At 34.5% G+C, this 60948-nt stretch overlaps 5 protein-coding genes, 1 non-coding gene and 1 pseudogene across 7 annotated transcripts; 5 read left to right on the top strand and 2 right to left on the bottom strand.

Moving 5' to 3' along the window:
• The first annotated feature begins 4858 nt into the window (after positions 1-4858).
• Positions 4859-6837, top strand: LOC121235046 (leucine-rich repeat receptor-like serine/threonine/tyrosine-protein kinase SOBIR1). The gene has a single exon (XM_041131259.1). It carries the CDS (start codon positions 4899-4901, stop codon positions 6822-6824), a length of 1926 nt encoding a protein of 641 aa, XP_040987193.1. The 5' UTR covers positions 4859-4898; the 3' UTR covers positions 6825-6837.
• Positions 6838-16453: 9616 nt separating this feature from the next.
• TRNAT-UGU lies at positions 16454-16525 on the top strand. Its single transcript has one exon. It is a non-coding gene; the product is annotated as a tRNA-Thr (tRNA).
• A 146-nt stretch (positions 16526-16671) lies between these two features.
• Positions 16672-17106, top strand: LOC121234545. The gene has a single exon (XM_041130507.1). The coding sequence runs from the start codon at positions 16672-16674 to the stop codon at positions 17104-17106; it is 435 nt and encodes a 144-aa protein (XP_040986441.1).
• Positions 17107-26383: 9277 nt separating this feature from the next.
• On the bottom strand, positions 26384-27426 carry LOC121234544 (annotated as a pseudogene).
• Positions 27427-40373: 12947 nt separating this feature from the next.
• LOC121235305 (cytochrome P450 71A1-like) lies at positions 40374-42083 on the bottom strand. Its single transcript, XM_041131641.1, has 2 exons — positions 41121-42083; positions 40374-40988 (listed from the first exon to the last, which is right to left on the bottom strand). Exons 1-2 carry the CDS (start codon positions 42069-42071, stop codon positions 40374-40376), a joined length of 1566 nt encoding a protein of 521 aa, XP_040987575.1. The 5' UTR covers positions 42072-42083.
• Positions 42084-48843: 6760 nt separating this feature from the next.
• Positions 48844-54157, top strand: LOC121234665 (autophagy-related protein 16). Of its 2 annotated transcripts, XM_041130701.1 has the most exons (5): positions 48844-48981; positions 49222-49348; positions 51623-51804; positions 52089-52284; positions 52875-54157. In XM_041130701.1, coding segments are annotated over exons 1-5 (1530 nt in total). In that variant the 5' UTR covers positions 48844-48979; the 3' UTR covers positions 53898-54157. The 2 variants fall into 2 exon arrangements, with proteins under 2 accessions (XP_040986635.1, XP_040986636.1); XM_041130702.1 differs by lacking the exon at positions 48844-48981 and having other exon boundaries at positions 49216-49348; positions 51397-51804.
• A 1571-nt stretch (positions 54158-55728) lies between these two features.
• Positions 55729-57735, top strand: LOC121236075 (vignain-like). Its single transcript, XM_041132566.1, has 4 exons — positions 55729-56379; positions 56672-56907; positions 56984-57124; positions 57216-57735. Exons 1-4 carry the CDS (start codon positions 55941-55943, stop codon positions 57480-57482), a joined length of 1083 nt encoding a protein of 360 aa, XP_040988500.1. The 5' UTR covers positions 55729-55940; the 3' UTR covers positions 57483-57735.
• The last annotated feature ends 3213 nt before the right edge of the window (positions 57736-60948 follow it).

The following is a 60948-nucleotide window of genomic DNA, read 5'->3' as shown; positions in this document are numbered from 1 at the left end:
GAACACAATGCAGCTAAAATATCACCATTCTTGTCTCTTACTACAATCCCCATCCCCATTTTTTGTTCTTTCAGATCTAGGGCCCCATCAAAATTAACTTCATATCTACTCCCATCTGGTCAGTCCCATACCACCCTTTCTCTACTTGTTGTATAATAGTCTTCAAGCTCCATAACAGCCAACTGTACAACCATACTAGCGCCAGTGAATTTATTTTCAAAGACATATTTATTTCTTCTTGTTCATATATTCTTCATTATAACCAGAACTATTTCCAATTCTTCTTTTCATAATTTTTTACACATATCTATCCACAACTGTTCAAAATCCCTGCCATACGATTGCCATTTGTTTACAGGGCTGCTTTTTTCTCCCCACACATAAGATACTTCTGGGCAACTCCAAAGTGCATGTAGAACAGTTTCAGCTTCCATTTGGCATATAGGGCATTTTGGATCTCTAGTGATCTTCCTCTTCCACAGATTTTCTTTTCAAGACTGGATGTTATTAATAGCCTTCTACAAAAAAATGCTTAGCTACTGCAGGTATTTCGAGAGACCACAATTTCTTCCATTCTTCAGCTTCCACCCCCTTTATAGATGGACCACCTTCACCTGTCTTTTTTCTTTGTTGCACCACATGGTAAGCACTTTTTATAGAAAACTTATCATTCTTTGATGGGCCCCAAATTAGGTTGTCTGCTGCCTCTATACGACTCATGGGAAGAGAACAGATCACCTTAGCCTCCTCCTTAGTAAATATTTGTCTCTAGTTCCTCCCTCCATGTCCTTCTTTGTACATCAATGAGTTCACTGACTTTAGTATCAACATTAAGGATTCGAATGTGGGATTGCACACAGTGAGTGGTAGGTATTGGTAACCACTTCTGACCCCAAATATTTATAGACTTACCATTCCCTACTCTCCACAAGACACCCTCCCTCACCGCATCCAAAGCTAACCAGATGCTTCTCCATATTAAAGAAGAGCATTTCCCCAACGTGGCCTCTAGGATCTATGACTTTTTAAAGTACTTTTCCTTAAAAATTGTGGCAGCTATTGCCTGTGGTTCTTTTAGCATTCTCCATCCTTGTTTTGCCAACATGATCCTGTTAAACATTTTTAGATCTCTAAAACCCATTCCACCCTTAGCCTTTGCCCTTCCCATGCTCTCCCACCTCTTCTAGTGAATTCCCTTATCTTTCTGGCTATGACTCCACCAGAACCTTGCAAACATAGCCTCAAGCTCGGCTTCTTTGGCAGTTGAAATACACTCATTGTGTACGTCGGAATTGCCTACAGTACTGCCTTGATTAGCACTTCCCTCCCAACCTTTGATAGTAACTTATTCTTCCAATTTTGCATCTTCATCTATATCCTCTCCTTAATACTTTGAAAAGCATTATATTTTGATTTTCCAACTATAGCAGGAAGGCCCAAGTATTTCCCATAACTGTCACAAACTATTGCCCCAGCTTCTTGAAAAATCAGCTTTCTCATGGCATTTGGTGTATTGGAGCTAAAAAAGATTGAACTCTTGTATTTATAGACATCGTTTACAGAGATATGGCATTCAAGGCTTCAAGCCATTTAAAACAAAAGATAAAACTTTGAAAATGGGATATGTACATTTGAATTTAAATAACAAAATACCATCCTGAATTCTTGTGCAAATTATGTGGCTTGAGATATGAATCCTAATTACCAGGTTCGTCCTTATCGACTGCAGAGGTTGTTTGACTTGAATTCAAAAGAGTTGTTAACAAAGCAAAATTTAATCATGACATGATTATATAATATTCATTAAAATGTGGGCATGCGTGTGTATATATATATATATATATATATATATATATTGATCATGTATCAAAAGCTTTTTTTTTATTATAATTAATAAAAAAAGATAAAACGATATCGTTGCACTCCCATTCTATATGCTCATGAATATCACCACAAATCTATAACTAATAATGCATCTCGAATTAATTAGGAAATTAAGATATTGTTGTTCAAGGAGTTTGAGTAGCGGTGTAACTCATCTGGTTCAATCTAGTTTTAGAGAAATTTTATAACCAAACCGGTATATATCGTTTTAAAAATTTAAGAACCGATACGGACCGATTTATCAGTAAAACCGAAACTTTCGATTTTTTCAATTTCGGTCTAGTCCGGTCCGATTTTCCGGTTTACCATTTACACGTGTGACACTATATATATTTAATATTATAATTTTTTTAATACTAAATTTAATTGTAGGAATTTAATATTTATTATTAACAATTACTATTTCTTTAATGTTCAATTATAGTAGTATAATATAAGCAGTGTCTAATTTATTAGTGAGATTAATAAACTTGAATAATAAGATTAGAATTTCATGTTATATTAATTAGAAATGTAGCATATAATATATATAATATATATAATATAAAAATCCTATATAATATAAAAAATTAAAAATATATATATATCGGTCCGGTTCTGTTTAAATCGATTTTCATTTTTAAAAATTGATACCGCACCTGACTAATTACAAACCGGACCAAATCTCCTAATTCGGTCAGGTCCGATTCAACCGATTTTTTGATTTTTTCTTGCCCCTAATTGTGAGTAAACGCAGGCAATCACAATGTCTCTAGTATGCAAATCAAAGGGATCCGCAATTATGAGGAAAAAATTTACATGACTAGCTTATAACTTACAATGCATGCCAGTACTAGTCTTTAATTCAGATTCTGCTCAATAAGTCCAATAAAACTGCCTATGAAGTCAACAACGAGTGCATGAGACTAACATTTCTACAAACTCATGGTGTGTAGACGGTAAAGAGGGATTTCTATAAAATAAAGGAAATTGCATGTTGGTTTCAAGCCAAGAAAAAGATAGTTTTCATCATGGTGTGATGACTTATATAGAATTTTCCAATATATAATTTCCTCACATGCTGAATATTGCAAATTTGCAACCAAGTAATGGAAGAAAATTTCTAATGTTAATTACGTGGAAAAAATATCATAATTTCCGATAAATAAAGAGAATAATACAACTTTTTATACAACTATTATACAATTCACCTATTTGATAATAGAATAATATTAAATATAGTTCTAGATTGTTCAAGCTTCATGTACTCTTTTTGAAAAAAAATAGAGTCTATTATTAAAATTTGATTTTTTCACATAAATCTTAGATTTATCGATTTTTTTTATGCGAGAGTTACATATTTTAGACTATAAATATCATTTCTTTAAAATATATTACATAAATATAATAAAAATATATCCAATTAAATAGCTAATACCACGCAATAATAATTAGATATATAAAAATGAGTAATGTTATTCATTATCTAAACTTTTATTATTCTTCCATAATTAGTATTAGATAATTAAAAATTATTTATTATATTTTATTTATAAATCTATCATTTAATATCATATTATAAAATAATAAAATAATAATAAAAATTAAGATGCTGAATAATTTCTTTCTATAAAAATTGCGCCCTCTCAATTTCTCATCTATTGCAAGACTGACATATGGCAGGGACCTGAACTTATCCGCGTAGACGCTGTCAATTTCAAGCCATTAATTCTAAAGACGATCCAACGGACGAAAGTGGCTCAAAGACTTGTCCTGCTTTTTCGTTGACTCGACTCAGAGACTTCGGGGAAGCTTTCAATCAACACACATTTCCAACACTTACGGACTCGACAACAATTGACTGTGGCGTGTTGAATGGGGGCTTCAGTCCCAATCATTGTGTTTTTTTTTTTTTTTTTTTGTCAAAAATGTGTTCTATTTTTTTAAAAGATGCTAATGGACCACTTAAAACGCGTTAAGGTAATAACTGAGGTCATTGATTAAAATGCGACATACTATCAATTGATTCTGAATGTAATTAGAACGAGTTTACTTAGCAATAACAAACAAATGATTAATTCATGAGTAATAATTTTCATGGATACGTCATCCTTTTATAATTGAGAAATTTTATTTATCATTTATACTCTACACATCTATTTTTATTTGTTATCTTTTTTTTTCTCTAGCAGGTATGTAGTGTAAAGATGATGAGTAAAAGAACTATTTATAATAATAAAAGGAAAAAAATGTACAAGAGATCTAATCTTAAAAGAAAATTATTTATATAATTATAAAGTATGCAAGTCTTTACACTCACTTAAAAAAATAGACAAGTTTGGATCCATATGAAGAATATCATTTCTTAATAAAGGATTTTACTGTTTCTTAAAAGAAATATGTGAGACTTTCATACTCTATAACTGTATCTAATATTAATATTTTATCTTATAAATTATCTTGAAAGAAAAATTAAAATTTATCGTATGCATTTGAAAAATTATCTAGTAGTTCAAAGCCTCATGCTCTAATTATCTTAGATTGTGTTTGGTAAGTGAAATAATTTTAGACTATTTTATTAATATTTAAAAACAATTTATTATTATTTATAAATTATTTATTATTTTTTTTATTACTATTTACATATTATTTGAGATTATCTAAAGGTACATGTCTCTTGTATGGATAATAAGAATTACAGAGGGATAATGCACGTTCCAATTGTGCTCTTCATTTTTATATAATTATGAATTCAAGTCGATTCCCAAATTTTCTTAGAGGAGAGATTTTTCTAAATCAGTTAATAAAATAAACCTACTTTATTTCGTCAAGAAAAAAGAGAATAAAACAAAATCACAGTCGTTATTGCTTAATAAAGAAAATAATAATATACCTTTTCAAAAAAAAAATAATAATAATATAATTAATTAATCCACTGGTTTGAAAGGGAGCTCCCAAAGTCCGAAATTTTTCCACACGGCAGGCAGGCGCGAGGCGCCTATAAAGGATAACAAAACTTCCATACCTCGCCAGAAATGGCAGCCTTTCCCATCAACGGTAATGGCAATGGCCACGGCAAAGCTCGCCTCTCTCTTTTTACTCTCTTCTCCCTCTTCCTCCTCACTCACTCCAGCTTGACTCTCAACCTCTCCGATCTCAAAGCCCTCTCCACTCTCCAAAATAACTTGGGCCTCAACGCTCACCATTACCTCTCTGCCAAGCCATGCAACACTCCTGGTGTTTTCTGCGAGAGGAGGCTCTCGAACAACAGCATCCATGAGCTCAGAGTCACGAGACTCGTCTTCGATTCCAGAAGCCTCGATGGGTTTCTTTCCCCATTGATCGCTCGTCTCTCTGAGCTCAAGGAGCTCTCTCTTCCTAACAACCAGCTCGTTAACCGGCTGCCCTCCCAAATAGTTGACTGCCGGAAACTTGAAATTCTGAACCTCCGGAACAACCGGTTTTCCGGGGAAATCACGAGGGAATTGTCCTCGCTTGTACGACTTCGAGTCCTCGATCTTGCCTCCAATAAGTTCTCCGGGGACCTGGGTTTCTTGAAGTATTTTCCCAACTTGGAGAATCTCTCTATTGCGGATAATCTCTTCACCGGAAAAGTTCCTGCGTCCGTTCGTTCTTACCGTAATCTGAGATTCTTCAACTTCTCCGGAAACCCGTTTCTTGAAGGTTCAGCCCCATTGATGAACCGGCTCGAATACTCCGCCTCCGATGTCCCAAAACGACGGTACATTTTGAGTGACAATTTAACCAGAAGAAGCGTTAGTAATTCTGCAGTTGCACCATCTCCAAGTAGAATTGCCCCTTCTGATGCTCCAGCCCCTTCTCCGGCGGCATCAGCTCGCAATCATAAAAAAAATCACCGGAAGCTAACTGGATGGATACTCGGATTCCTGGCTGGAGGACTGGCAGGAAGCATATCTGGGTTCATCTTTTCATTAATGTTTAAGCTAATCTTGGCTGTGGTAAGAAGTGGAGGAAAGGAACCAGGCCCTTCAATCTATAGTCCTCTGATAAAGAAAGCCGAGCACTTGGCTTTCCTGGAGAAAGAAGACGGGCTAACTTCGTTGGAGATCATAGGAAGAGGTGGGTGTGGAGAGGTTTACAAGGCAGAATTGCCTGGAAGCGACGGGAAAATGATTGCCATAAAGAAGATAACTCAACCTCCAAAGGATACTGCAGAATTGACTGACGAAGATAGCAAGCTTTTGAACAAGAAAATGCGTCAAATTCGATCGGAGATCAATACCGTCGGTCAGATTAGGCACCGGAATCTTCTTCCTCTGCTAGCCCATCTGAGTCGGCCTGATTGCCATCTTCTCGTGTATGAATTCATGAAGAATGGGAGTTTACAGGACATGTTACATGATGTTTCACAAGGGAATAAAGAACTGGATTGGCTTGCTCGGCACAGGATTGCACTGGGAGTTGCAGCAGGGCTCGAGTATCTTCACCTGCACCATAGCCCGCGTATAATTCATAGAGACCTCAAGCCGGCAAACATTCTCCTCGATGATGACATGGAAGCTCGAATTGCAGATTTCGGGCTTGCAAAGGCAATGCCTGATGCTAATACTCATATCTCGACTTCCAACGTCGCCGGAACCGTGGGCTACATAGCGCCGGAGTACCACCAGACACTAAAGTTCACAGACAAGTGTGATGTCTACAGCTTTGGGGTGATGCTCGGGGTTTTGGTGATGGGAAAGCTGCCGTCCGATCAGTTTTTCCAAGAGACAAATGAGATGAGCTTGGTTAAATGGATGAGTAATGTAATGACATCCGAGAATCCCAAACAAGCAATCGATCCAAAGCTTCTGGGAAATGGATTTGAGGATCAAATGCTCTTGGTTCTGAAGATTGCTTGCTTTTGTACACTCGGTGACCCAAAACAGAGGCCCAACAGCAAGGATGTTAGGTGTATGCTCTCTCAGATCAAGCACTAAGTACGAGTAATGCTACGTACAAGTTTTAAATAGATAAATTTCATACAATTCTTTTATAAAATAATGGATCTCACTAATAAATAATAGTTTTTTTTATACTTTTTTAAAGTGGAATCTATATTTTTACAAAAATTTGTATGGAACTTATCTATTTAGAACTTATACAGATCATTTCTCATTAAGTTAATCCATTGTCTGTCTGGGGTGCTTGCCTTATAGCACGTGCTGCATTTGGCTAAAAACACAAGGCTCGGATAGTTTTACATAGTTTCTTTCCAGACCTCTTTCTTCTTTTAGTTCTCCCACTTATGTATAATTATTAATTGGTAAGGAAAAGAAAAATCTTTGTGCTTTCTTTCTCCCTCTCACTGTCTCTTTATCTGTCTCCTACTGCATGGTGAGAATACTAAAAATTAATGGTTATGACTATTAATATGTTATGACTATCAAAAAGGAAAACACCAAATCAAAAAGAGCAGTACTATACCAAGCGAAAATATGTCTCGAATTTGTGGCCCTAAAAGCACATTTTATTTTTTTCTTTTTATTTTTTTTTTATCTATTTTTTAATCATCATAAATATTTTTAAAAAAATAAAAAAAATTCATAATATCATTAAAAAATATTTTCTTAACCATTAAATAAAATAAAAAAATCATTCGAGATATTTTTGAGTCTCGAATTTGGTACCAAATCATTTCTCAATCAAAAGAATTAAGCATTTCTCAATAAAAAAATATTTCCAGGCCGCCTGCAACAAAAAATAATAATAATTAAAAAGAAGCTTTGACAAAAACTACCACGTCTTCTTGCAACGTCAGGCCTAAAATCCTACAGGAAGCCTGAAATATTCTTGCAAAAAAGTTAAAAGTTCCACTGGTGTGCTCCGATTTTTCTTTTTTGAACTTTCTTTAAAGCAACTAACCAAGTTTCACATTATTTTCCTTTTTTTTTTTTTTTTTTTTGACGTACGTGTCTCGCATTTCTTTCTTATTATTCAGTACCGATCCAACCTTCTATTTCAGAAAAGTCTGGTCCATCTTTCCGCCACGGGTGAATCATGGGAAGATTATTCTTAGCAGTGTGAACGCCGGCAAAGGTCATGAAATGGGCCAAGTTTCTACTCCTGACAAGTCAACATTTTCTTTTTCTAAACAAGCAAGTGTAGTGAAAAATGATGACAAGGAAGTAAACGCAAATATGAAAAAAGAAACAATCACACATGATATAGTATTTACATAATTTGACAAATTATCTACGTCTGCAAGAGCTACAGATGATTTTTATTTCTTGAGGAATCAAAATACAATAATATGGGACGGCTACTGTTCACTCTGATACAGTCACAAGTCAAGAACAAATCATATAAATACATCATGCGGCAGAAACCCTAAAGATTTCAGAAATAGTGATGTTTGCTCCAGCGACGTGTCGAGCCCGCTCTAGCCATGTGTCAAGCAGCTCTTCAAGCGAAACTCTCTGACTTCCCTCCACTCGAGCTGTGTGTCAAGTGGTATCGAGCAAACTCTCTATGACTTGCCTTTGCTCGAGAGGTCTATCGAGCTGTCTTTGAGCGAAACTCTCTGACTTGTATTCACTAGAACGGCTAAACGCTCCGTTCGAGCAGTGTGAACCAGATTCCATAATACTCAACAATTCTCCCACTTGGAGACTGGTACACCCACAGTATCGCCCTTTGCCTCAAACATGATATCATTCACCTCTGCAACTCACTGCCCCTGTCTTCATGCTAGAAGATCAACTGAAATTGCACATAACTTCAGTTTCTTAAGTGTAACACCCTTTGTCAACATATCAACAGGGTTCTTACTTCCACAAATTTTCTCAAGTAACAATTGTCCATCATCTAACAATGATCGTATAAAGTGATACCTGATCTGAATATACTTAGTCCTGGAATGAAATGCTGAGTTCTTGGTAAGGAATATGACACTCTGACTATCACTGTAGAGAGTGCCCGTCTGATTCTTTTTAACTAATTCCTCCAAGAAGCTCTGTATCCAAACTATCTCCTTTGCAACTTCTGAAACTACAATATACTCAGCTTCTGTAGTAGACAAAGAAACTGTCTACTGTAGATTGGAACCCCATGAAACTGTAGTACCACCCAGAGTGTAAACAAATCCTATGGTACTTTTTCTGCCATCAGTATCTTAAGTTAAATCAGCATCAATATAGCCTTACACCTCTAAACCCTTTGCTGAGAAACACAAGCACGTTTTTGAAGAGCCTTTTAGGTACCTCAAAACCACTTCACTGCTTCCCAATGTTGTTTTACAGGGTTACTCATATATCTACTCATAACTCCCACTGCATGGGCAATATCTGGTCTAGTGCAAACCATAGCATACATAAGTGAACCAATAGCTGAGGCATAAGGAACCTTACTCATATAGTCTTGTTCCTCTTCTGACTTTGGTGCCTGATCCTTGCTGAGTCTGAAATGACTTCCTAAGGGTGTGCAAATTGGCTTCGCCTTGTCCATATTAAACCTACTAAGTACCTTTTTCACATATTCAGCTTGTGAGAGTCTCAACATGCCTCTGGCTCTGTCTCTAACAATTCTCATGCCAAGGATTTGTTTGTAGCTCCCAAATCCCTCATTACAAAGTGCTCTGACATCTGCTTCTTCAGATTATTGATCTCATCAATATTAACCCCTACAATAAGCATGTCATTCACATATAGCAACAAAATAATGTAAGAATTGTCAAACTGTTTTACATAACAGCAGTGATCTGTCTGACATCTGATGTACCTTGCACTGCACATGAAGCTATCAAATTTCTTATACCATTATCTAGGAGCTTGTTTCAGGATACAAGCTCTTCTTCAATCTGCAAACTGAACCTTCCTTTCCCTGTACCACAAACCTCACAAACCCCACAAACCCTCAGGTTGGTGCATGTAGATGTCTTCTTCAAGATCTCTATGAAGAAAAGATATTTTCACATCTAATTGCTCAAGAATAGATCTTCAGTAGCAACTGTAGCAAAACTAACCTAATGGTTGTGATCTTTACCACAGGCAAAAAGATCTCAGAGTAATCAATACCCTGCTTCTACTAAAAGCATTTTACAACAAGTCTGGACTTGTACCTCTCACTGCCATCATGCTCAATTTTCACACGGTATACCTACTTGTTGTGTAATGCCTTCTTCCCTAATGGAAGTTTTGTCAACTCCAATGTATGATTTCCTAGCAAGGAATTCATCCATCCTTTATGGCCAACTTCCACTTGTTAGAATTTTCATCTTGCAAGGTTTTTTAGTAACTATGCAGTTTTCCACCATCTATCAATAGAATATAATTCAAAGTAGGTGATAAACGTTGTGGATGATAAATAGTCCTAACTAACCTGCAAACTGCAACTGTAGGAGTGGACGACTCTGAATTTGGCTATGGAATAATAGGAATGAGTGTATTGGACCCACTCTCCTCGTCACTCATTTCTCTACATTGCACTGTGGCTTCTGATAGGTCATCCAAACTCACAAACTCAGACTCCTGAGGAGCAACTTCAGTAACTGTACTAGACTTGTCCTTGTACACAATCTTCTCATTGAAAATCACATTCCTACTTATAATCTTCCGACCCTGATCATACTAGAAACGATAGCCAAATGCCTCGTCTCCATAGTTAATGAAATAACATTTCCTTGACTTAGTCTCAAGTTTACTACGACCATCAGAATCAATAAGAACATAAGAAAGACAGCCAAAAGTTTTAAGATGAGAAAATTTGACATCTTTCCCACTCCAAGCCTCCTCAGGCAGTCCATAATCCAGTGAAACTGATGGCCCTTTGTTTATCGAGTATACTGCAGTGCTAACTGCATCTGCCCAGAAAGTAGGTGGTAGCCCAGCATGCAGCCTCATGCTTCTAGCATGCTCATTTATGGTTCTGTTCATGCGTTTAACAAATCAATTTTATTGTGGTGTCCCAGGAATGGTCTTCTCCATTTTGATACCCTGAGTTGCACAATACTCCTTAAACCCATTATCAATATACTCACCACCATTATCAGGCCTCAAGTATTTCAGCTTCAAGTCTATCTCTGTCTCAACCATGGCCTTCCAAATTTTGAACACATTAAATATATCAGATTTATGCTTCAAAAAATAGATCTATACCTTCTTGTTGTGGTCATCAATAAATGTGACATAGTAACGAGAACCTCTAAGAGATGCCACTGGGGAATGTCCCCACACATCAGTGTGCACAAGATCAAATTTCTCTTTCTTTAGTGTTCTGCCACTCTTCAAGAAACTGACCTTCTTCTGGTAGCTTGCCTCTAGATAGAAGTTCTTTCATGCCCTTCAGACTCATATGGCTAAGCCTGCAATGCCACAAATCTGTTGTACTCTCTGCAACGGTAGTAGCAATAGTGTTATTTAAACCAGTAGTCATATAAAGTGTACCAGTTGTCTTACCCGAACCAGTACTAATGCCCCTTTGGTGACCTTCCAGGTGCTATCCGAAAACACTACTGAATGGCCACAATCATCAAGCTACCTAACAGAAATGAGATTCTTCTTCAACTTAGGAATGTGTCTGACCTTCTGCAAGATCCATTTGTTCTTGTTAGGGAGTACAATGTCTCTCATCCCTACTATATTCAACGCCTCTCCATCAGCCAGATATACCTTTCCAAAATCATATGCAACATAGTTCTGCATTATCTCCCGATGGGAAGATATATGGAAAGAGTCCCTGAATCAAGTATCTAGTCATCAATTGGACTATGAACTGTAAGTAATAGTGCATCATGTACTTCTTCAATTACCACATTAGCATTATCATTCTCGGTCTTCTTGGGATTTCTGCAATTCTTCTTAATGTGGCCAGCTTTGTCACAATTCCAGCAAGTTGTCTACTGACCAGGCCTTGACTTGCTCTTGCCCCTGTTCTTTGATTTGATCTGCTTCTGTTTGAGTTACTGTCTTGTGCTCTCCCCTGAGAGTCAACATTCAGCACTGAACTTGAACCCGAGGTCCCGCTCGAATCTTTCCTGCACACCTCCTCAGCCAAAATCAAATCACGGATATCATCATATTTCAACTTTGACTTACTGGCAGAATTACTGACGGCCATTCTCATGCCTTCCCAACTATTTGGCAGTATGCCAATAGTATCAGTACACGTATCTCATCATCAAATTCAATTTCAACATAAGACAATTGATTTATGATAGTATTAAAATCATTCAAATGTTGTGTAACAGACGTACCATCCACCATCTTCAAATTGAATAACTTTTTTATCAAATGTACCTTGTTATTCACTGACAGCTTTTCATACATACCTGACAAAGCTGCTATGAGATCCGCAGTCGTCTTCTCCTTGATGACGTTGTGTGCAACGAATCTCGATAGGGTTAGCCAAATAACCCCCAGAACCTGTCGATCCAACAGAGTCCAATCAGCAACTAGAATGTTGCCCGACTTCTTCCCCAATAATGGAAGATGAAGTCTCTTCCCATTGAGGTAATCCTCTATCTGCATCCTCCAGTATCCATAATCCATGCCATCAAATTTCTCAATCCCCGATACCTTCACTTCCTCTCTAGCCATCATTTTTCTTCAAACCCGAACATTGGCTCTTGATAGCAATTGTTGTGAAAAATGATGACAATAAAGTAAAAGCAAACACGGGAAAAACAAGTAATCACACACGACACAGTATTTACGTGGTTGGAAAAATTGTCTACGTCTACGGGAGCTGCAGATGATTTTTATTTCTTAAGAAATCACAATACAATAGTATAGGGCGGCTACTGTTCACTCTGATATAGTCACAAGTCAAGAACAAATCATATAAATACATCATGGGGCGGAAACCCTAAAGATTTCAGAAATAGTGATGTTCGCTCGAGCGTCGTGTCGAGCCCGCATCGAGTGAACCTGTTTCCTGCAATCACTCAAGCCATGTGTCGAGCGGCTCTTCAAGTGAAGCTCTCTAAATTCCCTCCGCTTGAGCTGTGTGTCAAGCTATGTCAAGCGAACTCTATCTAACTTGCCTTTGCTCGAGCGGTTTGTCGACCTGTCTTTGAGTGAAACTCTCTGACTTGTATTCACTCGAGCGGCTAGACGCTCCGCTCAAGTAGTGTGAACAGACTCCATAATACTCAACAACAAATATATCATCCAGGAAAAAAAAATCATTCAAATAAGTGAAATGAGATAGATAAGGAGGGGGTGGGGTTCCCAACAAACACCTTATTACAACAACCACAACGAAAAAGTGAAAAAAAAAATTAGGATCAAATACTTGGTCCCCACCCTCCAAAGAGAGTGTCTTCTTAAATAACGGTTTTTTGCAGTTTCCACAGTTGTGCGAACTGTGGAGCCACCGCTGGAGGCGGTGAAAGCTGAAAGTGTGCTGCGGTTTGTTGTTTTAAGATGTTTCTTGAATAAACCTGTATTTCCTTTCTTAAGATCATCGGTTAGGGAAAGCGGAAACATAATAGGAAGACCGGCATCTGATGGACTGGATGTTGGCAGGCCAAGTTTTTTCATGCACATTAGTGGTGGCGTGTGGAAACCACACACCGGTGATTGTGAGATAGGGTGGGGCAAATCTAAAAGATTTTAAGGAGAATAATCTACTAGTGTGGCGCGTGTAACCAACGGATGCTTTATGGAGCGGCGGCGTGTGAAGGACACACGCTAAACAAGTTGCACATGAGTGTCACACATTGAGATTTTCTTCGTTGTTCCATTTCATCCCAGTAGTCGATCGTTGGTAGGGCTGTAAACGAGCCAAACCAAGCCGGTCTTTGGCTTGTCAAGCTCGGCTCGACTCAATATACTCGAGCTTGAGCTCGAGCCAGAGCTCGAGATGTTTTTTTATTATTAGTTCGAGCTCGACTCGATAAGCTAAACGATCAACTCGAGCTCGAGATCGAGCTCGTCCCACAAATGAATTCGAGTTGAGCCAAGCTCGAGTTCAAACTGTGTATTTTTTTTAATAAGATTTAATAATTAATAAAATAAATAAATAAAAATCTAATATTAAATTTATACAACTAACAAGTAAAACCTCTATTGAATTATAAAATTTTAAAAAATTTATAAATAATTAATATCTAACTAGTTTATATTTATCCAAAATAGCAATATATTATATGTCTACATATATTATTAATACATACACTTAATATGATATCATATATCTATTTTATATATAGTTCTCATATACTAGTATATAAAATTATTAAATTTTATCTACTAATTATTATATAAATTAGAAAATATACCTATGAAGTATATATTCACTATATAGACATAAATAATTAGATTATATATTACATATTTAATTATAAAAGTGGTATGCTTATATTATTAGTTACTACATATATATATGTGTGTGTATATATACAAATGTGTATGTATATATTTATCAATATATGAATGAGTTTTAATCGAGTCAGGTTAACGAGTCGACTCGAGCATAAACGAGCGAGCCTTAACGAGCCGTAGCCGAGTCGAGTCGAGTTTTATCGGGTATGTGTCATTTACAATTTGAGCAGGTATCTGCTTTAATGAACGAGCTTTTTTTTTCACGATTCAAGTTTAACCGAGCGAGTACCGAGCGGGCTATCGAGTAGACTAGTTCATTTACAGCCCTAATCTTTGGAGTGCGTTAGATCTGACCAAAACTGAATCGGTGGAAATGAGAGATAAAAAACATAAGTATGAAAATATATACATAGATCGGTAATGGAAAATGATCGGAGAGACTCTATGGTGGAAACACGCAAAGACGATAGGTAGCTTTTCTAGAGAGAAGGAGGAACTTCTCTTTCTAGAAACAAAAACACACTTATTGTTCTTGAGTAGCTTGGACCTAATGAGTGAACACTTGGATGTGCATGAATGTAACTTGCTTCACAAAAGGAAAAAGACCTAATAATTCAGTGGAGGAAATAAACATGCTTCAGTCCTGCACACATGAGAAAAATGCAGACCAGGAAAAATTACCATTCATACGGATTCCTGATAGGGAACTTCTGCATCCATTATTAGTATACACTCCGTCTCCAAAGTAATTACAAATTAATACAGTTATTTTAGTCCCATGAAAGATTATCTTCATTGCCCAAATTATAGAGCTTTGAGGTTCATTTACAAATATAAAATATCTTGCGTTGTAGATTCATTTCAAACCAAGGATCGTAAAACGATGCTATGATTTACTAGCTTTACTTATGAAATTAATGAATGCAAAACCAATAACTCGGTATCTCAATGCATGGCAGGCCCTGCGCGCACTTCTGTCACCACTTCCACTGGAATACTCATAAAGAAACCCAGTGGATAGACACCGCACCTGCATGCATTAGTCAAAGTACAATCTTCTCTAAACACAACTATATACATGCATGGACAGTGTGGAACAATCACAAACTGCTGTTTTGGTATCTGTGTGGACATGCATGAGCATGAGACCACTGAGATCGAGCAATATAAGCATACCCTAGTCCGTTTTGGCAAATGATAATTCACGGAATGTGTAACACACCCGAACGGAAAAGGATTCACACACACAGCCTGTGACACAGGAAAACTCACTTCGAGGGGAGTTCCACCAGAAAAAGGGGTAAAGACACAGAAGAAATTAGATGGTTTTGTTACTTTTTCGATAAAGACTTCCAGTAGCTAGACTTACAACCAAAGGAAAAAGGCCCAAACTCAACAGACCTAAGAATTAGATAAAAGCTGAAAGGGATAACCGCCCAAGGACCACCCTGCGGCCCAGTACTTGCTGACCCATTACATAAAATGAAAGACTCCTACATTAGCCCATGGCCCATGGCCCACGACCAGCCCACGTATTACTAGTTGAGTTCCCTTGAGTCAACTGAACACTTCAGTTTGAAGCTTCCCGAATTGCACCACACATGAGTTAGGGTTTCATCCCTAACCTTCTTCCCGCCGCCTCTCACCGTCGGCAACACCCACTTCTCCACCGAGCTAAGGAGCTCCACGGTGGACTTGTTACAGAATGTTAAAAATTACATCATGTTGATACGCAAAGTTGTAAGTCTAAGTGTAAAGATGCCACTTTGGTTTTGATTAGCCTGTAACAAAGATTTGAAGAAATTCAATATTCAGCTTCGTAATACGAGAATAAATGAGATTGAGAAAATTGATTATCAATATTTATTATTAAAGTTAGAAAGTATATTATCGATATTTATTATTAAAGTTAGAAAAATATATTATCAATATTTATTATTAAAGCTGGTTTGGTTTCAGATATAGTTTTATATGAAAGTTGAAAAAAATATTATTAGAATATTATTTTTTAATATTATTAATATTTTGGGATTTGAATTGAGATTTTAAAAAATTGAATTGTTTATTATATTTTATATGAGAATTTAAAAAATTGTAATGATGAGATGGGATAAAACACTTTTCAAACTCAAACGGATCCTTAGAGTTATAAAATAGATTATCAATATTTATTATTAAAGTTATAAAATAGATTATCAATATTTATTATTAAAGTTAGAAAATAGATTAATATTATGCAATATTTATTAAAGTTAGATAATACTTTATTAATATTACGTTAATGTAGAAAAAGTAAATTTCAGGAAGCCCCTATAGCTCAGTGGTAGAGCGTCAGTCTTGTAAACTGAAGGTCTGTAGTTCGATCCTGCATGGGGGCATGTTACCTCTTTTTCGTGTTTTTTCCCATATTTTTCTTTCCTACTTCAATCTAAAAGACGCCATTTTAAGTGCAAGTGGCATTTTGCTCTGCCCTTAAAATTCTTGATCAAATAAAAGTCTCGTTTTGCATCTCCTCTGCCCAACAATGGTGAGCCTTCTACACATGCTCACGAAAAAGACACCCTCTGTAAGAATCCTCCCCTCCACCCTAAAAACCCCGCTATTTCTTGCACCGGATCCCCTTCTTATTCCCAACCAAAACCATCTTCGCACAACAAAACAGCCAGATGAAGAACATGCTAACGATGTAGATTCTCTTTCGGGTCACTCTTTCAGAGCGAAGGTGGAATCCCCTCAAACATTGCGCTTTTTCCCCAGTTTCCCATTTGGGTTTTGCTTAAACCCTGTTTTCTCAACTGGGTTTGAGCGATTGGCGGTGCTTGAGGCCGAGGATGTTGAACCCGTCGATGATGCGACGAGGATTTGGGCAGATAGTGTGAAGAAGAAGAGGAAGAGGAAGATGAACAAACATAAATACAAGAAGCTCAGGAAGCGTCTTCGTCGCAAGGCTAGGACGTAATTGGTGAGACTTCAATGCATTGCTCGATAAGTTATTCCGCTTTCAGTTTCCCTACTCTTGTTGAGGGATTAAACTTTTATGTCTTTCGGTGGGAATCTATTTCTGTAGAATTAGGGGATAGTTTGTTGAGGAATGATAATTCCTTTTCGAGATATGTAGTACGCTCTCTTTCGAGATTGGAATGGAGTTGCTAATAATTCTTTCTTTTTGGGGGTTTTTTGTGTTTCTATTTGAAAGTTGCTTACTTTTTATTTTTCTCACACACACACACACACTCTCTCTCTCTCTCTATTTGCTTAATTAATGTTTTTGGTATACTCTACGAAAGTCTATATGCAGTGAAATTATCATTGCTGATAAGAATGTATTTAGGTTGTGTTCGGATGTTAAATTGAGTTGAGTTGAGTTGAGTTGAGTTGAGATGATAAAATATTATTAGAATATTATTTTTTAATATTATTATTATTTTGGGATTTGAAAAAGTTGAATTGTTTATTATATTTTGTATTGAAATTTGAAAAAATTGTAATGATGAGTTGAGATGAGTTGAGAGGAGTTTAGCTTCCAAACGAAGCCTTAGTCTACTTGAGAGTGGGTTTGCACAGGATTTTGAGCTTTGAACTGATGGGTAGTGTAAATGAAGTTAATGCATTTAGATGTTGAACTGAGTTGAGTTGAGTTGAGATAATAAAATATTATTAGAATATTATTTTTTAATATTATTATTATTTTGAGATTTGAAAATGTTGAATTGTTTATTATATTTTGTATTGGAATTTGAAAAAGTTGTAATGATAATGATGAGTTAAGATGATTTTAAGTTCCAAACGATGTTACATCTGCTCCACAGTTGTATGAAATTTTCACAGATGTGACCTACTATAGCTTTGGCCCTTTATCTATCGCACCCTTCTCCTGGTTGTCATTTAGCATAGCATATTTTTAAAGAGTTTTTATGTGGATGAACTTCAGTTATAATCAATATATGCTTTGTTTAAATAGAATATCTGCGTAAATGACTAATGATCAAAAAGTCAAGACAACACGAACGCCGGAAAGATCAATTTTTTATTTTTTCCTTGAAATAAGAATTGAGAATTTGAGTTCCCTGATTTTTATATTCTATCCTACTTAAATTTTTTATTCTTGGGTAGTAGGGTTCGAAAATTTCTCTTACAGAATTCAGTCAGCAGTGCTTTCCTGTAAAAAATGTGTGTGTAACAGCCTAAGGAAGGCCTAAGCCACATTTGAGCCATACTTCAAAAGGACATGGTACAACTGGAGCCCTTGAAATTATTATAAAGAGCAAAAACATCTCCCTCTGAAGCAATGCGGGATATGATTCACCCCCTATACTTACTCAGTATGGGATATCACATTGTGGGGTTTGGGGGGAGGGGGGCACATGCATTGCTACACATCTAGCGGAATATGTGTGTGTCACTATATATACATATACATTTCATATATATATGCATTTGTGAATGGCAGGGGTTGCACTAGCTTTGGCAAAAGGAGAGAAGATTAGTTGAGATGTCTTTGCCATTTACAACCAACACTGGTATCTTACTGAGGAGATAGCTTTAATAAGGATGGTGGGGGGAAATTTGACAAGATAAGAAACGTATAATTATATATATCATTTGTACCTATCAATATAACCCCTACGGGTTGGCTCAAGTGGTAAAGGCCTTGGGCTTGGGAGTATGCTCCCCCTAGCTCTAAGGTCCAAATTCCCTTGGGTGCAAACGATCTCTAGGGGCCAACGGACTGAGGGATTTTCCCCTTGAATTACCTGAGGTGCACATGCAGGAAACTCCTTGCCGAGGGCCTATGCATCCCTGGGATTAGTCGGGATGCTGTTCCCGGACACCCTATGCCAATAAAAAAAAATTTGTACCTATCAATACACACACACATAGACACACACACACACACACACACACACACACACATATATATATATAGCATTTGTGATGTGGCAGAGTTTGCATTGCACTAGTTCCAGCTAGATGAGAAAAGAAAACTATGTTTTTGCCATTTGCAACCAATACTGCTAACTTTATTGAGGAGATGCAAGTGATTTAAGGTAGCAAGGGAGGATATGTTGGCCTATCCTTTCATTTCAATGTGTAGTTTAAACTTTAAATGAAAGGTGATGGGCGGTTATGGTTACCTGCATCAAAATTGGCAAGTTATGTATGGTTTGGCTAAATGGCTTTGCACTTAAGAGGAGAGCCTTGACTTTTTAGATTTTTCTAAAAATAAAAATGACTTGGCCTCTTGGGTTAGTACTAGATCTTGATAAGTGATTCTTCTGCTAGATCTTGTTGTTTAAATATCCTTGACCTTTTATGGAATGTGTTGCTTAAATATCCGTAGTTGACCTCTGGTAATTCATGTCTGTAGGGAGTCAACTTCTTCTCTTTCAACTTCTCTTCTTTTGTTCTTTTTATGAAGCAATGACTTGCGTTAAAATGAATGACTTTGTTAAGTAACCATGTTACTTCTTCGTTAAAAATGTCTTCCTTTCCTTTACTTGCTAATGTCAAATAACTTACACAAATATTGGTGTTCACTAGTACGTCAAGCAGGTTGGTGAAATTAAATTGAAAGGTAGGTTTACAGTACAGCAGATCAAAGTCCACTTTTGGTGGCTGGGTCCTCCGAGGTCAATGAGACCTCGAGAGTTTTTACTTTCTACACTGCATTCTTTGATGCATTAGAATCTAATCTGGAGAGAAATTGAAAGGTAGGTTTACATTTAGAAACGTTCTATACATTCATGGAGAGAGGGACTGGTTGGGAGCATAGTCTTGAGAGAAAATTACTTTCAATCATAGTTAACCATTACTCGGGACTTGATGAAAAGTCTCTATATGCACTTTAGTTGGTTTTAGGTGAATAACATATCTTAATTTATGTAAGTGAATCTTCAATTCATTACATAAAATATAAGCTAATCTAACCTTGGGCCTAGGTGAACAGCATGGACCTAAGCAGGACTGCTCACCCGGCCCCAACCTGACCCGATCTAGGGGCATTCTGTTCGGCCGACTACTCAACCCAAAATATTTTTGGAAGAAACGGGTATTCCAACCCGATTTTTTTTTTTTTAAATCTATATATATATATATATACTAGAAAATTTTGATTATCATTCTATACAAAAAATTTGAAATGGTTTGTTCCAATGCTCTTTTGTGATTTTGGATAGGAGGTTGTGATCGTGCACTAATTTGCAGAATCTATTTGTTTATGAAGTTCAATGTAATTAGAATATACATTGTAATGAATGTCCTACAGTTCATTGTATTTTCAAACCGGATGGCTCTGTATTTCTTCACGTTAGACTCTAATTTTCTTGTCAATTACATGACTTTTTGGGAATAGTTATAGGCTGAATTGCTTTTAGATGTAATATTCATGGTTTGTTCATCGTTTCCGGGAAGATGAGATATGGATATTATCAATTTGAAATGAGATATAGATGATTACATTCTATTTATTACATCAAAATACTATTATAATTACATCATTTTCTAATTGATCTTTACGGTTCATTAATTAATTTATTTTTTCCTCCAACCAATAAGCTAGTGGACCACTTCTGAAAGAAAACAACGCAAATGAACAAGCTTTACTCTAAACCATTACAATGGTGTATCTCTAGGATGAACCATTACAGTTGAGCAGCTACGTGGAAGCTCACTTGTACCCATGTTTACTCTCCACGTTTCGATCAAATCACATGATATTTCCACATCTATGAAAACGTATAACTGGATCGCACTGTCACCATTGCGTCTGCTTGAAACACCAACACATAAATTTTCCAATCCAGCTTTTGCATTGGTCTTGTTTCTGCCGCTTCGCTTTCTTTCTTGGTATTATTATTGTTACTTCCTCCATGGCACATCCCTCCAGCTCCCGTTAATTTGCAAGAGAGAGTCATCTATTACAACTGAAATGGAACTACTTTAATTTTTAAACACAAACTCTAATCAGGAATCAGAAATAAGAATAAAAGTCCATCTCAGAAAGCATTAATTAAGTGGGAAAATTATACTCTTTCAGAATGCATAATAGTATAATATTATATAATAACATCTCACTTAACCAATCAGCAAGCAAAAATGGTCTTACCCTTGGATTAGTTAGTTTTGGTCTAAAAGTACTTCAAGTAATCTTCAATGGACCTCATTCAAAATATTCTTCAAAGTTATCTCTGCATGAAAAAAAAAAAAAAAATTATGTTAAACATATAATTAATTGAAATGAATATAAGAAAATATTCTTCAAATATGAATCTTACCGGTTTCTAACTTGTAGCTTTTAGCATCTTCCATTACATCTTGAGAGTCATAATTATTGGAGGGAGCCATCAACCAGTTTTGTGTGCAGATAAGAGCTTCAACTGTTGTTGGGGCTAATAAGTTACGAAATGAATCTAAGAAATGACCTCCAATGCTAAATGCCGACTCGGAAGCAACAGTTAATATGGAAATAACTAATACTAAATGAATCGTCGTTTGACTTTATATAAGAGTTTCCTCCGTATTTCCAGTTAGAAGCCACCTACAGGTTATACGTAGGCAAACTTCATCTCATAATATATGTTGCCAACTTGTATGTGTTCTTTTTCTATTGTTTTTGGGTAATAGTTTGTAAGTACGTAGCTTGAGAAGATCTTTGACTAGTAAATTGCCTTTGCATTTTAATTTCGTTGGACAATAGGGACTCCCGCTCTCTGAATTTTAGTTTCACATATGACATGAATTTACAAGTCTCAGTTCCACCTAATGCAACATCCCTGAACACAATTTGATTAAAGCAACCATTACCTCTCTAAAAATAAACATGCGAAATGTAATATTAAAAGTTCAATTATTTGAATCCATAGCTTCCAACAATTTTGCTTTTTCTTTTTTAAAGGATGAGTTGAACAACCTGATCACAGATCTGCTGACAGAGTCCTAGTTCAAACTTGAAAGCTCCCACCTCTTATAGAATAAGCCAACAAGTCCATTTTCAAAAGCTTCTCAATTTTTTTTGCTGTCCCCTTGTCTTCAAGTTCAAAACTTCAAATTGGGTATCATTTTCTTATAAGAACAAATTACTTGTCCAAGCCCAACTAGCAGCTAACAGCTATATTATTTAAAAAAAGAAAAAAAAAAAAAAAAAAAAAAACAAAGAGAAACCTCTGTCTCTCCCTCTGTTCTCACACACATTTGTAACTTGCCCAAAGAGGGGTCTGAATGGTGCCTAGTAAGTGAGTCTTATTTGATTCTTTTTAAATTGTGCATGAAGATTGTTTAACTTGCTATATCTAAAAGTTAAAAGAAAAAAAATACCTCTTGAAACTGTTGTGTATCACCAATAACAGGGTCTGTTCATGTGGTGTAGGTGTTAGGTGTTTTGGCTCAAGTAAAGGATGATAAGGACTCAATTGAGGTCTTGGTGCAACCCATTGAAACTACTGACAGGCTTTTCCAAGAAATTTTTTGAATTGGGTTGCCGTTTCAATGGATTCCTCATTAGGGCTGTAAGTTGATTAAGAATTTGTAATCGTATAATTTGTTCAATCTCTTAACTAACCCCTGGTATCTCATTCAAACCCAAATCCTTCTCATTCAAATGACACATCCATCCTTGAAAACTCCCAAATATTGCATCCCAAATTTCATTAAAACTGAAACAAAGTGGGTGAAAATGAACAAAACAAAGCACAAAACGACACATTCATCCTTGTGGCAGCCTCAAAAACTTCAGTCACAAACAAAGATTGAACCCTAACACCTTATAAAATCAACTCACCAAATCAACAAAAACCAAGACTATCAATTCCTTACCTTCTGCAACTACGAGAGTGAGCTACGAGGGAGTGAGTGAGGTTGCAATCGATTCTGTGAAAGGCTGAGAGTTGTGACGAAGAGAGTGAGATTGTGAGAGGAATCGAGGATGAGAGCTGCGAGGGAGAGAGTGAGCATCGAGTGAGAGAGAGAGAGGAGAGAGGAGAAACCTGAGATGTGAAGGAAGTAAAAAACGACGTTGTTTTAGCTAGACTAAAATTGGGTATCGGGTATTACCTGTTTAAAAGAGCAAACGGGTTCGTTATTCTAATTCCGTTTTTACACTTAAACGGGTTAGGTTTTCGAGTTGAAAAATCGGCCGGGTCGGGTCATTGGTTTTTTTCCCCCCCAACCCTAGACCTAAGAACCATGTCTATAATAGGTAGTAGTGTTGCTGGTTGGCTCATCTTTGTTGGAGAGCGACAATTCTACATCCTAGAACAACATGAATTGGAACCGAGGAGATTTGCCTTTATTGTAAAAACAAAATAAAGTATCCTTTAAATAGAAAAAAGAAATAAACAAGGGCCTGATCTTTAATTAACCTGAACTCTTTCAGGAGATAGCTAGATTGTAAAGTGTTTATCAGCATGCATGCAGTCTTCAGGAAACATGGAGTTGGGTCTAGGATTTGGACTTGGATGGAAGTGGGAGTTCCGTTTCTTGTAGCTATATTGGATATTAATTATCATGATAAAATGATTATTATAAGTTGTGCCAAAAGCTTAAACAGATGGAAGAATTGATCAATTATTAACCATTAATCGTTAACACTTATATATATATATATATATATATATATATATATATATATAGATTGAGGCAATTTAGAGGACCATGCATGAGCCTTATTTCTTCGACGACAAGGCAATAGATCAAAGGATACCAATTGGCTGATCGATGCCTATCTTATCCAAGATTCCAGCTTAAATATTGACGTTCACCATGGATTTTTTTTTTTTATTTTTTTATTAGCTGGCTAGACATGATGACATCAAGCTAACTATATATAATTATTATTATTTGGTTGGGTTTTCTTTACCCAATGAAAAATTCTAAATATAAATCTCACACTTCTGTACACTACTTAAAAATATGTGATTGTATCATTTTATCTTCATATATATTTCATGAAATATGAGGATAGAAGAGTAAAATCACATGTTTTAAAGTAGTGTGCAGGGTGTGGAACTTCTGTGTAGCACGACTCTTACCCAATTAGTAACATGTTCTCTCCATCTAAATATATCATTTTGTCATTTTGATTCCATGAGATTCTCATGAGTGCATTAATCCAAGGACACAAAAATACAGTAGTGTGCAATATTTTTATCGGTGTCGAAAGAAGGGTTTCTTTTGTCTGGCTCGTTGTGGAGCTAATTAATTGGGGGAATCAAAGAAATATATGCATGCTTGTCTCCCATTGATCGATGCTCATTGTCTCTCATTGATACTTTTACTAGTCTTACATGCATGCAGCTAGTAATTCACGTGATAAGACTGAAATTCTCATAAATATATACACCGACTAATTGCAAGCTGCAGTACTATTTGAATATTTCTTTTCATGTAATAGCCTAAGAAAAAATTCAAACCACTCCTTCCAAGATCATAATCTTTTAAGGGAAATATTTTAGTCACAAAAAAATTATATAAAAATAAATCTATAAATTAACATGAATTGATGTAATACGTCAGATTTAAAATTAATTTTATTATAAAGTAGATATATCATAAAACTATTTTAGTTTATAGATTTACTTTTATATAACCTGTTTATCTCTATAGCAATTCTCATCTTTTAAAGAGGAATCAATACAAAATCATATGAGCTTCGTGAACATCATCTTAATTATCTTAATTATATTAGGCTTATATATAAATAATGATATTTAGAGTGGAATCTTCAATATTAGGCCCGAGATCGTTCAGGAATATCTTGGGAAAACTAATTAGAGTTTAACAGTTTAATTGAGAGCAGCAGTATAGCCCATGGTTTGTTTTGAACGTACGCGCGGATTCATTTCATTTCATTGAAATATATATATATATATATATATATATATATATATATATATAATATTATTCATGAAGGACAACGGACTATGCATGACGTGCACTTCCACGTGGTATACCACCGTGCATATATATATATATATATATATATATATATATATATATATATATATAGCTAGCTTGAAGTAGACTTGAACTCGCAAATAACATATTTTATGGTTATTATATATTGATGCATGCAATTGGTCATGTACCCAAATAATTAGTGATTGATTATTATCATCATTAAACCTTTTATTCTTATTATTATTTTTATATATATGATTAATTAGTCACTTAATCAAAGTAATTAATCATGTTAAAATGCTTTTTATACATCTCATAAACTGACGTAACTTTATTATATATTTTATTATATTATAAAATTATTTTTAATTTGTTATTTTTTATTTTATAAAATAGATTTAACCTATCATAATTCAAGAAAATTCTCTTTAACAGGCCATTTCTCTCTATTTATACGTACATACTGCACATGATATACAAAAGTGAATTGATCGATCGACTGATCATGATGCTGGTTAATTTCGGTTGATACTACGTAAGCGCTTACGCAAACCCACTATTTATATATTTGAGGTTGTTAAATGCGACATATTAACTCCCCCATCTTTTCTAATCTTTACCTTTGTAATTCCAAATCTAAATTAATCAACTAATGAAATGCTTACCCGGCCATGACCACTTCATGAAATTAATAACATGATGCCGGCAGCACATGATTAATGCAAATCAAAACATAGTACACGTAAAAATCGAAGAAGTGTTACAGTTATAAAAAAATTTTATAAACATAAACTTACAAACTGATATGAACGTTTCATATGATATATTAAATTTTTTTTTTTACAATAAAATTAATTTTACAATCTACTATACTACGTGATCAAATAATATCATCAGTATGAATATTTAATATATTTTAATGCTTACAAAAGTAAACCTTAATAATTGAAACATATATACTTCTTTGCAGCATTAAGATTATTTTAATTTTTCTTTTCCTTTTTTTTTAGTTCTAATAATTAACTCCTCGTCACGATGAACCAACAAAAGTCATCAAGAAAGAGACGAGACTAATTGGACTATGCAAAATCAACTTAATAATTTGCCCCTAACGACAATATCGACTTTATTTTCTTTAATCTATAGACCTTTCAATTTGGATGGGAAAAATTATTAAGAAAATAAATCACTCAAAATCATGTGATTTCAACTACTACTAATAATAAATTATGTATCCATTTGTTTAGGAAATCAAACCCAGACAAGGGAAGATAAAAAATAGATCTGCATGAGGGTATGCTATGATCTTCATACATGCATGGGATTTTACGAACTCCGGCCGGTCATCTCAGGTTACACAAATCTGAGGACTTTGAGATGTCCCATATCTTAATCTCCCCATCTAGACTTCCACTACAAACCGATACGACACCGCTAGAAGCGCCCCCGCCGGCAGTACTGCTGCCAACGACTTCACCGGTTTTTCATGCCCTTCCATTATAACCATGCAACGGTACCCACTGTCTTTGCCACGTTGCCAGATCCTCACCGTCCTATCTGATGACCCACTGGCTAACAAATCTTCCACGTTGATTAAGCACAGTATAGCGCTCGTGTGTCCCCACAATGCCTCCACAAAAACCACCGAATCTGCAATATTGTTCTTCTTCTCCCAAACAAAGATCGAACGGTCAGAACCGCCGGAAAACAACACCCTTCCATCACCGTTTAGAGCCAGAGCATTGACGGAGGATCTGTGCTTCTCTAGGGTTCTTACCAAAATGTGCTTTCGTAGGGTATCATCTCTCTCCCAGACCCTAATGCACCCATCTGCTGAAGCTGTGTAAACGGTACCATTACCAGAAACTACAACGGCGTTCACAGCGTCTTCATGGGCTTTCACAGACTCCAAACACCGATTTTCAGATATGTTCCATATTTTAAAGCTTTTATCCCAAGAAGCAGAGTACATTAAATCTTCATTAACGACTAGGCCTGAAACTGCATCGCAGTGTTCAATCCAAAGCCGCTTCTTGTGCCGCCGGACGTGGACATAATTCTTTTGCACAAGGGAACGGTACAAGCGTTCTTTGAAGGTGGGAAGAGTGTACGCGAGGTGGTGTCGCGTCGGCTGTGCGATCCGCCATACACGAATCTTTGAGTCTTGGTGAGCGGTGAAGATCTTTGTGTCGTTGAAGGCGATAGACTTCACGGACCCGGAGCTGGGATCGTGGTTGAATGTGTCGATATGGGTGTGATTCGATAGATCGAAGACGATGACTATGTAAGCAGAAGAAGCGTAGAGGAGGTTATTGTTGTTGACCGCGAGGCAACTGACGTGGGAATGTGGGGTTTTGAGAGTGGTAACGCGGTGGTGCTTGATCATCATATCAGGGACCGTGTGTAATCGAAAGAGATATTGCTTTGAGGACCTAATATGGTTTTTTTGGACACATTTTGACTGCTACGCATTTGGAAGAGAGAGATCTAGAGAGAGAGAGAGAGAGAGAGAGAGAGAGAGAGAGAGAGAGGTAGAGGTGTATAGAGATATTTCATGTTGCATGTTGGAGACGGGATTAATATATAACATGGGAACGCTCTAATTTACAGGGGGCTTGTTAATTAGATGGAGTAATTTGTTGATGCTTTTTTCGGGTAAACTTGTTCGGTTCGAACGACTCGTATATGTATAATAGTTCTATTAATGAAGATGAAGATCATGTGCATGACTTGACAAATAAATAGATATATAGTAGAAAGTAATAAAGATACTGAAGATTTAATAAAGTGCATGCATGGTTCAATATTCTTGCGGTAGTAGAAATTTTACTATAATAATTAATGTGTTTAATTATTACAGCTGAGCCTATTTCCTCTATAATATAATGAATAAGAAAAGAGGATCAGAAAGAGCATGAAGTTGGAAAAAAGAACTTATTATTATAAGCAGCTAGCCGGCCTTCATGAAGTCATGTTTGCAGTGTACGTACGTCGTAGTCTCTTCTTGCTTTCCACATTCATTTTGGTCTTAATATTGCCTCTTCTTTTTGTTATGGTGCATGTCTTGTCTCATCAGCACCACTCTATCAGATTAAGTGATCTTTATCATGTACGTGGGTTTGATGATCTCTCATATGCAGTAGTTTATATTAGCTACTAGTTAATATATATATATATATATATATATATATATATAATTACATCAAGCTGCACTAGTTAATGTATGTATATAGACGACAAACATATGATTAAAAAAAGACCAATGTCTTGGGCAAATAAACCTTTTGTGTTGGACGGCTTAATTACTAATAAGCAAGCTTTATGACACATGCCATAATGGAATCTATATCGCCATGCTTTGTTTTGATCATAGTCACCCATGCACTATTAATGAAACGTGTCCCTCAATGGAAAATGGTTAGGCTTTTCTATGATAAAATGGGAAGATTTGTTCAAAAAGTTTGCCATTTTTTAGCTAATGGAATAATGTGGCAATGTCTCATGTTTGCAATTTATGGCTTTCAGATTTGAAGTTGCTTAATGATTAAAAGGCATGTGATCACCAACCACTCGAATTAAGCCATAATATTTAGCACAAAGTGGTATCTCTGTGCAGTGTGATTCGATTTTCAGAAGACGGAAGTACTAGTACTGCTGGATGGGGGACCGTCTTAGAGCCTCTTTTAGGTGAACAAACACATAATATAAGAAAAGTAAACTCGTTGACTGATCTCATATCTGTAACGCCCCGTCTCTGAAGGTCTGGAGAGTTAACTCATGTCGCTAAAAATCATTTTTCCATCCACATATTATATAATCAAATTTTTCTCTATCTCACAAATTACTCATTAATTCACATCAAATACTCCAGTATAATTAATCCAAAACAATACAAAGTCTTAATAAAAACATCAACCTCCCAACAATTCATATCATCAGAACGCAACAAACGTACTGAATAACAAAATCCTCAATACTCATGTAAAACTCCTATGCTTAAACCACTATTCTTAACTCCTCTTACCTAAGCTCCATATTCTTGATCCTCAACTGGAAATATTCTAATCATCTGAAAATATTGGAGATAAGAGGGGGTGAGTTATCAATAACTTAGTAAGCAGAGAATATATACAAGAGTGCAAGCATGAGCCTTTTTCAGAAAGTTCAGTATGCAGAAACAAAACATTATATTTTTATATGCAGATCTCAAAAAAAAAACGTGTTATCAGAAAATCAGAACGACTTTTCAATCTTTTCATACTCCAAAAGAGTCAAATGTTTATATTTAAAAATCTATTTCATATTCAAAAACACTTTGGCATAACATAATCTGAGCATCATCATCATATCAAAACAGAACATCATACATAGCAGAGACCATGTTTCACCCCCGTGGTAGGGTTGTGCTATCCCCGGTGGCCAAACCGGGCAGAGACAGAGGTGAATTATTTCCCTTATTCTTCTCGGAGCCCCGAGTGTGCACACAGGAAAGGCCACAATAAAACCACCTTGTTTCCAAAGTGGGTACACTCAGAGACAGAGAAGTTAGTACCAACCCAAACAGAGCAGAGCAGAGCAAAGACAAAGTCAGATACAAAATCAGTACATCATGCCAAAGGTTTTCAGATGCCATATCAAAATAAAACAGAGTACCAAAGCATAATCAGATCGTTCTCACATACCGAAAAGAAAAGTCAGAGCATCTTTCTAAATCAATGCACAATTTTTCAGATTATGAATATCGCTCTTTTTTCAGATTTCAGAGACAACATGACAAAATTTAGCTCATGTCTACACAATGCATGTCAAAAAATATTTTCTCTTTTCCATACAGAATTCATGAGTAGTGCAAATAAGCGACCGGAGTTGGTTTTTCACAAGTTCTCATTTCATCACAAAAATATGCAAAGTTTTCAGAAAGTCAAATCAGTCTCAATAATTCGTGTAAGGTCTAGCATAGGAACCCTACTTACCTGGAATTCTTAACTTTTCCAGAATTTTCCTCAAAAATGTAGAGTCGACTATAAATCGTCACCTATAAAATAATCACGTAATTTCCGTAAGTTTCCAATCAATCACATATTTCGATATTTCAGCCTAAACTTCTAAAATAACCTATTTTAATTCCTCAAAACTTAAAACCTTCATAATTCAAAAATATATCACCACTTTCTAAAATCATCAATATCCACCGTAATCACATCAAACTCAAAACACTAATATTTAAACCCAAAACAGCCAACAAATCTCATAGCATAAACCAAATCACACCAACAACCAACATTTCACAATACCAACCAAACACAACTCCGTCCATAATCCATCCGACCCCCGAACTCCTCGGACTCAGTCCGGCATGTCCAACCAGATCACAGTAATATGAGTTAGTACAAAAATATATTTAAATCATGATATTTCTTTGAAAAAAAATACTTACAATGCCATAATATAATTTTTGAAAGATCACGGAGGTGCTAGAAATGGCGGCACAGCAACAGAACAGTGCAAAATGTACTGTGGCCGTGGGTCTCAAAAATTCACTTTTGAACGGGGACAAACCAAGACCCGAAATTAATAGGGTAGGGCTTAGGGATGTCGGTGAAGCTAGTGGTGGTGCACTACAAGAAAATTCACTTATACCGACGAAAGTCTTAGCAGCGATATAAAAATTGTGGTTAAAGGTTTACCTTTAGTGAAGAAAATTTTAAATTCGTCGCTGATGTTACTTTTAACAACCAAAATTGTACCGTCATTTATATTGGGCGCAAATACATAAGCGGGAAAATTTCCCACCAAATAAAAAAGTAATTGTGACGATAATTATAGAACTAGCAACGATTATAATCGTCGCTAATAATTTTGATGCAGTAAAGTATTGCCAACTAGTTACATTTTGTCATAAATAATAAGTTTTAGTGAAACTATAATTTTTTGTCAATTTTAGTCTAATGATTGACTTTTTGTGACACAATTTATCTTCGCAAAAAGTAATATTTTAGCGACGATATAAAACTCGTAGCTAAACAATTATCTTCAGTGAGAAAAATTTTAAATTCATCACTGATATTACTTTTAACGATCAAAATTATACCGTCATTTGTATTGGCCACATATACATAAGCGGAAAAATTTTCGACTAAATGAGAAAGTAATTGTGACAACAATTATAGAATTAGCAATGATTGTAATGGTCGCTAACAATCTTGTTACAATTGAGTGTTGCCAACGAGTTGCATTTTCTCATAAATATTTTATTTTTAGTAGGTAAGAATCATTTTGTCATAAATAATAAGTTTTAGTAAAGATATAGTTTTTTATCCTTTATAATCTAATAATTAATTTTATGCGACCCAATTTATCTTCATAAAAGGTAATGTTTTAGCTACGATATAAAACTCGTAAGTAAAAGTTTATCTTTAATGAGGAAAACTTTAAATTCGTCCCCAATATTACTTTTAACGACCAAAATTATATCGTCATTTATAATGGTCGCAAATACATGTGCGGGAGAATTTCTCACCAAATGAGAAAGTAATTCTAACGACAAATATAGAACTAGCAACGACTATAATCATCACTAATAATTTTGCTACAGTATAGTATTGCCCACGAGTTGCATTTTGTCATAAATAATAAGTTTTAGTGAAGTTATAATTTTTTGTCAATTATAGTCTAATAATTGACTTTTTACTATCTGATTTATCTTTACAAAAAGTAATGTTTTAGCGACGATATAAAGGATTATCATGACTTTGTGGTATTAATTCTTATTATGTTTTTATTAGTCTTGAGATATGTATTTTTTTTTATAGAGTTTAATAAAAAGATAAACTTAACTTAGATATTAACATAAAAGGAAGAAAAAAAATAAAAAATAAAAAACTGGGACGCAGGGGCATGATAAAAAAAACTGAGACGAAGGGGCGTGAAAAAAAAAAAGAATAACAGAAGAGGAAAGAGGCGTATAACTCAAGGAAAAGAGCAAAAAAAGAGTTAAAGCTTGACGCAACAAACGAGATAAAGCAAACGGCACGCCGAACGAAATTAACAAAAAATATATATAAATACGCAAAGCAAAAGGGCACTTGCAGAACGAAATCCAACAAATAAAAACACTAGGCTGTGCGGCGCAAGAGTATTATGGATTTGAGAGGAGGAAGATTGAAATTGGACAATTGTGTTTATGTAGGTAATTTTTATTTTTTTATATTTTTTTTAAATATTATTTTAATATTTCTTTACATTTAAATTTTAGAATTTATTTTTATCAATATATCTAGTTAAGTTTGAGGATGAAATCTCTTTTATGATTGTATTGTAGTATTATCTATGAGATTGATTTTTTCTCCAGTTATGTATGTGTTCAACTATTTTTTATTCTTACTTCATAGTAATTGAAGATAAAGTTCTTGATATGAGTTCAATCATATTTTTCTCATGATACAGAATATTCTTAATCAATTGAGAGCCTAAATTATAATTTTGTCAAAAATAAAATTTGATATCTTTTGTGATTTATTTTAACAGATATAAGTAATGATTTGATTTTGTATTTTTGAGCGAACAAGAACATGAATACTTTAAATATTTTCTTAGAAATAGGTTTCAACGATGCTATTTTTCATGATAACAAAATTGATTCTAGATTATCATGTGAATATTTTGGAAGAATCAATTTTCATAAATATATTATTATGAATTAATAAGTTGGATTCCAAAACTTTAGTTCATTATCCATTAATATTTTATTCATTTTTTAGATTAATTTTCATCTTCATAATTTATTTTAGTTCTTTTATTGTGATTAGTTTATTAAATTAATTATTTCTTGTTTTGATTAATTGATTGTTTAGTTCTTAATTTTTTTGTTTTAATTTACAACTCATCTTTATTAGAATTTATTTGGTTTATAATTAATTAGATTTTTATGTTTTTACAAGTTCCTGTGAGTTCGACCTCGTTCTTGCTACAACTATACTTCGGTACGATTCGTCCACTTGCAAGTACAATTAAAATTTCACAACAATCTTGCTGATATCTTTACGTTCTAGAAGCACTGTAAGTGTTATTTTTCTTTCAATTAATTATTTTAATGTTTATTTATATTTAGGTTTTTGAGTTTATTTTCGAAAACATGTCTATCTGAATTCTTAACTAAGATTACAAATGAAACCTTATTATTATGAGATGTGATTTCTTTCCCAATTGTTTGTGTTCAATGATTAATTGTTCTTGCTTCAAGTCAATTGATAGAGATGGAATTATAGATATGGGTTCAATCATAATTTTCTCACGATCTTGAATAATCTTAATCAATTGAGAATGATAATATCGGAATTGTGCATAATTTTACTACTTTAAATAAAGATTTATCACAATTAAGTAGTGTTAATCATTATATTTTTACTAATTTCGAAATAATTATTTTTTCTCATTTAACTTTAAATTTTATTTTAATGAAGTAATTGAAATAATTATTTTTTCTCATTTTATTTTAACAAATATAATTGATGATTTGACTTTATTATTTTAAAAGAAAAAGAACATGCCTTAGAATTATTTTTTAAAAAATGATTTTAACGATATTATATTCCATGATAATGAAAGTTAATTTCTAAATTAAAATATAATTGTTAAGAGATGGTAAATTTATAATTTTTCACACATATACTTTTCAATGATATTTTTAGTTTTAGTTGAACTCGATTTATTTGTTAAATTTTTTATAGGTACAACAAAATGGACAAAAATTGGATGAATCTTACTAATAGATTTTCTACAATATATGTAGAAGGAGTAAACCAATTTATTAGTATTGCACGTGGTCATGCAGACAAACTGGGCAGGATCAGGTGTCCATGTGTTAAGTGTAAGAATGGGTATTATAGGACTATAGATGTAGTGGAAGATCATATATTCATTAAAGGAATTGATAAGAATTTCACGCAATGGACATTTCATGGAGAAGATGAAATATGGAATGAAAATCAAGTTCGTGACGATACTAATGAGAATTATTGGACGGAAAATGTTGACGAAGTTGAAGAACTGTTAGATGATGTTTACATGGGAACATTTATGGATACCAATATTGGAGAGTCTTCCAATAGCTAAGGTCCTGTATTGCCAGAATTGGGAAATAGAAATTTTGAACGGTTGTGGGAAGATTCTCAACGTCAACTTGATCCAGGTTGTGTAAAGTTTTCAAAATTGGCTTTCATTATAAGGTTGCTCCATTTGAAGACAATTAATAATTGGAGTAATAAGTCATTTGACATGTTGATCTACTTGTTGAAAAACGCACTTCTCGATGGAGAGACATTGCCTAAGTCATACTACGAGGCAAAACAATTGAGACGGGGTTTGGGCTTTAATTATGATAAGATTGATGCATGCAAAAATGATTGTGTACTTTTTTTGAAAGAGCATGCTAGTAGTCAAAAGTATCCTATATGCAAAGAGCCAAGATGGATTGACAATGAAAAAAAAGACAAAAAAATTCCTCATAAGGTGTTGCGGTATTTTCCATTGAAACCAAGGTTGCAAAGGTTATTTATATCAAAAAAATACAGCTGAGGATATTAGATGGCATAGAGAAAAAAGAGTTCAAGATTTGAATAATTTGAGACATCCAGCCGACTCTGTGGTTTGGAAAGAATTTGATAAATCGCATCAGTGGTTTGCTCAAGAATCGCGCAACGTTCGACTCGGACTGGCAACAGATGGTTTTAATCCATTTGATAACATGAGTACATCTTACAACGTGTGGCCGGTACTACTTATGTCGTATAACCTACCTCCTTGGAAGTGTATGAAAGATTCGTTCTTCATGATGACCTTACTTATTCCTGGACCTAAGGCACCTGGAAATAAAATTGATGTGTATTTGAGACTATTGATTGATGAGTTGAAGCAGTTGTGGGAAGAAGGTGTAGATACATTTGATGCATCAGTATCACAAACCTTTCGATTACATGCAGCATTATCATGGACAATAAATGATTTTCCTGCATATGCAAACCTCTCCTGATGGAGCACTAAAGGAAAATTAGCGTGTCCAGTGTGTAATGACGAGACAGAATCTATGTGGTTGAAATATAGGCAGAAGCATTGTTATATGGCTCATCGTCGCTTTTTGCAATCGGGGCATATTTGGCGGAAGAAAAAGGTTGTTTTTAATGGTAAAGAAGAGCATAAATTGGCACCTCATGAACTGTCTGGCAATGACGTGTTAGAACAACTTATGAATGTTAGAGATATGCAATTTGGAAAAACAAATAAGAGAAAACGTGCAATAGAGGAGTTAAATTGGACAAAAAAAAAGTATATTCTTTGAGTTATCATATTGGTCAACACTGAAATTAAGACACAACCTGGACGTTATGCATGTTGAGAAGAATATTTGTAATAATGTCCTAGGAACATTGATGAATATAGAATGAAAGACAAAGGACACAATCAAAGCATGAAAGGATTTGTGTCAAATGGGTCTCAGGAAGGAACTACACGTAAAAGAATATGGCGGTTCTTATCTAATGCCACATGCACCCTTCACATTGTCAAGTGATGAGAGAAAAAGTTTTTGTGCTTGGATAGAATCTGCGAAGTTCCCCGATGGTTATGCTTCAAATATTTCTCGATGTGTGAATGTTGCTAATCGCAGGATATCAGGAATGAAAAGTCATGATTGTCATTTTTTTTACAATGGTTACTCCCAGTTACAATCCGTGAGTACTTACGAAAAGATATAAGGATGGCATTGATTGAGCTAAGTTTTTTTTTAAAGAACTATGTTCACGTACGTTAAATATAGAGGTTTTGAAGCAACTAGAAAGCAACCTTATCATCATTCTTTGTAAGTTCGAAATGATATTTCCACCAACTTTTTTTGATATAATGATACACTTAGCCATTCATCTACCACGTGAAGCATTGCTTGCAGGACCGGTGCAATTTCGATAGATGTATCCCATTGAAAGGTTTCTCAGCAAACTCAAAAGGTATGTGCGAAATCGAGCACGTCCAGAAGGGTCAATTGCAGAGGCATATATTGATGTTGAATGCTTGACATTCTGCTCCATGTATTTTCATGATGTTGAGACAAGATTTAATCGTGTAGAGTGAAATACTGATATTGGGCAAGGGAATGAATGCAGAGGTTTGTCCATTTTTTCTCAGAATGTTTGTCCATTGGGATCCTCAACACTTCGCAGTTTAGATGAACGACTTTTTGTAAAGGCACAATGGTATGTACTAAATAATTGCACAGAAATTGAGCATTATCTAAAGTAAGTAAATCATGTATGATTTGTTTAATTGCACATGCATTTGAGTTATTAATTATGTCACATATTGATATAAATTTTATATGCAGTGAACACTATGTGGAGATCAAAGCAAAATACACAAATAATGTATATCGTAGACATGAAGCTGAATTTCCAAAGTGGTTCAAACAACGTGTAAGTATGTTTTTTTTAGCAATATGACGATATTTCTAACATGTTGAATACTATCCATATAGTATTATTTTGCTAATTGTTATGTTTTGTTTGTTTTGCGTTATTTTTAATAGATTAAACATCTGCATAACCAAGATGCACCCGAGGTATCTGATCAATTATATGCACTAGCTTGCGGTCCTGACCCACAAGTTGCATTCTATAATGGTTGTATCGTGAATGGTGTTAGGTTTCACATTAAAAAATATGAACGAAATCGGTGCACACAGTGTACTGGTGTACTTGTTAAAGGGGAACACGAAACAAATGATGTTAACTTTTACGGAGTTTTAAATGATATTTTGGAGCTACATTACTTGGGAGGTCATCAAGTATTCCTTTTCAGTTGTGATTGGTGGGATATTGGAAAACGAAGAACATGAATACAAATAGACAATCATTTTACAAGTATAAATATATCTCATGTTTGGTATAAGGACGATCCTTTTGTCTTAGCATGTCAAGCATCACAAGTATTTTATCTCAATGATACTGAATTGTGAGGTAATTGGAGAGTGGTAGATAAAATTACTAATAGGAACATCTATGATGCACTCCTGATGGTAGAGGAAGAAGATGGAGAAGCGGCTGATACTGAAGCATATCAGGAAAATGAACCTTTCGGGTTTAATGCATCTGTAGAACTTGATGAGGGGGAATTGGCTCCACTGTTGGGAGATGATGTGACATCTGAGTATGTTGATGTGTTACCTGCCAACAATACAGTTATTAATGAGCATCTTAGTGATGAGGACATGAATGGTAACACCGACGAGGAAGGAGACTCTGATAATCAGTTCTATGCAGAGGAAGACATCTTGGTCACTCAGAGTAATATAGATAGTGATGATGAACTGTAGTGAATATGCTTTATTGTATACCAAATTTAGGTATTTATTCTCTCTTATAAAATAAAGTTTGGATGTTAAGTAATGCAATAGATTTAGCTTTTTTTTATTATTTAATTACTGTATGAATTAGTCTATTAGAATATATGGTTTTTTTAAGGACTTTGGTTTAGGGATTTATGTAACCTCCAAAGCTCTTTCCCCATTTGTAAAATGTATTCTTCCGCTATAAGAGAGAGTTATCAATACAAATTGGGGGTACCGTCCCTCTTCTTGAAAAAAAATTAGTTTTATTGAGAGTATTATTTGTGTGTGACATATTATCTTTTTAATCAATATATATAATTGTACCTACATAAATAATTTTTAATTGGACACATTATCTTTTTAATCAATATAAAACATGGGCACACATTTTTTATAATATACACTTTAACTTTTAGAACGAAGTTGAGATATATTATCATTTTTTATATTGATTAAAAAATTATTAAATCATAATATGTCTCCAACTCTATTTGAAAATTTAAAAAGTTGGTACATTTTAACTTTTAAATTGAAGTTTGAAAATTGTTATCTTTTTAAATCAATAAAAATAATGTGCACATTTTTAATTTTTATTTGGGCATGTATTACCTTTTTAATAGATATAAAAAATTGTACGCACATTTTTTTACTTTAAATACGAAGTTGGTCACATATTATCCTTTTAATTAATATATAATATAAAAATTGTACATACATTTTTAACTTGTAGAATAAATTTGAAAAGTTTTATCTTTTTAATCAATATAAAAGAAGTGTATGTACAATTTTAATGTTCTATAGTTCAAGTTTCATGATGTGTTACCGTAGTCCTTTGAAACTAATATGCACATTTTCTTATCAAGTATAGTTGACTTATTATCAACATATGAATTGGCTTAATTCTCTATATCGTTGTTATATTAATATATAGCTAGTCTTTTTATTTTTATTTATTTTTCTTGATTTGCTAGTTTCTTAATGGCATCTTTATATTTATTCCTAATTAACTAATGATATATTTGCCTGCATGATTGTGAACGAAATATCTAGGTTTTCGAAGAACATAGATTACGTTTGAGAAATAAAAAATAAGAAAAAAAATGGCACATGAGTTGATACAAAAGAAAAAAATGGCACAAGATTTTATCATATATTGAGTTAATTGATTAAAAAAGTGCCAGATCAATAATCCTACATTTTCTCTAAATATCTTCTTTTTTTTTTTTAATTCCAGAACACAAGACATGATCAATTTATATTTTAAATTTATAATATTTTATATATAAATATAAATATAAAATATTATATATATTTTTATATAATATATATAATTTCTAATTTATCAGATCATGGATTCAGGTGATAACAACCAACCATGCATTGAATCAAGGGAAAAAGGCATGGCACGTTAGTCCTTGATTTTCCCTTCAAGTGAGTGGGTTCACTGGGTTGACAAGTTCAACAAATGAAGTTGGCGGCAATGTCAATTCGGCTGGCACTTTTTTTCCCTCCAGATCTCATTTTTATTCATTGCCTTTATTTCCATATCCCACCATTACCAGAAACTGCAACGGCGTTCAGAGCGTCTTCATGGGCTTTCACAGACTCCAAACACCGATTTTCAGATATGTTCCATATTTTAAAGCTTTTATCCCAAGAAGCAGAGTACATGAAATCTTCATTAACAACTAGGCCTGAAACTGCATCGCAGTGTTCAATCCAAAGCTCCTTTATAATTATGTACGTGGGTTTGATCTCTCATAGACAGTAGTTTATATTTGCTAGCTTATGGGTTCCTGCTTAACGTATATACTAATTATAATTACATCAAGCACTAGTTAATGTATGTATATAGACGACAACGTATGATTGAAAAAGACCAATGTCTTGGGCAAATTAATAAACCTTTGGTGTTGGACGGCTTAACTAATAAGTAAGCTAGCTTTATGACACATGCCATAATGGAATCTATATCATCATGCTTTGTTTTGATCATAGTCAGTTATGAACTAATGAAACATGTCTGATGGGAATCAAGGTGGGTCTAGTCTTAAAGATCATTTGCAAATTTCAGATGGACCAATTACAAGATCAATTCAAGAGATTTCATTCCCACGGGTTCATATCAATGTCCCTCAATGAAAAATGGTTAGGCTTTTCTATGATAAAATGGGAAGATTTGTTCAAAAGTTTGCCATTTTTTAGCTAATGGAATAATGTGGCAATGTCACATGTTTGTAATTTGAGGCTTTCAGATAATTTGAAGTTGCTTAATGATTAAAAGGCACGTGACCAACCACTCGAATTAAGCGATAATATTTAACACAAAGTGATATCTCTGTGCATGTGTGATTCGATGTTTTCAGAAGATGATATGAACTACCACTGCTGGATGCATGGAGGGCCGTCTTATTAAAGCCTCTTTTAGGTGAACAAACACATAATAATAAGAAAAGTAAAATCGTCGACTGATCTCATATCCCATAATAATCGATTTCCTGATCAATCTGTGGACAACTACCTGTGTGATCAACCAAGCCCACTTAATCCATACTTAGCATCATACAAACCAGATGGATGGCCGCCTACGTTATATACTAGCTCTTTATTATATGATCCATCGTACAGCCAAAAGGCCTACGTTATATACTAGCTCATTGATTAATCAGAAAACTCTCAATTCATCTTATCTTATCTTATCTAATCATTACAATTTTTTTAAATTTCCATACAAAATAAAATAAATAATTCAACTTTTTCAAATCTCAAAACAAAAATAATATTAAAAGTATATTCTGACAATATTTTATTCAACTTTCAACTTTTATTTCAACTTATCTCATCTGCGAAAACAAACGATACATAATGATTCTATGCATGTATATATCACATTCAAATAGTTTTCATTTAAATTATTAACTTGTAAAGCGTACGTTATAGTAATAATAATATATAGGTCAAGGATTGTATGGAATTGGTACAACGTGAAGAGGAACTTTCTTCTGAATAGCTAGCCCGAAGATCTCACTCATGTCTAAATCCTCCCCTTTTACTCCAGCGGGCAACTCCCAATCAAACCAGTATAAGAGGTTGGCCATAGCATATTCAATCGTTGCAAGCCCGTAAGAAACACCAGGACAGATCCTTCTCCCACCGCCAAATGGGAAGAACTTGTATTCTTGGTCTATAGAATCAGCTAAGTTGTTCTTCTCAAATCTCTCTGGAATAAATTCCTCTGCTTTGTCCCAAACTTTGGGATCCCTTTGAATGGCCCATGCATTGATATACACTCTTGCTTTTTGAGGAATCTCATATCCTCCAAGTCTAGTTGTTGCAGATGTTTCTCTGGGAACCAAGAGAGGCGCAGGAGCATGCAGTCGAAGCGTCTCCTTAATGACACATTTAAAGTATCCCATATGATTGACGTCATTCGCATCTATCTTTGATTTCTTTCCCACCACTTGTCTGATCTCTTGCTGCACTTTCTTCATGATATGAGGGTTTCTCATGAGCTCTGTCATTGCCCACTCCATTGTTGTCCTCGAAGTATCTGTTGCTCCCACAAACAGGTCCTGCATGCAAAGATTTTAAGATGAAAATTAAAAAAAAAAAAAGCTTCAGCAAAACGACGTGTGCGCGCGGATGTGTTTGTTTGTGTATGTGTCATAGACATGACACTCACAGAGAGAGAGAGAGAGAGAGACCAGTAGGATCGCTTTGATGGTGGCTCGATTGAGATCAAAACTTTGTGAGCCATTAGCTTTAAGCTGGAGAAGAATATCTAAAAAATATCGCTTATGAGAAAGGCTGCTAGAATCTGTTTTCAACATCTCTTGCTCCTTAATCGCCTGCTCCAAGAACGCATCTGCCTCTTTGGAAGTCTTTTCCAAACTCCTCATCATGCCCAGAAGCTCATCCATCCATCCCAGACAAGGAAAATAGTCTCTGAAAAAGAAGGTTGGAAATGCCAAAACTAGCTTTACAGACAACTCCCCCCATCTGCTCTTACCTCCTTCTCCTTCGTACCTTTGTCCGAGAACAGACCGACATACTATGTAGTTCGTGACATCAAGCAGTAACTCAGTTAGATTAATCGATCCCTCTTTATGATCTAGACATGAACGTCGTATCCTCTGGATCAAAACATCAACTTCTTCGTCCCTCAGGAACTGTTGCGATTGCACTCGATGATGACTAAGAAGCTCTTGAACACAAATCTTCCTGAGCTGTCTCCAGTATTCGCCATAGGGCGAAAACACCAAGTCTTGGCCTCCATTGAAGCTGATATCTACAGAAGTTGGTCTTGCGTGATTCGAGAAAACAACATCATTGGTCTTCATAATTTCTTTGACCATTTCTGGTGAAGAAACCACAAGAGTTGGAACACTTCCCAAACGCAAGAGCATTAGGGGACCATATTTGTTAGAGAGGGATCTAAGAGAGCGATGTGGGAATGTGCGTATCTGATGGAGGTTGCCAATTATCGGTAATTTTGGCGGAGATGGAGGTAACTTGAGATTGCTAACTCTTGTTGATCTGTGCTTAAGCAAAAGAAGGAAAAGGGGAAAGAAAAGGAAGAAAATCAATTGTGCTGCAACTCCATGATCATGTGGCTCTTGCCACAGTGACTGCAACAATGGAATCAGAGCGGCCATTTCCTCTACACATGAAACTAACAAGCTAGCCTGCTCTTAAAGGATATATGTATACACGTACATATATATAATGGCACCTTGATACGTACCTAGCTTCATCGAGTCAAAGATCATACGCCAATGCATGCATGGACCAGCACAAAAAAAAAATGTTTTTTTTTTTAAATATTTTAAACTTGAACAATTAATGATCCTAATTAAACTGTGTTCAGTTTCAAGCTAAGTGGGTTCCCAAGTCAAGGATTCCTGCTGATAGGTAGAGATAGTAACAGCTGGAATCAATTCTTAGAGTATTCTCATTAGTTCGGTTAAAATTTAGATAATGTGCGTTAAAAAGATCCCAAATTAGATTGGACATCTCTAAATCAATTTAGATTTCAGCTACAGTGCTTCACCAAATATAACTAATTATAATTGCTTCATCAAATATTAAAATATTAGTTTCTCACTCCAAGCAAACAAATTAAATTAATTAGAATATAATTAACATTTAACATTTAGAATATAATTATTATTATTAACATTTATTTAAACTTTTTTTTAATATTAATTTAACTAGAATACAATTATTATTAACATTTAATAATACTTTTTTAATATTAATTTAATTAAAATATAATTATTTTTAACATTTAATAATACTTTTTCAATATTAATTTAATTAGAATATAATTATTTTTAACATTTAATTAGTAGAACTACAAAATGTGATAAAAATAAATTTAATTAATTAATTATTAAAATAATAATATTTTATTATTATATAGAGAGTAAATAGATAATTTAATATAGAGATTAAATTTAAATAAAATAGATAAATATAAATTTATGTAATATTAATTAAAATTTAAAGATGTATTTAGTCAATCTAACGAAAATGGCTCTTAGTTGTACAAGATTGAAGACATATTTAGTCAATCTAACGAAAATGGCTCTTAGTTGTACAAGATTGAAGACACTAGATCGATGATGGTACGCGTCTAAATGATGAGACGTACCGAGTCAAGTAAAAGGCCGCCGTACCTCATTTTAAAATATATAAAGAATTAGTTCGATCCGAGATCACCAAATTACAACATGAGCGCAGCTAGCTAGCTGGAATTAACTAATTAAACGCTTTCATTTTCTTAAATTGAAAGACGTAAATTTTCAATATATATATATATATATATAAATTTAATTATAAGCGATTATTAATATGTACACTTATTTAATATGATTAATCAGAAAATAAATTTTATTAAAAATAATACTAATTTAAATTTAGAATATAAAGATAGTAATATTAATATACAGATTGATACGTAAACTTATTTGTATGTAAAAAAATTATATATATATATATTGTTTTAATTGGCCTGCCATTAATTTGTAAACAGGACGAGTCATTTAATAAAGTTTTTTGGTCCTTAAAAACTACATGTAATAAAGTTTGCCTACAAACTGATCTCAGAAGGAGGCCGCCGTGGAGGACCTCGATGATATTCTATATATAGCTTGCGAGTAGCAAATTAATTATATAAAAATATATATATATATATATATATATTATCATGATTTATATCTTAAATGTCACTACAAAAAAATTTCTTCTTATTTATAGTCAATTTTTTCTTATGAAAATAAGTATTTCTTATGACAATAAGTATTTCTTATTAAAATTATGAATCTATTTTTATTATAAATAGTTATTTTTATCGTAAATAATTTATTATAAATATTTATTTTTATTATGTATATGTATGCAGTACAAGAAAACTGCTTATTTATAGTCAGTTAATTTCAATAAAATGATTATTTACAGTTAAAATGAGTCTATTTTTATCATAAATAATCTTTTTGTCATAATTAAATTATTACAAAAATCTATTTTTTTTTGTAGTTACGTTGCAACTTGAGTTTTGAATCAAATCCTAGCTTAAGCAACTGCATGGCCGCCCGCCTAATTAAGGAAATTACAAGGCTAGCTGGCCTGGTGACGAGGCAGCTTGAGATTATTTCCTCGCGAAATAAGTGCATGCATGATTAATTTATAGATGATGATCTAGTTGAATCTTTACTTGGTCGCGCCCGTCATTAAGAGGCTATATATAGCTGTTGAATATATATTTATATATAGCAAAACAACTGTTGGGAGTTTCTTTCTTTCAATTCAAACTTTAATAATTGAGGCTGGCCTGTACGTCATGTAGATCATCGATCGAGCAAAATATATAGTCAAATAATATAATAATATAATTATTCAACCAATATATATATATATATATATATATATATATAATAAACGACATAATTAAAGATGCATATATATGTATCCACGTACGTACTAATTAATTAAACATGTTTTAACTAACATACATATAATATATGTCTCTGTACTTGAGCCCCCCAATATTGTGCATGTAGTTTGCTTAGAGCCTGAAAGAAAACCCTTTTTATTTATTTTATATGAAAAATCATATTTATCGGTATTTAGTGTGGATAGTCCTTTACATGATTATTAAAATGATATATTTGATTCGCAAATTTAAATATATATTTTTTTTGTTTTGTAAATTATGTCGTGTCAACTCAGGCGTGATATAAAGATGGTCATCATGTATACATGATTGCTATACATCAGTCATTATTCATTCTCACATCTCACACTTATAATTTTTTTATAGAATGTGAAATGTTTTTTATAGAGTATGTGAATTTTTTTCATAAGATATAGAATATGAAGTGGTGAATAGTAGAATAATTTTTTGTATACATATATACTTATTTTATATATAGAGAGAGAGATAGATAGATAGATTACTGGCTGGCTAGCTAGCTAGTTGTGTATTTTGAAAGTAGAATATAATTAAAGGTCAACTGTAATATACACTCGATCTTCAGCAATAATATTAGATCTTTTATCCAGTACTACAATATATACAAACATATATATATATATATATATATATATAAGAAATACGAGAATCCATCATATATAAAAAGCCATCGTTTCTTTTTAGGTCTCGTGACATGAGATGACATGAATTGGTAGTGGAAAAGTCTGAAATTTGGATATTGGCCTAGGCCACTTGATCACATATTCACATTGATATCTGCAGATACATATTTTATATAATCTGTATTTATTCATGAAAGAAAAAAGTAATATTCTTTATGGCTATCACAAAATTCAATTCATAATTTAGGTACGAAGAAGGCGGCTGATCTCATCAATTCTTAAAGAAAATTTTTACTTAAAGTTATGAATACCGTTTCCATTAAAACTTTGAAATAAAATATTTCGATATCGGTATCGTTTTGAGATAGTCTATATATAGATAAATTAATTATATATATATAAATTATATTTCAAAATAACATCAATGCAAGTTTTAAAAAGTTAAAATACATATTTATAAAACTCAATAATACTAATTGTAAGTTCTCAATCCAATTAAAAAAAAAGTACTCATCATCATCACGAAAATGAGAGTAGGGATTTGATTTTCAGTCCTCGAGAAAAAAGAATTAAAAAAAATTAAGAAAATAGTTTTTAGATGTAAAAATTAGAATGAAAATTATAAAAATACATTAAAAATACAAAAATATAAAGTTTTGGTCGGTACACTGAAAACCAACCGGTATTGACCAAAACACATCAGAATGGTTGGTATTTGACCCGGTATGAAACCCCTATCTCACACATATCAGCACTGGTACTGTATTCAAAACATTGATATCTGCACCACACACCAGCTTTTATTTTTTTTTATTTTTTTTATTAACAGATATGTAGTGTACAGATGATAAGTAGAAAAACTCATTTTTAAATAGTAATATATATCAATTATTCAAAATAGAGAGGATAAGGGCACTTGTGATGGCATGCTTGCATAGGGACGTTGCTTATTTTGAACTTAATCAATCTTTTTACTTGAAACGTTGGGCCAAGTAAGATTTTAAAAAAAGAAAAAATATTTTTATCAGTCACTATTTACCATCTCACACCATCGATCCTATAAAAAATACTCATACATTGTATGAAAAATACCATCACACACTATCATAAAAAGCTATTGGTGTGAAGTGTGTGTTGTAAGTAATTGTTGATTTATAACAAAACTCTTAAAAAAATAATCACTTAAGTAAAATATTGGTCATCACCTTCGTATATATGCAATCAAGTATGTTCTTATTATTCTTGAATCGGTCTCTCCGGATGAATTCCTCCACTTTTTCCTCCACCTTTTAATAAATTGTCCCGAATCTTGGAGTCCCTTTGAATGGCCCATGCGTTAATGTACGTTAAACGCACCTACGCTAGTTGCTTTATAACGGAACATCATATATATATATATATATATAGCAGTACTTTCAGATCGATGTTTCTCTGGGGAATCAAGATCAGATGCACACGAGCGATCGAGCATTTTAAATAGCCCAAATGTTACACTTTCTAATTCATGAAATTAGGGTTTCTCATGAGCCATGATCAGCTGTGTCTTTGACCACTCGGTTGTTGTCACAGAAATATTTGCTGTAATTCCCACAAACATGATGATCTGATGTTTTCAGATTAAAAAAGCAAAAAACACTATGAGCATGTGTCTGTTTGTGTATATGTATGTTGATCTTGTGTACGTGTATCGATGCCGTGTGTCGGTTGTTTTTGTGTGCATGTTAAGACAATAATTAATCTGTATTCTTGCTCCTTAATTAATTGCTGATAAAGAATACATATCTACCTATTGTATCTAACCTCAGACCCTTCTGAGCACGTCCCCTAATTCCCTCGACCAATGTCCCGATCGTACGATAGTTCATCCTATATTTTTTGAACTTTTTCTTTTGTATTTTTAATCCATTTCTTCAATATTCGTCTTTCTTTAAATCCATATGCAATCAAGGCCCAAGGGAAGTCTTTTTCTAACATATAGTGCCTCGCAATTACAAGAAATCAATTACATGATATAAAGATTTAAGTAGTTTGAAAATGTATTTACATCTACAAAGCTACAGATGATTTTATTATTTTGAGAAATAACATAATATATTTTTTTTATTGTCTAATTTGTATATCTTTAATAGTTTTACGTCATCTGTTAAATTTATTTTACTATAAAATTAACTTTCCAATGTGATATACCATATCAAACTACTTTATTTTATGAGTTTATTTTTATAAACTCTGCTTTTAGCTAAAACATTTATCTACATACATACATATTTCATTGAGCAAGTAGACGGGTGGGTACCCTATACACCACCAACTCATTTTTAAAAATAATAAAAATACGTACCCAGCCAATTTACCTTGCAGTAGGCCACCGCTTGCGCCTACAGGACAACCAGATTAGGAGTGTAACTGATTCAGTTCGAATCGAAAAAATCAATCGGACCGAATAGTTTGGTCTGGACTAGACCAAACCAATAAAGAGTTTGGTCGGTTTCAATGCTTACCCCTTGCAAAAATAGTAATCGGTCTGGTCTTGGGGTGTGGTTTTATTAGATTGGATCAGATCGAAATCGACTGAATCACTTACATATAAAATTTTTAAATATATATTTATATATATAATATTATTTTATATAGTAGTTATATAAATTAATTATATAATTTTTATCTAATTTATTACCATTAACTATATAAAATGTAAACTAATACATGCTATCAATTATCTTAATGTCAGATATAGGTTTTTCATTTTGTTGTTATGTTGCATTTTTTCCTTTTCTTTAGAGCAAGAAAATATATAATAATTTGGGGCCTTAATAAGTGGTGGGGCCTGAGGCAGTTGCCTAACTCGCCTACCCCTTAAGCCAGCCCTGAACTAAACATGAGATCGGGACAAATTAAATCGCATAAAACGGATGTTGAACGTGGCACATATCCCTTTGTACCACAACTGGCCCATGGACTATGGAAACCAAAGATATAAACTCACGCGTAGCGGCGTAGGGTAGAGATAAAATAGAGGAAATGTGTAAAGGAAGGAATGGAGGCAACAAAGGAGTAGGGTTTTGAAAGAGATGAATAAATATATATAAGAGTATTGATAATGGACTAGTCAAATACTAATGCATGTCTAAACTTTAGCTAGATGTGAGAAAAAATCTCCACATTAGATTAGTCAATAGTTCAAAACTTAAGATTTGAGCTACAGTAAATCTTGAGTGCTCTCCAAATATGACGAGTTACTATTTATTATGAAAAATAATATTTTATTATTTCATCTACCTCACTCTCTAACTAAATTTTAGACTTGATAATGGCCATTGCCAATGCTCTAAGAGATAGAAAACAACATAGTATTATAAAAGTAAAATGTTTACAAAAATCGATCAAAATGGGAGCCCGAGACTCTTTATTTGTAAAATACTCTCTCAATTGTTAGGCCACTCAAATGGTTATCACTTATATTACAATTTTAAATATATTTTAGATTACATATTAGAGTTGGAGTTCGGAAGTCAGATCTAACACCAACATTGACTCTAACTTCGACTCTGACTTTAACTTTTTCTTTTCATTTTGGAATAACTCTGATTCCAAACTCTAATTTTTCCAATTCTAAATGGGAGTCGGCAGAAGTTTTGCACACCCTTACCTAAGAGTAATCAATCGGTCCAGTCCGGTTTGAAAAACAGATAGATTGTAATTTCAGTACATAACCTATCCAGACGAATTGCTAGACGTCGAGCGGGCAAGAAAAGCGGGCCCTTCGAGTTGAGTCACTTACTCGGAACATATTGCAATTTGAAAGAAAAAAATGATTTTTTTTTAATATATCTGAAATGGTCTTACGTCCACGTAACACTCTGCGTCGATCTTTCCCCGAGACAGTACTCTTTGAAGAACACGACAGCTCCTACTCCCCCAACCCTAATACAATCGGTAGCTCAGATACCTTCCGATTTGATTAATTATGTAAGTACACATTGTAACTTATATTCAAACGAAACTATTATTTGTTTTTGTTAATATTTTGTTTGGTTCTATGAAAACACAAGGAAAGAAAAAATATATGAGAAAATTTAGGAAAAGAAAATTACAGTCTTTTTCATACAAAATCACCTGAGTTCAATTCCACTCAGATTGAACATATTGAATGGAGTTCTCCGTTTGTTTTCCGATGGTAGAGGGAATGACGGTGCTGAATCTTTCCAGGTCACAGGACCAGATAGCGAGGGAGGCGATAAAGCACGCTTTGAAGTCTCTACGGAAGCGGCATTTGCTCGAAGAAGGTGCTCATTCTCCGGCTTTCATCGCTCTTTCCAGACCAATCGCCTCTCAGGTTCTCTCTCTCTCTCTCTCTCTCTCCCTCCCCCCCCCCCCCCCGAGCCCCGGCGGGGGCCCCGATCCCCTTTCAAAAGTGAAGATTTTTATTTTTCAATTTCTTCTGCTGTTGAACTTGCAAATCATTGGGCACAATGATTTGGTGTTCGTTGGACAGCAAATTAATTCAAAACTGGCAGTACATATGAATTTTCTGAACATAAATTAGGCGAAAGGTTTTCTGAACAGTATATGTGAATTTTTTTGATAAGTACGATAGGTTTTATTGGATAAAAAAGGTGCTACTCCAATACACAGGAAGTATACAAGATATGCACCTAAATAAAAAAGAGAATAGACCTTGAAAGTCTTGGAAACTAGAAGTTGCTCAAAAATATAGTCTTGAATTCCTGCACTGACTTCTCACAACCTACATAGGTAAGGCAGACATCTTACAACCAAGGATACCCAGAAGACTGATGGCATTCTCTACACTACTAACCACGAGCAATTCGAAATTTGCCAAATTAACCTTCAAAGGAAAATTGCTTCAAAACATAGAGATAAAAACCGTAGCTGGTGAAGGGGATAAGAGTTTGCTTCACAAAATATTAAAGTGTAGTTGACAAACAAAATATAGGAAACACTAATTTCCTTGTCCATTTCCTGCACTCACAGAGAAGCCTAATAGCAGACTCCCATTTGATGCAGTAGTTCTTCCTGCTCGGCACCTCCATAACTAAAACAAAAGGCATAGGTGATAGGTGTCCCCCTCTCATTATCCTCAAGTGCTTATCAAAAATCGACGTAGGATTACCATTCACCAACACATAAAAATGCAGCAAGGAAATACAAGGCTCTATCCAATTATGTTGTTTCTCCCTAGAGCCACATTTTCACTACAAATCAAGTAGGAATCCCCAATTCAAGTGATCATAGGCCTTTTCAATATCCAATTTGCAAAGTAAACTTGGTAATCTCAATGTCACATCTTGCCGAGGCATTACTTATATATATATATATATATATATATATATATATATATATAAAAAGTATCTTGTTGAGACATTGAAGAGTAATGTGAACTAAATCAAGAATTTGTTCCTTTGACATTTTGTGAATTGGAGATAAAATTTTCCGATACAGTTTTACTTTATTTGTGAGGACTTGCAAAATCTTATAAGTGCCACCCACAATGCTAAATGGCCGAAATTCCTTGATGTCAACCACCCTCCGCATCTTTGGAATAAGGGCACTGTATGTAGTATCAAGGCTCCATTCAAGTTTGCCTTCCCTATGAACTCATGAAAAACGTTTGTGATATATTCTTTTACGATATGAATAATGATATATACAAGCCCTAAATGTACAAACCTCGCAAAGGTCTTTTAGAAAAAAAGTGCCACCATGAAAAAGTGTGAAAAAACTCACTTTTTCTTGGTGGGGCCCACTTTTTTATAAAAGGCTTGCACAAGGCTTGTGCATTTGGGGCTTGTCCCTAGCCTTACTCTTACAACATTCCAGCAAGCTTGAAAAAATTCATGTAGTAACCATTCGGACCCAGTACCTTGTTAGGCCAGCAAAATTCTTCCTGTAGAAGACTTCTTGCACCAATTTGGACTTAAACCCCTAGCAAAGGCTCAAGTGAAGTGTTTTTCAGTATTTTGAGAAGAACATGCAACGGCATTGACACAAGTATAAAGTTTATCAATCACCCTTCTGCCGCCAGGAGCAAAATACCACCCTAAGTGCCTCGATTCCAAAGCACACCAATCTCCATGCTGGCAGCTCCACAAGTTATATGTAATACTTTGTGGCATACGTTTCGTCTTTGTTTGTTGGAGACTATTGATATTGACTTTCTGTTCTCTAAGTAAATTCCCAATCTATGGCGATTATCCTCTTCATTCATGCCCATTGCATTCCAAGATAACAATTTGAGCTTCATGAAGAAACTGAAAAGCTCTTCCCCATAACTTTGCCTCTGTGGAGCTACCATATCTGAGTCATAATTAATAGAGCTGGTCAGCCTTTTTATCTCTCTAAGACCCCTATTATCTGATTTAGGGCTAGAGGTTCTGTCTTTTGGGCTCCTACTAGTTTCAATGGCTGCAAACAACACTGAGTTCCTCTTCAAACTTTTCCCATGAAATTCCAACGAAGTGGCTGCAAGCACCACCATGAGTTCGTCTTCAAACCCTTCGATACAGTCCTAGTTTTTGAGCCATTTGCAATGTTCATTTTAATAATTCTGAATACTTCGAATTGAGATTTCTTGTGCATGATATTTAAGGGCTCAGAATGGAAAGAGAAAGCAGAAAATCTGGAGTTGGAACTCCAGCAATGTTACAAAGCTCAATCTCGGTTGTCCGAGCAACTTGTGGTTGAAGTAGCTGAATCCCGAGCTTCAAAAGCCTCACTTCAAGAGAAAGAAGCAGCAGTCTCAAATCTCCAGGCAGAGTTGACTCAAACAAGGTTACCTTCTACTCATTTTTTGACACTTTTGAACCCTCCCCCCCCCCCCCCCCAAAAAATAAATAAATAAATAAAATAAACAAATAAACCACTAGACCAATACTACTCTTGAGACTTTCTCGGCGTTGGGTGAATGGATTATGGATGATTCCAACTCCTAGGCAATCCTCTTGTATATGACCCACGTACTTGGGCTTTTGCCTATTCCTATGATCAATAAAATCTTATTTACTGATAAAAAAAAAAAAAAAAAGGGATGATTCCAACTTAGTTACATGCTGCAGGGATGAATGTTCTCAATTGAAGGCAGACTTGGAAGAAAAGATAAAAGCTTTAGAATTGCTTATATGTGAGAACCATCAACTCAAAGCGCAACTGGAAGAGATGACTATTAAAGCTAAGAATGCCGAGGCTGAAAATAAGATGTTAGTTGATCGCTGGATGCTGCAGAAGATGCAGGATGCTGAACGGCTCAATGAGGTATTATTGTCATGTTGCAAATTAAAGCATGGAATTGAAATTAGGTATAGTTTAATGGCAATACATAATTGGCTACTAGGGAGGGAGGGAGGGAGGGCGGTTAATTGGTGCTGTAATCAATTTTGGTGTCCTCATTATTTTAATTCTAAATTTGTCAATTTTTATAGTCTTCTGGTATATGAAGAAAATTCTTCTTAGTTAAAGGCGTTGCCTTCAAAAGTATTTCTTTGGGTTATAGGCCTGCAATGATTCTTAAGGAGCTCCAATTGTAATCTTGACTGGCCCTTTCTGGGTGTAGGACTAGATGTGGCTTAGGCCTTCTTGAGTTAGTCATTCTTTAGTTTATTCAACAATTCAAGAGTTATGTTACCTTATGAAAAATGTGGAAAGCCATTATTAATCAACATGGATTATTTATGCGAACCTAACCTTTCTTTTACCAATAAAAAAAATGAACATTGATTATTGATGCTATTTGGAGTTCTTTTCCAGTTTCCCCTGATTGTAGATGAGTTTAGGTTTATTTATTTTCTACCTTCTGTACATACCAAGTAACCTTTCCTTGCTTGAAATTTATATGATCTTTTTAGGCAAATGCACTTTATGACGAAATGGTTAATCGGCTCAAGGCTAGTGGTTTAGAAAATCTTGCTAGGCAGCAGGTTGATGGTGTAGTTCGCCGAAATGAAGATGGTGCCGAATTCTTTGTGGAGTCAACTGTTCCCTCCCTATGCAAGCAGAGGATACATGCCCATGAAGGTGGTTGTGCCTCCATATTGTTCGAGTACAATTCTGCCAAACTGATTAGTGGAGGACAGGACCGATCAATCAAGATGTGGGACGCGAGCACTGGAACATTAAGTCATACGCTTTATGGTTGCCTTGGCTCTGTTCTCGATCTTACCATTACCCATGATAATAGATCTGTTATTGCAGCAAGCAGCTCAAACAACTTATATGTATGGGATGTCAATTCAGGTCGTGTACGCCATACTCTTACTGGTCACACAGATAAAGTTTGTGCTGTAGATGTAAGCAAAATATCAAGTCGTCATGTTGTCAGTGCTGCTTACGATCGTACCATAAAAGTTTGGGACTTGAATAAGGGTTACTGCATCAACACAATCATTTTCCCCAGCAACTGTAATGCTCTTTGCTTCAGCATGGACGGACAAACCATTTGTTCTGGTCATGTTGATGGGAATCTTCGTTTATGGAACATTCACTCAGGAAAGCTACTTAGTGAAGTTGCTGCACATTCACTTGCTGTTACATCTATTTCTTTGTCTCGAAATGGAAATGTAGTATTGACTAGTGGAAGGGACAACTTGCATAATTTGTTTGATATGCGATCTCTAGAAGTTTGTGGCACACTTAGAGCGACGGGAAACAGAGTGGCATCGAATTGGAGCCGATCCTGTATCAGTCCAGATGACAACTATGTAGCTGCCGGATCCGCCGATGGAGCTGTTTATATTTGGTCCATTTCTAAAGCTGATATTGTCAGCACTCTGAGGGAACACACTTCTCCTGTGCTGTGTTGCTCGTGGAGTGGGATCGGGAAACCTCTAGCCTCAGCAGACAAGAATGGAATTATTTGTACCTGGTCATGATATGTTTGGTGTCAATATGATAAACGGGGGACATGGAGTCTGGTAAATTGGTAATGCTCAGTGTCAAGATGGCCGGCCAAGTTCTTCTCTCTTTATTTTCATACGGTAAATATACACATTGTATACAAGCTAACTTGGTGTGGGGTTGGTGTAAGATGTTCATTGTTCTAAACTCGTATCTGTGATTTATTCTCCCTCAAGAGAAGAAACGAAAGGAAAAAGATCTTCTATCATCTAGTGCATTTAGAGTTTATGTTTCATGGCTGAATGTAAGTTGTAACCACTCATGGCTCTGCTAGTATGCAATAAACCTGTACTTTAGAACCGGCTTCATTTTTCTTCCTCCTTTAGCCGTGCACTGGAATTGAGGTTTATTTTGGATGTCATACAGCAACTGCTTATCGAAATCATCTTTATTTACCAGAAATCGGGGCTTGTAGCTTGATAGTTTCCTTGTAAGGGGATGGGTTACAATCGCAAAACACCCATGTTCTTATTTTCTTGTAGGAAATCGAGTCATTTTTGGTCCCTACCAAAGGAAATTGCCTTGCACTCAAGTTCTGCCAAACTAAGGGCCTTTGTGGCCATCAAGAAACGAGTAAAAACGTACAATCTCTCTCTCTCGTGTGCATGTGTTACGTGTAACTGTAGAAGTAAGTGACGGTGCCCAGCACACCACGCTACTGTCCTGCAAGCAATGCCTCAAAACTCTAAAGTGGAATGATTACAGTTTTGCGGTTAGGAGGTGGTGTTATCAGTATGGGTTGCGTTTTCCAATGGAAAAGTTTCGTGAAAGAATATTTGATAGTGAAGGGGGCCTTGTGATTCTTGCTACATTGGCCAACAGACTTGGATAGGCAAAACCAAGTAATTAACTATGCGACAAAACTCGGAGCTTTCTTATGTCACTCTTGTATTCATGACTGCAAAACTGTAACTAAAAAGAAAATTTATAATCGAAATCAAATCTATTTGCAACCTGCAACAACGTGGTTAACTTTACATAATTTGATTTGTACAAGAATTTTAAAAATTAAATCTCTTACAAATCAAAATTTATCATTTAAGCGGTGTTGAAGTATATGTTGAGGAATAATCTCATATTACTTGTAGACAAGATCTTGGGCATGTTTGTAAGAAATGAACAATTCTTTCTTATAGAACCGGTTTTATGAGATGAATTAGACTCATAAATTTCTTCAATATACTCTTTACGCCGCAATGCAAATTTGTACACAGCAAAGTTGTAAGAAAAACGAAAACAAAATAACAACAGTAATATGGTCCAGATGCAATCATTCCCATAGATGATATATATGGTGGTATATGGACTCTCTCTTCAGTTTTTTTTAACTCACGTATTCTCTTTTGCTTGAGTTTTTTTCATTCTTTTCCTTCTTCTTTACGTGTAACCTTGAAGAACTCCATCATCGGTTAAAGTTCATCAACTGCAATATCAATATGGTCGGTATATAATAATAGGATTACTTACAGAATTTCTCATTTTTCACTCTGCTTTTTCACTTTATGACTAATAAATCCGTCAAAACCATTTCAAACCAACTGAGTTTCGGTTAAAGATAAGAGTAGCTATAAGGACTTTATTTCCCACTTGCAACAAGTCATGGCTCAAAGCCATTACAGAAGTAACCAATAACCATACTCCTCGTCTCTCTGCGTAGCACGCATCTTTACGTCATAAATTTAACCTCTAATTACCTGCAAAACTACTCTGGTCCTACTTTTTCTTACACTTTCAAAGGTATATATGTGTGAATCAGCTCGTTTACACACAAGACTTTGCTTGCAGATGTGAAACTGACCCACTTATCTGCTTCGACATAGTTCTTAAACCCTTTTCTTTTGGTCGTTTTTCAATGATTACAGGAAATTGTTGATGCCGATAAGTTACATGTAACCTCTCCATTTATGATACATTGTTTCTTTTGTCCGCTTCTCAATCTTTTATTCCGTTTCTCTATATAAAGCAGTGCCAAGGGGTTCCATTTTCCGATCTTGTGTTGAATCCTAGCAAATTGTAAAATGAAGTTCTTTTGGGGTGCTCTCTTGCTTGCTTTGGTTCTTGGGGTGGTTGAGTGTTTTGATTTTCGCGACAAAGATTTGGCTTCCGAGGAAAGTTTATGGGACTTGTATGAGAGGTGGAGGAGCCACCACACGGTGTCCACGAGCCTTGGTGAGAAGCACAAGCGTTTCAATGTGTTCAAGGAAAATGTAATGCATGTTCACAACACTAACAGGATGGAGAAGCCATATAAGCTGAAATTGAACAAGTTTGCAGACATGACTAACCATGAGTTTAGGAGCAATTATGCAGGCTCCAAGGTTAAGCACCACAGGATGTTCAGAGGAGCTCAACATGGGAGTGGGAGCTTTATGTACGACAAGGTGAACAGTGTTCCACCCTCTGTTGATTGGAGGCAGAAAGGTGCTGTGACCAGTGTTAAGGATCAAGGAAGTTGTGGTAAGGAAAACATGTCCATTTGTAACGACTTTACACCGAGTTTTTGCATCTTTTTCTTGTTTGAACAAATCAATTTTCAAGCCCGCTTATCATGTAGAAGACTATTGATACGTCAGCCAATATAAACAAAAATAAATAAATAATGAGTTTCACAGTAAGTAGTGTGTTTACACATCTATTCGTAAATAACAGAACTATTTCTTGTTTTCATCTGCCTACACTCATTTTTGTCACGCACCCACATGACTTAGTAGTTTTGCTGTAATATGTAGTTGTTGTCAATGTTATATAGGTAGTTGCTGGGCATTTTCAACTGTGGTGGCGGTGGAGGGTATTAATCAAATCAAGACCAATAAGCTAGTCTCTCTGTCTGAACAAGAGTTGATAGATTGTGACACTAAACAAAATCAAGGTTGCAATGGAGGGCTAATGGATTATGCTTTTGAGTTCATCAAGCGAAAGGGGGGCATAACCACTGAAACTAATTATCCTTACGAAGCAGAAGATGGAACTTGTGATGCTTATAAGGTTTGTATTTTTTGTTGCCCTCAAACTCAAATCAGATTTTGTTGATTAATACTTAAGGCCTGTTATCATCTTGCAGGGAAATTATCCCGCAGTGTCAATTGATGGGCATGAGAATGTACCTGATAATGATGAGGATGCATTACTTAAAGCAGCTGCAAATCAACCTGTATCCGTAGCCATAGATGCTGGAGGTTCTGATTTCCAATTCTACTCGGAGGTGCCTTTGATTAATCATCCAAAGTGGCTAAAAGTTCAAAAAACAACTGTAACTGAGTTTTCTCTCTTAATTTTGTTGTTCATGATTGCAGGGGGTTTTTACAGGAAAATGTGGCACAGAGCTAAATCATGGAGTTGCAGTTGTAGGCTATGGAACAACCCTCGATGGAACCAAGTACTGGATAGTGAAGAACTCCTGGGGACCTGAATGGGGAGAGAAGGGTTACATAAGGATGCAGCGCGGCATCTCTGAGAAGGAGGGGCTGTGTGGTATAGCAATGGAAGCTTCATATCCCATCAAGAACTCTTCAACTAACCCTGTTGGACCTTCATCTTCCCCTGCTAAAGACGAATTGTAGACAAACACTCACCATTGACTTCGCCTTTTGCTCAAACTCAGCTAGCTGTTGTTTCTGGTGTTAAAAGTTGCATGTCTCATGGTTTTCATGAACAAATAATGTTTTCTAAGAGATTGATCCTAATATGTCAAATAAGACATGTCTGAGTGAGTGAAGGCTATCTTTCAAACTTTTGTTGCTATCACTCAAAGTAAAAAAAACAAAACAAACCAGCTTGTAAAAGTCATTATAGTAGAAACAACCATGTTCATCAGCATGTCTACTCAAGAAAATACAGGTACTCAAAACAAAGACAACACTCCAGGAAAATACAATAGGGAATGAGCTCAATCTATAACATTCCCGATTCCCAAATCACAATACAGACAATAATAGCTTTTTCAGCCCCAAACGGCCTGAAGTTCCATGCAAATACCCCCAACATATATATCAGAATTCCAAACACAGCATCATAAGTTATTTTTCAGCCATAGCATCTGATTGGGTCAGTGTAACCCTTTTTCAGCAGACTGTTTTGTGCCCTTACATCCTCGATCTCTTTTCAAGGTACTGTTGATGATACGCTTCCTTTAATTCTGAGGCCAGACATAATCTGCTTCTCCAAAGAGTAGGAATATGATGAAGGAACCTAATCACAAACACGAATACAAGGCGCATCTTCATTGTCATGTTTTCCTGAAAACTGACTAATTTGGGTTTAAGCTCCCTCAACTTATCTTATTGTCCACAACCAAATAAAAGGGCCCATAAATTTCAGAAGGGCCAGTGTGCATTTGGGTATTTACTTGGACTAATCTTAAGTTTAGGCTGTCTATACACCAATTATTCATAAAAAGCCCTAAATTGTGTATGAATTGATCATAACTTGAAATAGTGCATTAAGTTATAAATTCTTTTTATTTTAAAATAGATTTAAGGTACTATATATGATATCAAGTCATATTAGTTTGCAAGGAATTTTCAGTGTTTTCTTTTTCTTTCTCCGTTAAGAGATTATTTTAATAGAGTATATATTAAAAATATAATACAAGAAATTAAATTTACTGATTCTTATCAACTTAAACTTTTAGAATTAGCGGTGATTTTACATAATATTAAAGTAGATATCTTGAGTTCGAATCCTGACTCTATAATCTATCCATTTAATTAAATATCTTACTTGTTTCCATTTAAACTTTTAAGACAAGTGATGATTTCAGTATAGATATAGATAGATTAAGAAAGTGTGATATATATTCGAGTACTAGAGTGTAAGAGTTGACGATGTTGATCCTTTTAACCATTCCATTAATGGAGGTTATAAGTGACACTTCATCGTATCCCTTTAATCAAGTATATAGCAAAAACCGTGGTGGACAGATTGGGTCAAAAAGGGCCATGCAGTTTAGCTATTTTGCAACATTGTTGTTGATAAAAGGCAAAAGATCAGGTCCCTGTTGATCACCACGAATGATCATAAACGATACTAAAAAGTTATGTACATATCTCCACCAACAATGATATTCTAAGCGTTAATGCTCCCTCATCACTCTTATGATTATGAGGTTCGTTGGTATCCCATACACCTTAAAATAAAAAAATAACTACTTTTTAAATAAAATCATTTATGAGAAAATTCAAATAATTTCTGCTATATACTTATCGGATGTTGAAGTTCCGTATATTCTTTTAAAAAAAATAAATAAATCTCATATCTACATAAATAAATAAATAATTATTTTTTTAAACGACGGACTCACTAATTTTTTTAAATTGAGTGCATAAGATTTATATACTTTAAAAATGTATTTAGTATACTCTTTATCTTTTTCTTTAATATTTTACATCACACTTATTTTATTTATTTTTATTTTATTTTATTTTATTTTTTTTAAATTAATTGAGTTCTTCTATTTATCATTCATACATCACATATTTGATAAGAGAATAAAATTAAAAATTAAAAATTAAAAAATTATATATAATATGTGATGTGTAAAAATAATAAATATAATTTTTTTTATTTAATTATTAACCCAGTATCTCGTGAATGGACAGGAGGCTGGCTGCTGAGAAAGGTTTGAGAGGTGCATTTAAAACATTGGCCACGAGAAGATTCCTTGTTACTGCAAGGAAACATCATCGTTCTCTGCACGTTTCAACTTTTATCATCGTTATACAACTTTTTTTTTTAAAAAAAATCAAATTGACACTGTGAGATTGCAATGACCATATTCAAACCAATTTACACGACCAGCTGGTCTAAAGCTGCCATTTTTTTTCTTGCTTTTGCCCAACACTATTTCACCCTCTTGGTAGACACGAGGAGACAGATTGGACTAATTATGCCTTTAGCCTTCTAATGTAATGAAAAGCATTTTCTTTATTTTTATTCCAACTTAAGAGCTCAAAGTAAGAGAAAAATTGAGTCATGAAATAGCTCCCATAAGAAAAATTGAGTCATGAAATAGCTCCCATATCATTCATAACATATTATTTATATAAATTTTTTCAACGTTAAATACACATTAAATATTTAATTAAGTTTTCATCTCTATACCACTCGAGGCTTAGAGTCTGAAAGTTTAAAATTCCTTCAAAGAGTTAGGGACAATTCGTTAGGTTCCGTTTAGATGTTGAGTTGAGTTGAAATAGATTGAGTTTTTTATGAATAGTAATGAGTTGAAATAATGAAGATAAGTTTAGATGGATTTATAGAAAGTTAAAAAAGATTGTGGGTCCTCATGTAAAGAATTGCTGAGTTGAAAAGGATTGTGGATTCTATATGTAAAGAAATTTTGAGTTGAAATGAATTTAATGATTTGAGAGTTAAGTATTTAAATATTAGATTCAGCTTAAAATTAAACTCAGTTCAGTCCAAATGTCAAAATGGAACAGATTTAGAATATGTTGAAAATTTAGGTATTAGAAACCTAAACATTATATTCCTGATAATATTCTCCAACCGCGGTATCTTCCACTCTTAGATATCTCATGTCATAAAATTATAAAAACCAACATAATCTTTATAATATAAAATTTAATTGTATTTAATTAGTTGATACAATCTCTGAGCTGCAAGTTGAATACTTCTTTTTTATAAAGAGCAAGCTTTTTACCTAGCTATCAAATAGTAGTAGTTAAATGAGTTTAACTTATATTAGGGTTTTAATATAGTGCCTGGTATATCTTATTACCATTTGAACCAAATTAAATATTCTTTTTGAACTTGACCATTGAATAAATGATTGATTGAGTACCCAGCAACCAAGCACCAAATAAATGAGTAATACTACTCATCATCTCAATTTCTATCATTTTATGATGTAGTATTAGGTGATTGAAAAGTATTTATTACATTTCACTTGTAAATTTATTATCTAATATTACATCATTAAATGATGAAAAGATGATAAAAATTATGAGGATAAATAGATTTTTTCTTCTCACAAGTGTGTTGAATAGGCCAGCTAGTCGTTTGGGTTAA

The sequence above is a fragment of the Juglans microcarpa x Juglans regia genome, chromosome 6D, assembly GCF_004785595.1.
Source record: "Juglans microcarpa x Juglans regia isolate MS1-56 chromosome 6D, Jm3101_v1.0, whole genome shotgun sequence".
Taxonomy (NCBI): Eukaryota; Viridiplantae; Streptophyta; class Magnoliopsida; order Fagales; family Juglandaceae; genus Juglans; species Juglans microcarpa x Juglans regia.
Note: the sequence above shows the minus strand (reverse complement) of the source record. Positions and strands in the feature narration are given on the sequence as shown.

Coding starts and splice junctions, on each gene's coding strand:
- LOC121235046 (XM_041131259.1), top strand. CDS start 4,899: ATGGCAGCCTTTCCCATCAACGGTAATGGCAATGGCCACGGCAAAGCT.
- LOC121234545 (XM_041130507.1), top strand. CDS start 16,672: ATGGTGAGCCTTCTACACATGCTCACGAAAAAGACACCCTCTGTAAGA.
- LOC121235305 (XM_041131641.1), bottom strand. CDS start 42,071: ATGGCCGCTCTGATTCCATTGTTGCAGTCACTGTGGCAAGAGCCACAT. Junction 40,989..41,120: donor CCATCAAAGCGATCCTACTG/GTCTCTCTCTCT, acceptor CTTTGCATGCAG/GACCTGTTTGTGGGAGCAAC.
- LOC121234665 (XM_041130701.1), top strand. Junction 51,805..52,088: donor GCAGAGTTGACTCAAACAAG/GTTACCTTCTAC, acceptor TACATGCTGCAG/GGATGAATGTTCTCAATTGA. Junction 52,285..52,874: donor ATGCTGAACGGCTCAATGAG/GTATTATTGTCA, acceptor TGATCTTTTTAG/GCAAATGCACTTTATGACGA.
- LOC121236075 (XM_041132566.1), top strand. CDS start 55,941: ATGAAGTTCTTTTGGGGTGCTCTCTTGCTTGCTTTGGTTCTTGGGGTG. Junction 56,908..56,983: donor GAACTTGTGATGCTTATAAG/GTTTGTATTTTT, acceptor ATCATCTTGCAG/GGAAATTATCCCGCAGTGTC. Junction 57,125..57,215: donor ATTTCCAATTCTACTCGGAG/GTGCCTTTGATT, acceptor TCATGATTGCAG/GGGGTTTTTACAGGAAAATG.